Source organism: Salvelinus alpinus, chromosome 2 (genome assembly GCF_045679555.1).
Source record: "Salvelinus alpinus chromosome 2, SLU_Salpinus.1, whole genome shotgun sequence".
NCBI classification, from domain to species: Eukaryota; Metazoa; Chordata; class Actinopteri; order Salmoniformes; family Salmonidae; genus Salvelinus; species Salvelinus alpinus.
Genome location: NC_092087.1, coordinates 168,161 through 240,249, shown reverse-complemented (window position 1 = coordinate 240,249; position 72,089 = coordinate 168,161). Strand labels below are relative to the sequence as shown.

At 44.8% G+C, this 72,089-nt stretch overlaps 1 protein-coding gene across 2 annotated transcripts; it reads left to right on the top strand.

Moving 5' to 3' along the window:
- Positions 1–13,028: 13,028 nt before the first annotated feature.
- Positions 13,029–43,721, top strand: LOC139552573 (dual specificity protein phosphatase 7-like). Of its 2 annotated transcripts, XR_011670449.1 has the most exons (4): positions 13,029–13,871; positions 26,108–26,539; positions 36,132–36,781; positions 36,866–43,721. XR_011670449.1 is itself a non-coding variant. In XM_071364434.1 (3 exons), the coding sequence occupies exons 1-3, from the start codon at positions 13,298–13,300 to the stop codon at positions 36,440–36,442; spliced, it is 1,317 nt and encodes a 438-aa protein (XP_071220535.1). In that variant the 5' UTR covers positions 13,029–13,297; the 3' UTR covers positions 36,443–43,721. The 2 variants fall into 2 exon arrangements, 1 of the variants encoding a protein (XP_071220535.1); XM_071364434.1 differs by having other exon boundaries at positions 36,132–43,721.
- Positions 43,722–72,089: the final 28,368 nt, after the last annotated feature.

The window sequence follows — 72,089 nt, the reverse complement described above, 5'->3', positions numbered from 1 at the left end:
GAAATCCTGTCCAATAGTTCCCCAGAATTTTTTGTAAAACTCCACTGGAAGTCCATCGACCCCGGGTGCACGACCGGGGGACATCTGGGTTACGGCCTCTGCCAGTTCATGTGACAACAGAGGAATGTCCATTTCATCCCTCTGTGCCCGAGAGAGCTTAGGGAGTCCTGCGAACAAGACCTGAGCACACATAGGATCACACATTTCTGCCCTATACAATTCAGTATAAAATTCCACAGTCCGCTCCCGCATCTCCCCCACCACAGAGGTCACCCGCCCATCAGACAGCCGTAGACAATGCATACCCTTGGCTTCACTGCTCTGTCTTTCCAAACCAAAGAAGAAGGAGCTGGGAGCATCCATCTCCTTGAGCATGGAGAACCTAGCTCTTACAAGTGCTCCCTTTGCTTTAACCTGGAAAAAACTACCCAGGTCCCTACGTAATTCGGCTAAGTTAGCCTGGAGGCCTACATTGCCTTGCCCCACCATCTCTACCTCCATCTCACTAATACACCGCTCTAGTTCCCCCAATACTCTCCTAGCCTCTGAGGATGAGAGAGCTGTGTACTGTTGACAGAAAAGCCGAATTTGCACTTTCCCCACATCCCACCATTGACTCAGAGACTCATACTCCTCTCTTCGCTGCCCCCATCTTTCCCAAAAAGTCTGGAAACCTGAGCAAAAAGTGGCATCTTGTAAGAGCTTTACATTGAACTTCCAATAAGATGCCTGCCGGGGCCCTGGTGAAATAGACAGCCGAGCCATGGTTATGTGGTGATCCGAAAACCCCACTGGGAGAATGGTAGCGCCCAGCAGCCTATTGCTCTGATTCCTAGATATGTAAAAACGATCAAGTCGAGCTGCACTCACCCTAGCCCCAAAAACCTTCACCCATGTATACTGTCTTGTGTTTGGATGTTTAGTTCTCCAAACATCCACTAGGTCAAACTGATTAAAGATGTCCCTTAACACTCCCACTGACACTGAATGAGGCTCTTCCCCATTTCTGTCTTTTGTAAAATCCATTGTACAGTTCCAGTCACCTCCGATCACCAGCGTCTCCTCAGGCGCTACTTGTGAGAGTTCCTGTCTAAGACTCCCAAAAAGAACCCCTCTTTCTCTCCCTGTGTTAGGCGCATACACATTTATAAAGACAAAACCCATGTTGTTAATTTCTGCTTTAACAACAAGCAACCTGCCCCTACACACCTCCTTTGAGGAGCAAATTTTTACAGCCAGACCCGGTGCAAAAAGGACTGCCACCCCTGCACTAAGATTTGTCCCATGGCTCAACACACTTGCCCCTTTCCACCAGAGCCCCCAATCTACTTCATTCACCACATCACTATGCGTCTCCTGCAGAAACAACACCTGTACTTTCTTTTGTTTTACATATTCACCCAACACACTCCTCTTTCCCGCATCTCTGGCGCCATATATATTAAGCGAGCCTACCCGAAGAGTCTCCATAAGAAGTGGGAGAAAAGCCAGCAGAGAAATAGACCAATAGGAAAGCTCAAAAAGCCCCAGTGTCAGTAAGAAATTAAACATTTAAACAGTGTCTGAAGGTAAACCTTTACGCACTGTTGTGACCCACTTCCTCAACCTAAACCGTTTCTTGGGTGAGAGGACACCATGCCCCTCATTTCTCATAGCATGTTGTACTGATCTTACAAACTTTCTAGAATCAGGAAAAAAAGCCTCAAGATTAACTTTTTTCCCCTTAGTCTCATTCAGGAACCTTGTCAGTTCTCTCAACGTGTACTTAGACCCCTCTGGTTGACTGGCTGTCAGCTCCGGGCCAATTGAAGAGGAGTCTGAAAAAAATAACTCCTCATCCTCTTCCTCAGACTCACTTTCCTCCTCTTCTCTATCTCCCACCCTGACCACCTGCCCTTTCTCTCTGGTTAGGGCCTCACCCACAGCAACAGGCAACATTTCCATGGTGCCTTTGTCCACACCCTTTTTCCTTTTCCTCTTGACACCCTCCTCCTCCCCCCCTAATCTCTTACACTTCCCCACTATACTCTCCTCATCCACTAGAATAACCTGACTAGACCCAGTATCATCTACACCACCCTCCATAGCATGACTCGGCCCAGCATCATCTGCACCACCCTCCATAGCATGACTCGGCCCAGCATCATCTACACCACCCTCCATAGCATGACTTGGGCCAGCCTCAGCTACCCCACCATCCATAGCTTGACTAGACTCAGCCTCTGCTATACCACCATCCATAGCCTGCCTAGACCCAGCACCCTCTACACCACCCTCCATAGCATAACTAGGCCCGGCCTCAGCTACCCCACCATCTCTAGCCTGACTAGACCCAGCCTGTGCTTCCCCACCATCTCTAGCCTGACTAGACCCAGCCTCTGCTTCTCCACCATCTCTAGCCTGACTAGACCCAGCCTCCACTACCCTACCATCTCTAGCCTGACTAGGCCCAGCCTCATCTACACCACCATCTCTAGACTGACTAGGCCCAGCCTCTGCTGTCTGCATCTCCTTAACCCCTGCATTTTTACCTCGATTTCCCCCATTTGCGCTTGTATCCTCACCTTGTCTACGGCCTTTATGTGGGCACGCAAAGCTCTTGTGCCCCAAATCCCCACATTCAAAACACCGTAGACTATCTGTGCTGGCAAAACCTGCATAGAGCCCCTCCCCATGCCTCACTTTAAAATGCACATTTAGCTGTTGCTCGTTGTTGTTCAGAAACATAAACACTTGCCTCCGGAACGAAACAACGTGTTTAACGGCATCTGCCTGAAACCCTGCTGACAGTACACGGAAACCGCTAGCAAACTTACCAAAACGACTCAGCTCTTTCCTAATTTGATCATCCGTGATAAACGGAGGCAAATTTGCCACTACAACTCTTGTTGAAGGGGTAGAGAGAGGTGAAATTGACACCAACACGTCCCTTACAAATATTCCGCTAGCAATTAGCCTACCGACCAAATTAGCCCTTTTCATGAACACAACCACAGCTTTGTTCATTCTAGAAGCAGAATGTATAAACTCAGCTCCTACCTGTTCACCGACCGCGAGCAGAACCTCCTCCACCTTAACTCCGTTCTCAGGAACACACCTGAATCCATGCTGTATAGACAGCGTCTCCTCCGCGCTAGGCTGAGAAGCCATCGCGCACACCACAACTTCCAAACCCCAGGAAAGTTACTCTGTCCTCTTCCACCCTAACTTTGAAAAAAAACTTTGGATACCGCTAAAACAAATATTGCATTAACCCTCCACCATAGAAAATAACATGTAAAGAAAAGAATCAAGAAAGTTAGTTAGGATAGAGCTTTCCACACCAAACACTCAAACTCCAAAAACACCCAGCATGCACTGCGAGAGAGAGAGAGAGAGAGAGAGAGAGAGAGAGAGAGAGAGAGAGAGAGAGAGAGAGAGAGAGAGAGAGAGAGAGAGTGGAGAGAGTGGAGAGAGAGAGAGAGAGAGAGAGAGAGAGAGAGAGAGAGAGAGAGAGAGAGAGAGAGAGAGAGAGAGAGAGAGAGAGAGAGAGAGAGAGAGGAGAGAGAGAGAGAGAGAGAGAGAGAGAGAGAGAGAGAGAGAGAGAGACATTTAAAATGTCTTTATTCTTTTGGAACTTTTGTGTAATGTTTACTGTTAATGTTTTATTGTTTATTTCACTTTTGTTTATTATCTATTTCATGTAAACATATGTTTCCCATGCCAATAAAGACCCTTAAATAGAAATTGTATTGAATTGAGAGAGAGATGGGATATTTAGAGGAGCTTACTTAAATTCAAACAGGACACCAGATAAGAGAGGAGAATTTCACCAGATATAACAGACTGACCCCAGCCCCCCGGCACATAGACTATTGCAACATAGACACTGGAGGCTGAGACGGGGGGGGGGACACTGTGGCCCCGTCCGACCAGAACACCGGACAGGGCACACCAGGTAGGATATAATCCCACCCACTTTGCCAAAGCACAGCCTACACACCATTAGAGGGGTATTGAAAGACCACCAATTTACTACCTTGAGACAAGGCTGAGTATAGCCCACAAAGATCTCCCCCATCACACGAGCCCGAGGGGGCGCACGACCTGACAGGAAGATCACATCAGTGACTTAAAACTTCTTATGGGCAGGTGGGACGGTAGCGTCCCACCTCGACAACATCCGGTGAAATTGCAAAGCACGAAATTCCAAATACAGAAATACTCATAATAAACATTCATAAAACATACAAGTGTTATACATCGGCTTAAAGATGAACTTCTTGTTAATCAGGCTGCTGTGTCAGATTTCAAAAAGGCTTTACGGCGAAAGCATACCATGCGATTATCTGAGGACAGCGCCCCGCTTACAAAAGCATACAAACATTTTCCAGCCAAGTAGATTAGTCACGAAAGTCAGAAATAGCGATAAAATTAATTACCTTTGAAGATCTTCATATGGTTGCACTCACAAGACTCCATGTTACACAATAAATGTTAGTTTTGTTCAATAAAGTCCCTCTTTATATCCAAAAAACTCAGTTTTGTTGGTGCGTTTTGTTCAGTAATCCACTGGCTCAAAGGCGGTCACAACAGGCAGACAAATAGATCCAAATAGTACCGGTAAAGTTCGTCGAAACATGTCAAACGATGTTTTTTATTAATCATCAGGTTGTCTATTGTCTTTATAATTGATATAATATTTTTTTAAAATGCCACTTCCTGGATGGATTTTCCCCAGGTTTTCGCCTGCCAAATCAGTTCGGTTATACCCACAGACAATATTTTAAGAGTGTTGTCTATCCAATACTACCATGCATATGCATATCCTAGCTTCTGAGCCTGAGTAACAGGCAGTTTACTTTGGACACCTCATTCATCCAAACTTCAAAATACCGCCCCCTACCCAAGAGAGGTTAACCCGTTCATGAAGATCTCTTTGTTTCTTAGGACCTAGAAGTAGCCTCTCTGTTTTGTCTGAATTTAAAAGTAAAACATTAGCCACCATCCACTACCTTGTCTGAAACAGAGGTTTCCACAGTAGGTAATTCTTGGCCTTCATCGTGTTTCATCAAATGTACAGCTGTGTGTCGTCTGCTAAGCAGTGAAAGTTGACATTGTGTTTCCGAATGACATCACCAAGTGGTAGCATATACTGTATAATGAAAACAATAACGGTCCTACAACAGAACCTTGAGGAACACCGGAACTTACCGTTGATTTGTCAGAGGACAAACAATCCACAGAAACAAACTGATATCTTTTCTCACAGAAAATATGTAAACCAGGCAAAAACTTGTCCGTGTAGATTAGGGTTTCCAATCTCTCCAAAATAACGTGGTGATCGATGGTGTCGAAAGCGGCACTAAAAAGTGCTTTACCACCATCATGAGTGCAGTCTCAGATTGGGTCTAAAACTATACTGGAGCATTTCATTATTGATCTCCAGGAAGGTAGTGAGTTGTTGAGAAAGAGCTTTACAAAAATTATAATAGAGGAATGGGAGATTTAATATAGGCCGATATTCTTATACATTTTCCAGGTCAAGGTTTGGCATTTTCAGAAGTCTTTATTACTGCCACTTTTAGTGAGTTTGGTACACATCCAGAGGATAGGAATTATTTATTATGTTCAAAGGGCCAAGCACAGGAAGTAGCTCTTTCAGTAGTTTAGTTCAGTGGAAGGTTTGGAGGCCATTACTATTTTTGTGGATGTGTCGAGAGACACAGGATTCAATTATTAATGTGTCGATCATTGATCCTAGGTCCTGGCACTTCAGACTCAGGACAACTGTTTTAGAGAAATACACGTAATTTGTTTTCAAATGATTTTGATAATTTTGTCATAGAAGTTCATGAATTAATCACTGCTGAAGTGAAGGCCATCCTCACTTCGTGAATGCTGATTTCTTTAGTTAGCATTACGACAGTATAATTTTTGTTGTTGCGATTGTTAATATTCTCCTCAATCAAGTTGGAAAAGTAGGCTGATCGAGTTTTTCGACATTGCACGGTATTGTCTTTCCAAGCTAGTGACAAGACTTCCCATTTGGTGGAGGGTCCCGTTCCAATTTTCTGGAAGCTTCAGGGCTCTGGTATTTTCTGTGCACCAGGGAGCTAATTCTTGTGACACGTTTTGTTTTTAGAGGTGTGACTGCGTCTAGGGTATTACGTAAGGTTACGTTTAGATTCCCAGTGGTTAACTTATTGTTGTACTCCGACGTCCTTTGGTAGGTGGAGGGAAGGGCATCTAGTAATCTTTGGGTTGTCTGAGAATTAATAGCGCGACTTTTGATAATCTTGGGGTCTGCAAATACGTTTGCACACCTACTCATTCAAAGCTTTTCTTTATTTTTACTTTTTTAAACTATTTTATACATTGTAGAATAATAGTGAAGACATCAAAACTATGGAATCATGTAGTAACTAAAAAGTGTTGAAAGAATCTACTATATTTTAGATTTTAGATTTTTTCAAAGTAGCCACCTTTTGCCTTGATGACAGCTTTGCACACTCTTGGCATTCTCTCAACCAGCATCATGAGGAATGCTTTTCCAACAGTCTTGAAGGTGTTCCCACATATGCTGAGCACTTGTTGGCTGCTTTTCCTTCACTCTGCGGTCCAACTCATCCCAAACCATCTCAATTGGGTTGAGTTTGGGTGATTGTGGAGGCCAGGTCATCTGATGCAGCACTCCATCACTCTCCTTCTTGGTCAAATAGCCCTTACACAACCCGGAGGTGTGTATTGAGTCATTGTCCTGTTGAAAAACAAATGATAGTCCCACTAAGCGCAAACCAGATGGGATAGCATATGGCTGCAGAATGCTGTGGCAGCCATGCTGGTTAAGTGTTTCTTGAAAAAAACACATAGTATTTCAGAAAGACAACATTCACTAAATCAAGCAATCTCAAGTTGAATGAGTGGTCTGGGTCACGGAGAGAACGAAGTGCTACAAGGAAGTTCATGGTAACATTCATTAAAAGGAATAATTCAACACTCTCTGATCACCGACTCTACAGCGACTAAGTGCTGCTTCTTCTTTGGACAAAACATGGATAATAGATCATGATTAATAATGATACAACATGGATAATAGATAATGATTAATAATGATACAACATGGATAATAGATCATGATTAATAATGATACAACATGGATAATAGATCATGATTAATAATGATACAACATGGATAATAGATCATGATTAATAATGATACAACATGGATAATAGATAATGATTAATAATGATACAACATGGATAATAGATAATGATTAATAATGATACAACATGGATAATAGATAATGATTAATAATGATACAACATGGATAATAGATCATGATTAATAATGATACAACATGGATAATAGATCATGATTAATAATGATACAACATGGATAATAGATCATGATTAATAATGATACAACATGGATAATAGATCATGATTAATAATGATACAACATGGATAATAGATAATGATTAATAATGACCAGGTAATGACCAGAACAGAAGCTCTGAGAAATGAAATCCCTGCCTGGTATTACAGCTCTTTAAAATACACTTAGGGTATATGTATCGCATGCAGAACCCTATTCACTATATAGTGCACTACGTTTGACCAGGGCCCATATGACTGGTCAAAAGTAGTGCACTACATAGGGAATAGGGTGCAATTTTGGACGAACCCAAACTAGCCAGAAGCTCACAGCCACTGTTGAATAATTCACATATGAACCCTGAACACTGGAATATGCTGTGCTTGCTGCTTTTAATCTCGTTTGCTGCTTTTAATCTCTCTGTCTCTCTCTCTCTGTCTCTCTCTCTCTCTCTCTCTCTCTCTCTCTCTCTCTCTCTCTCTCTCTCTCTCTCTCTCTCTCTCTCTGTATGTCTCTGTCTATCTCTCTCTCTCTCTCTCTCTCTCTCTCTCTCTCTCTCTCTCTCTGTCTCTGTCTCTCTCTCTCTGTCTCTGTCTCTGTCTCTGTCTCTGTCTCTGTCTCTCTCTCTCTCTGTGTGTGTCTCTCTCTGTGTGTCTCTGTCTATCTGTCTCTCTCTCTCTCTCTCTGTCTCTCTCTGTCTCTCTCTGTCTCTCTCTCGCTTTCTATCTCTCTCGCCTCGCTCTCTCTTTTGCCTCGCTCTCTCTTTCGCCTCTCTCTCTCTCTCGCCTCTCTCACTCTCTGTCTCAAAATCTCGTCTCTCTCTACCCCTCTATCTGCCCCTTCCTCTCTCTCTCTCTTCCCCCCCTCCTCTCTCTCTCTCTCTGTACCACTGAGCAGCAGCATCAGTCTCCCTCCCCACCTCATTTGTATAAATAATGAGTGGTATTATGAGTGATGTGTGTCTGTTAAGGGTCACCTCAGGGTTCTGATAACCCCTACTGGGACAGTCCAGAGTCCAGTGTGTGTGAGTGGTAGTGAGTGATGGTAGGGATTGGACAGATGTGTGGTGGAGACAGATGAGTAGAAAAGAACACCAGCTCTGATTACTGTGATACTGAAGCAACAAAGTTCAAACATCTCAAATTAGATTCATGGATTTTTTTTTTCTTCCAGAATTGATTTTCTTCTCCTCATTATGATACATTTTTTACGGGACCCATACGCATAACCTGATTATGGGCGTCCACCCACAGAGCTCAGAATGACATAAATCACATTTAGATTATTGTATTTCATCTGAACAGAAAACGCAACGAGAGGATGCAAGGACGTGTTGTCCCTTCTTATCGAATTTTGAAGATGTCAGAATAACTGTCCACACTTTTCCTCAGCCAGCAAATCGAGTAACGAACAGCAACATCACCATGTCAATCTACTATCCCTTACAGTAGAAAAGTTGACCCGTTCTATTGGTCAGCTTATCGTTCTGTGCAAGAAAGAAATAGTTCCAAACTGACTCTGGGACAGTGGTGGCTACTTTGAAGCGAGGTAAGACATGCCTCATAATATATAGTAAAACGTTCAGATTTCAAACAATGAAGTATATGTTTTCAAAATTCTTACTATCTCCAGCTCTTTTGCAAAGTGGTGTGTGACGCGAAATAAAAATAGTAGCTCTTTTTAATCGTGGCCATCAAAACAGTTTGTAACACGCGATTGTATTTAGAATTGTTGCGCAATGACTGGGCTTCTAAAAGCTAATGTTTCACTCAACAAGCTGTTTGATGAGCTGTAGCAGCAGCTCTCGCGCTACATCGATTGGTATTTCAATCAATTAATAGGCGAAAATTAAATTTTTGCAATGGGATTTTTTTGGGGGGTGGTGGGAGGGGACAATTGGCTGGCTGCAATTTTATTTTTAGTCTTTTCATTTATAAATGTTTTTGCCAAAAGCCGACTATTACCTGCTAACGGAAACCCTGACGCTCACACTGAAGCACGCACGCACGCACGCACGCACGCACGCACGCACGCACGCACGCACGCACACACACACACACACACACACACACACACACACACACACACACACACACACACACACACACACAGGTCCGTTCTGACCTGTTCACTGACATTTGCCCCATATGAACCATCAACTCTCCTTCCGTTGCCTCCAACTGCTCTTAAACGCAAGTAAAACCAAATGCATGCTTTTCAACCGATCGCTGCCTGCACCTGCCCGCCCGTCCAGCATCACTACTCTGGACGGTTCTGACTTAGAATATGTGGACAACTACAAATACCTAGGTGTCTGGTTAGACTGTAAACTCTCCTTCCAGACTCACATTAAGCATCTCCAATCCAAAATCAAATCTAGAATCGGCTTCCTATTTCGCAACAAAGCCTCCTTCACTCACACCGCCAAACTTACCCTCGTAAAACTGACTATCTTACCGATCCTCGACTTCGGCGACGTAATTTACAAACTGGATGCAGTCTATCACAGTGCCATCCGTTTTGTTACCAAATCACCTTATACCACCCACCACTGCGACCTGTATGCTCTAGTCGGCTGGCCCTCGCTACATATTCGTCGCCAGACCCACTGGCTCCTGGTCATCTATAAGTCTTTGCTAGGTAAAGCTCCGCCTTATCTCAGCTCACTGGTCACCATAACAACACTCACCCGTAGCACGCGCTCCAGCAGGTATATCTCACTGGTCACCCCCAAAGCCAACACCCCCTTTGGCCACCTTTCCTTCCAGTTCTCTGCTGCCAGTGACTGGAACGAATTGCAAGAATCGCTGAAGCTGGAGACTTATATTTCCCTCACTAATTTTAAACATCAGCTATCTGAGCAGCTAACGGATCGCTGCAGCTGTACATAGTCCATCTGTAAATAGCCCATCCAATCTACCTACCTCATCCCCATATTGTTTTTATTTACCTTTCTGCTCTACTTACACATCATCATCTGCTCATCTATCACTCCAGTGTTAATCTGCTACATTGTAATTACTTCGATACTATTGGCCTATTTATTGCCTTACCTCCTCATGCATTTTGCACACACTGTATATAGACTTTATTTTTTTTCTATTGTGTTATTGACTGTATGTTTTGTTTACTCCATGAGTAACTCTGTGTTGTTGTTTTTGTCGAACTGCTTTGCTTTATCTTAGCCATGTCGCAATTGCAAATGAGAACTTGTTCTCAACTAGCCTACCTGGTTAAATAAAGGTGAAATAAAATAAATGTTAAAAAAATTCACACACCTGTCAGCAACGGGTGCGGCTGAAATAGCCCAATAAACTACTTTGAAGGCGTGTCCACATACTTTTGTATGTATAGTGTTTAATATTCATAAACTCTAGTGTGTCTAGACAAATAGACAGCAGAACTAATGGAGTCTGGTCAGGGAAAACTCTGGTTCCTTCTAGTGTATAACTAGGAGCTAGAGGTTTAAACTCTGGGCCCTTCTAGTGTATAACTAGGAGCTAGAGGTTTAAACTCTGGGTCCTTCTAGTGTATAACTAAGACCTGTAGGTTTAAACTCTGGTTCCTTCTAGAGTCTAACTAAGACCTGTTTTTTTTTTCTTGGTCCAATCACATGGTCAGGACAAACTCCTGGCCCTATGACAGGACAAACAGATTCAAATTATTCCCAAAAATTCTAAGGTAATTCAACAAGATTCTGTACAATTCTTCTTGGTCTGTACATTTAGCCAGGGCCTAGTGTTGCGAGGCTAACAGCCTCAGCTCATGGTGGTATCGTAGCTAGCCTAGTAGCACCAGCGCTCAGTGGGTAAGTCTGTAACTTACTGTTGAGAGGCTAACAGTAGCGAGTAGCGTCAGCGCTCAGTGGGTAAGTCTGTAACTTACTGTTGAGAGGCTAACAGTAGCTAGTAGCGTCAGCGCTCAGTGGGTAAGTCTGTAACTTACTGTTGAGAGGCTAACAGTAGCTAGTAGCGTCAGCGCTCAGTGGGTAAGTCTGTAACTTACTGTTGAGAGGCTAACAGTAGCTAGTAGCGCCAGTGCTCAGTGGGTAAGTCTGTAACTTACTGTTGAGAGGCTAACAGTAGCTAGTAGCGCCAGTGCTCAGTGGGTAAGTCTGTAACTTACTGTTGAGAGGCTAACAGTAGCTATTAGCGTCAGCGCTCAGTGGGTAAGTCTGTAACTTACTGTTGAGAGGCTAACAGTAGCTATTAGCGTCAGCGCTCAGTGGGTAAGTCTGTAACTTACTGTTGAGAGGCTAACAGTAGCTAGTAGCGTCAGCCCTCAGTGGGTAAGTCTGTAACTTACTGTTGAGAGGCTAACAGTAGCTAGTAGCGTCAGCGCTCAGTGGGTAAGTCTGTAACTTACTGTTGAGAGGCTAACAGTAGCTAGTAGCATCAGCGCTCAGTGGGTAAGTCTGTAACGTATTGTTCATGGGGGGGTTTTGGGAAGAGAGGGATGGAAACACTAGAGTTAGCTGTCAGAGTCTGAAGTAAATGTGAAGTCATTGGGGCAGAGGGATAAAGAGGCATTGTGGCTCTCTATGTCGTCTGTCCTGCAGCTGTGAGTGTTAAAACCTTCCGGACCTTTCTCTTCACCGCTGGATGTAAGCTACATCTGTACAACAGCTACTTGGATGTCACAAAATGAGAAGAACAGTCGTAACACTGTACTTATCAAATATATGTAACTTATTTGTAAATACATTGTTATAAGATAGAATTGAATAGAATGTAGTATAATATTGTGGCCAACAACAAGTTAATTTCAGTCAGATTTCACCCGAGGATTTTATCAACCATGAGATTTTTTTTATCTCAATCAGAGCGGTCCATTCATAATGACTAGTCTTCTCAGGTCGGGTGGGTGAGAGATAGAGGGGAGGGAGGGGGTGAGAGACAGAGGGGAGGGAGGGTGAGAGAGAGAGGGGAGGGAAGGGGTGAGAGAGAGAGGGGAAGGAAGGTGAGAGAGAGGGGAGGGACAGTGAGAGATAGAGGGGAGGGAGTGGGTGAGAGATAGAGGGGAGGGACAGTGAGAGATAGAGGGGAGGGAGTGGGTGAGAGATAGAGGGGAGGGACGTGAGAGATAGAGGGGAGGGACAGTGAGAGATAGAGGGGAGGGAAGGGGTGAGAGAGACGCGAGAGGGAAGGTGACAGATCTGTTAAAGAGGAACCGGCCGCGTCAATGCGTCGTCTGTGTCCACCGATGGCCATTACCCATTGTCCTTTGTTTCTAATCTCATTATTATAGGCTTATTGCAATCTGAAAGGCATGTATGTGATTGTTTAGAAGGGACCATTTTAGCTAATTGTATTGTTATGGTCCAATGTCTATCCTATCCAATCATGGATGGTACAATGGCATGGAATAATAGTCTCTGTGCCAGAGGTTGCCCAAAATGTTTCTCGACGCAATTATGCAATTTATGCATTTGGAGATCCCGAGAGACTTCACCAGTTGCCCCGGAATCTGAACAGGTTGAATTAATTATCAGTCACATATTTTAGACCATTTTGTGTGCTATTCAAGTGGCGAGAGACATAGAGGGAACACGATGTCCGAATCTCTTTCCACTCACATCTCTTTCCACCTCCGCTGTGCGCTCCGCTGTGAGCTGCGTCTTTAACGGTTCCCCAACTCCTCCTTCAGTGACACGCCCTCCAGTCTGCATACTCCTTTTAGTTCGGTCTGCCTCTCAGAACCGTGACTGGAAATGACACACGGGGAGGCGGTCGAAAGGCAAATGTCCAAAAAGAATGTGCTGTGGTTATGATTCACCTGGAAGCCACATTTTGATCAGATTTATAAAACCAGACAACATTTAGCCTATCGGGTTCTTTTCAGTAATGGGGACGCTAAAAGAACGCAGTATCAAATGGACTTCGTCGACGGTATTTGAATGAGTCCAGAATAATTTCTACTGGTCTGAAAGAAAAGATCGTTAATGTGTTCAAGCCTGGTGGTGAATCCGTCTACCAGCCCTGGTGAGTTGCTGCTGTATCGTGGGACGACAGTGATTAGAGCGGACGGACGTGGTTCTGTCCATATCCACACGAGTAGAAGTTTAGCGCCGTGTGTTAATGCAAAGAGCCGCATCTATATTTCCCTAATGAAAATTACTCTTTGGAACGGTTCCCGGGTCGTGACAGAGATTATGTCGAGTAAAAGTGTGGAATGGCTTCAACAGGAACTTGAGTCCGGGCTCGGGGTTAGCTCGCTACTGCTGCTGGACTGCCGATCGCACGAGCTCTACGAATCATCACACATAGAGTCGGCCATCAATCTGGCGATTCCCGGTTTGATGCTGCGGAGACTAAAGAAGGGGAATCTACCGATCCGGTCCATCATCCCCAACAACGAGGATAAGGAGAAATTCGTGAAGCGGTGCAAGACGGACATGATTCTTCTCTACGACGAGGCCACTACGGACTGGCAGGAGACCGGGCTGGTGAGCTCTGTCCTCGGCTTGCTGCTGCAGAAGCTCCGGGATGACGGTTGTAAGGCTTTTTACCTGGAAGGTGAGAAGTTAGCTTCTTTGGTCTTTAATTGTGATATTTCCGTATTCTATTCTACACTCTTGGGGGGAAAAGGATGCAGTCTAGAACAGAATGATTTTTCGGCTATCCCAAAGGATACCTCTTTAGAGGATCATTTTGGTTCCAGATAAATCCCCTTTGAGTTCCATGTTGAACCCTTTCCAAAGACGGTTCTACATGGAACGAAAAAGGGTTCTCCTATGGGGACAGCCAAATAACCCTTTTTTCCCCCTAACAGTGTATATTATATTCTGTTCTAGACTACCTGTTAGCCTACGAATCCACTATAGCCCAAACTATATTCTATTCCTCAGCCTGGTCTCATACACTAGACGTAACATACTAAATTCAGTGTCTGGATTTAGCTTTCCTATGATATATTATGTTTGGTATGGTTACATAAGACAGGAGGTTGCTAAAGGCAAAAATATGAATGGAGGGTGGTTGGTCGGGCGGATAACACAAAACGTCAAGCAACCCGAAGGTTGTGTGTTCGAATCTCATCACATGTCATTTTAGCTACTTTGCAACTTCTTAGCATGTCAGCTAACCTTTCTCCTAACTCTAACCTTAACCCTTCAACCCTAACCCTAACCTTTCTCCTAACTCTAACCTTAACCCTAACCCTTCAACCCTAACCTTTCTCCTAACTCTAACCTTAAACCTTAAACCTTTCTCCTAACTCTAACCTTAACCCTTTCTCCTAACTCTAACCTTAACCCTTTAAGTTAACCCTTACCGTAATCCTTTAACCTAATTCCTAACCTTTGTCTTAACCAGGGATGCAAACTAGTCACCTTTCAGTGACATTCGCCATTTTTTTATCCAAAATAGGTCACCTACGTGATTTGTGTAGATCCGATGATAAAACTTTTTGGGGGAGGGGCGGAGCAATACTGTCTGTGTTCAAGGCTTAGCCAATCGTTGACATAACAACAGAATGCAGTGCAGCACTGAAGAAAGAAGAGACAACCAACTTACTAGTTACAGCATCATCTAGCGCTCTGGAAAGGCAGCTTGTCTGTTACAGCATCATCTAGCGCTCTGGAAAGGCAGCTTGTCAGTTACAGCATCATCTAGCGCTCTGGAAAGGCAGCTTGTCAGTTACAGCATCATCTAGCGCTCTGGAAAGGCAGCTTGTTCAGTTACAGCATCATCTAGCGCTCTGGAAAGGCAGCTTGTCAGTTACAGCATCATCTAGCGCTCTGGAAAGGCAGCTTGTCAGTTACAGCATCATCTAGCGCTCTGGAAAGGCAGCTTGTCTGTTACAGCATCATCTAGCGCTCTGGAAAGGCAGCTTGTTCAGTTACAGCATCATCTAGCGCTCTGGAAAGGCAGCTTGTTCAGTTACAGCATCATCTAGCGCTCTGGAAAGGCAGCTTGTTCAGTTACAGCATCATCTAGCGCTCTGGAAAGGCAGCTTGTCAGTTACAGCATCATCTAGCGCTCTGGAAAGGCAGCTTGTTCAGTTACAGCATCATCTAGCGCTCTGGAAAGGCAGCTTGTCAGTTACAGCATCATCTAGCGCTCTGGAAAGGCAGCTTGTCAGTGTCCCCTGAAGGATAATGACGAGGTAACGTTAGGTGAGAAGCCTGACCACGGAGACGGGGGTGATGACGCGTACTTCATGAGCTGTAACCTGAAAAACAACTGGCATTTGGAAAGTTTGAGGCAAGAGAGAAAGTGGTGGAACACGTATTAGCATTGTTAAGTATCTCGCTAGCTGGATTGAATTCTCCGCTAGCTAGCCAGAGAAATGTTGAGCAACATTAGCCAACTCATCTGATCAAATAATTGAGTTTATAGTGTGAAAATTAGCTTGCAAATAAAGTCAGACAGCTAATGTTAGCTAGCTAACGTTACAACATCAGATGAGCTAACGTTAGTAACCTAACTCATTCGCTATAGTATCAACTGGTAAATGACTCCTTGCCGTTCCTCAGGTTATGACGCGTTAGCTGCTTACTAAACCCTGGTAATCTGTGTGAAATGTTAACTAGCTAACGAACTAACCACTATCTGTGAACTAATGTTTTCCCTCTACAGTATGTGGTTAATTTTCAGAATGAGGGAATTAGGTGAAAATGAGGCGTTGCTTGTTAAACAAGTGGATTCAGGGATTAAGTGTAGCTGGAGCTGGGCCTGGTTTAAGCTGGGCCTGGTTTAAACTGGATGCCTCTATAGAGGTGAAAGGAACACCACACAATTTCCCTCTTTCTCACTTCTTCAGTACAGTGGATAAAAGTAGTATGCCAGGTGTACTCTCTGCTTGACAGAGATCAATTATGCCAACAAAGGGTATCCTGCTCTGCTGCTGGCACATTGTAGAACAGATGTCCACAGGCAGAAAGTGTACAATGTAATAACCTGCAGTGTAGCCCAAAGAGATTGCTTTTGTTGTGTTGAACTTGACAGTAACACGTGTCTGTGAGTAAGGGGGGGATTATAATTTGTTTTTACTCAGTGAATATTATTTTTGCACACACATAGCCTTGTGCATCGACGTCTACTATAGTGGCCACTATAATAGAACAACAATAGAATGCCTGTTTGTTTCATTATGTTTCTACTTTAAGATGTTTTTTCCCCCCCAAGTGTAATATTTAGATGTGTGTGTGGTCACAAGCGTTCTGTTATAAAGGCTGTCATGGTAACAAGCGTTCTATTATAAAGACTGTCGTGGTAACGAGCGTTCTATTATAAAGGCTGTCGTGGTAACGAGCCTTCTATTATAAAGGCTGTCGTGGTAACGAGCGTTCCATTATAAAGGCTGTCGTGGTAACGAGCGTTCTGTTATAAAGGCTGTCGTGGTAACGAGCGTTCTATTATAAAGGCTGTCGTGGTAACGAGCGTTCTATTATAAAGGCTGTCGTGGTAACGAGCGTTCTGTTATAAAGGCTGTCGTGGTAACGAGCGTTCTGTTATAAAGGCTGTCGTGGTAACGAGCGTTCTATTATAAAGGCTGTCGTGGTAACGAGCGTTCTGTTATAAAGGGTGTCATGGTAACAAGCGTTCTATTATAAAGGCTGTCATGGTAACAAGCGTTCTATTATAAAGGCTGTCGTGGTAACAAGCGTTCTATTATAAAGGCTGTCGTGGTAACAAGCGTTCTATTATAAAGGCTGTCGTGTTAACAAGCGTTCTATTATAAAGGCTGTCGTGGTAACGAGCGTTCTATTATAAAGGCTGTCGTGGTAACGAGCGTTCTGTTGTAAAGGCTGTCGTGGTAACGAGCGTTCTGTTGTAAAGGCTGTCGTGGTAACGAGCGTTCTGTTGTAAAGGCTGTCGTGGTAACGAGCGTTCTGTTGTAAAGGCTGTCGTGGTAACGAGCGTTCTATTGTAAAGGCTGTCGTGGTAACGAGCGTTCTATTGTAAAGGCTGTCGTGGTAACAAGCGTTCTGTTATAAAGGCTGTCGTGGTAACAAGCGTTCTATTATAAAGGCTGTCGTGGTAACAAGCGTTCTATTATAAAGGCTGTCGTGGTAACGAGCGTTCTATTATAAAGGCTGTCGTGGTAACGAGCCTTCTATTATAAAGGCTGTCGTGGTAACAAGCCTTCTATTATAAAGGCTGTCGTGGTAACGAGCGTTCTGTTATAAAGGCTGTCGTGGTAACAAGCGTTCTGTTATAAAGGCTGTCGTGGTTACAAGCGTTCTGTTATAAAGGCTGTCGTGGTAACAAGCGTTCTATTATAAAGGCTGTCGTGGTAACGAGCGTTCTATTGTAAAGGCTGTCGTGGTAACGAGCGTTCTATTGTAAAGGCTGTCGTGGTAACGAGCGTTCTATTATAAAGGCTGTCGTGGTAACGAGCGTTCTATTGTAAAGGCTGTCGTGGTAACGAGCGTTCTATTATAAAGGCTGTCATGGTAACTGCAACATTAGTGTATTGTTTTTTTCTCAGGTCTTGAGTGTCATTTGCAGTGAAGTCTAGGCAACAAATAACATTGGATTGCTTTCTTCACATTTTTTTTAGCTGTGAGTTCGGTTCACATGAACCACTTTTTATTTTACACACAGAGACTGATCATGTAGGTTGTATTCTTTGTTGTTTAATTAGTTCAAACCTGCATTTCCCCCCCAGCAGGGATTTGTTATTACATGTTTTGGGCCCTCACCAGTTGGCATCACTGCCTAACACCTAGGCTAGCTAACGTTAGCAACAACAAATTGGAATTCGCAACATATCATACGTTTGGCCAATCCGTAACATATTGTACGAGTTGCAATTCGTAACATACTGTATCATATGAATTGTAATTGGTAACATATCATACGAATTGGATGATGGACATCCACAAAATTAATACATACCATATGAAACGTAACAAAGCATATTAAATGGAGTGTTATCGATTTTACATACAGAATAATACGAAATGTTGTGAGACTAGGTTGCAGGCATTCCTAAGAAGCGGTAGGTAGCCTAGTGGGTTAGAGCGTTCGAATCACCGAGCTGACGAGGTACAAAATCTGTCGTTCTGCCATTGAACAAGGCAGTTTACCCACTGTTGCTCGGTAGGCCGTCCATTGTAAATAAGAATTTGTTATTAACTGACTTGCCTAGTTAAATAAAGATACTATAGTTACCACTAGATTATAGCCCAAAGTTATATTGTAGTCAAGGTAACAGTATGATACTATGTATCTATTTGTTTCCCTTTCAACAAGTTACACTATTCTTTTCCATTCTAGTCTGTATCATATTAAAGTTGTAAAATAATTGTTTTCTGAATGTAAAAGTCAATGGAGGGCAGCCACGGTTCCTATGCCATAATATACCGTATTAGGATATAAAACATCACGTCAAAAAAATACTGCTCTTTATTTTCTCAAGCGCTTCAAGTTAAACCAATTATATTTTTTTCCGATTATTTTTTTTGTCCCTTCATTGGAATCAATCAGTCGTGGAAATGATCAATTATTTTTCTCTTGTCTAATAGTCGCTTATTTCTTACTCTGTCACAGTAGTAAGAATCACAATGGTTCAATGCTCTTTAACTTTCGACTGTTCGACTAATCTAATCGAGTAAACATGTTATATGAATTATTTAAGGGTTTTGAAAGAATGTGGGAACGAACCAAATATGTTTTCAATTCATGTTCTAAAATGGTCCAGGAAAGTACTTTCGTTTCATAAATGCACAGGGCCTTGTCTCCCAGTTGGGATGTAGGTCTAACTTAAAGGATTCGGATGAGCCACACGCATTGCTGACAGGACTAACAAATCTAGCTCACAGCCATGCAATCTCCATAGACAAACATTGGCAGTAGAATGGCCTTACTGAAGAGCTCAGTGACTTCCAACGTGGCACCGTCACAGGATGCCACCTTTCCAACACGTCAGCACGTAAAATTTCTGTCTTGCTAGAGCTTCCGCGGTCAACTGTAAGTGCTGTTATTGTGAAGTGGAAACTTCTAGGAGCAACAACGGCTCAACTACGAAGTGGTAGGCCACAGAAGCTCACCCCCGAGTGCTGAAGCGTGTAGTGCGTAAAAATTGTCTGTCCTCTGTTGCAGCACTCACTACTGAGTTCCAAACTGCCTCTGGAAGCAACGTCAGTAAACTAACTGTTTGTTGGGAGCTTAATGAAAGGGGTTTCCATGGCCGAGCAGCCTCACACAAGCCTAAGATCACCATGGGCAATGCCAAGCGTCGGCTGGAGTGGTGTAAAGCCCGGCACCATTGGACTCTGGAGCAGTAGAAACGCGTTCTTTGGAGTGATGAATCACGCTTCACCATCTGGCAGTCCGATGGACAAATCTGGGTTTGGTGGATGCCAGGAGAACACTACCTGCCCCAATGCATAGTGCCAACTGTAAAGTTTGGTGGAGGAGGAATAATTGTTTGGGGCTGTTTTTCATGGTTCGGGCTAACACTATTGCATACAATGACATTGTAGACGATTCTGTGCTTCCAACTTGGTAGCAACAGTTTGGAGAATGCCCTTACCTGTTTCAGCATGACAATGCCCCCGTGCACAAAAGCAAGTTCCATGCAGAAGTGGTTTGTCGAGATCGGTGTGGAAGAACTTGACTGGCCTGCGCAGAGTCCTGACTTTAACCCCATTGAACACATTTGGGTTGAATTGGAACGCCGACTGTGAGCCAGGCCTAATCGCCAAACATCAGTGCCCGACCTCACTAATTCTCTTGTGGCTGAATGGAAGCAAATCCCTGCAGCAATGTTCCAACATCTAGCGCAAAGCCTTCCCAGAAGACTGGACTGGAAGCTGGTATAGCAGTAAATGGGGACCAACTAAATAGTAATGCCCATGATTCGATCAGCAGGTGTCCACATACTTTTGGTTATGTAGACAGTAGTAGTTCCAAATCTTGGCACCTTTTCCAAGGGCGATGGAACTTAGGCTCATGGGTGTTTTTAACGATGCATCTTTCGTACGACGACCGAAGATGTAACATGCATTTTCTCAAAACACCGTGCAGAAAGAACATTCGCAAAACTGTATCGTTGAGGCACGTTGTTAATACTGATAGAACTGATAGAAAGACAGCTCTGATCTCGGATCAGTTTTCTCCATTTAAATCTTACCGTAACATTATAATTATTCCACAGTACTGAAGACGGATCAGTTCCTAGAGAGATATTACCACGTATGACTGCAAATATTCAGGCGGCTTATTCTAATGCTTACCCTATAATAGGCTAAATTTAGGCTAAACTTCATAAACGATATTGAGACAAATTACAGACAGTAGCCTACAAGTAGCAATGTAGAACTCAATGGATTTGACATGCAATGTAATTCAATATGATTTCAATATATAACTGTATTTACGTGTTAATTTTTTTTTTTTTTTTATTTTATTTAACCTTTATTTAACCAGGTAGGCAAATTGAGAACACGTTCTCATTTACAATTGCGACCTGGCCAAGATAAAGCAAAGCAGTTCGACACATACAACAACACATAGTTACACATGGAGTAAAACAAACATATAGTCAATGATACAGTGAAAAAAAAAAAATAAGTCTATATACAATGTGAGCAAGTGAGGTGAGATAAGGGAGGTGAAGGCAAACAAATATATGTATAAATAAATACAAATATAAAAAGGCCATGGTGGCGAAGTAAATACAACACAGCAAGTAAAATAAAACTTAAAACACTGGAATGGTTGGTTTGCAGTGGAAGAAAGCGCAAAGTAGAGACAGAAATAATGGGGTGCAAAGGAGCAAAATAAATAAATAAATACAGTAGGTAAAGAGGTAGTTGTTTGGGCTAAAATTATAGATGGGCTATGTACAGGTGCAGTAATCTATGAGCTGCTCTGACAGCTGGTGCTTAAAGCTAGTGAGGGAGATAAGTGTTTCCAGTTTCAGAGATTTTTGTAGTTCGTTCCAGTCATTGGCAGCAGAGAACTGGAAGGAGAGGCGGCCAAAGGAAGAATTGTTTTTGGGGGTGACCAGAGAGATAAACCTGCTGGAGCGCGTGCTACAGGTAGGTGTTGCTATGGTGACCAGCGAGCTGAGATAAGGGGGGACTTTACCTAGCAGGGTCTTGTAGATGACCTGGAACCAGTGGGTTTGGCGACGAGTATGAAGCGAGGGCCAGCCAACGAGAGTGTACAGGTCGCAGTGGTGGGTAGTATATGGGGCTTTGGTGACAAAACGGATGGCACTGTGATAGACTGCATCCAATTTATTGAGTAGGGTTTTGGAGGCTATTTTGTAAATGACATCACCGAAGTCGAGGATTGGTAGGATGGTCAGTTTTACAAGGGTATGTTTGGCAGCATGAGTGAAGGATGCTTTGTTGCGGAATAGGAAGCCAATTCTAGATTTAACTTTGGATTGGAGATGTTTGATGTGAGTCTGGAAGGAGAGTTTACAGTCTAACCAGACACCTAGGTATTTGTAGTTGTGCACATATTCTAGGTCAGAGAAGTCCAGAGTAGTGATGTTGGACAGGCGGGCAGGTGCAGGCAGCGATCGGTTGAAGAGCATGCATTTAGTTTTACTTGTATTTAAGAGCAATTGGAGGCCACGGAAGGAGAGTTGTATGGCATTGAAGCTCGCCTGGAGGGTTGTTAACACAGTGTCAAAAGAAGGGCCAGAAGTATACAGAATAGTGTCGTCTGCGTAGAGGTGGATCAGAGAATCACCAGCAGCAAGAGCGACATCATTGATGTATACAGAGAAGAGAGTCGGTCCAAGAATTGAACCCTGTGGCACCCCCATGGAGACTGCCAGAGGCCCGGACAACAGACCCTCCGATTTGACACACTGAACTCGATCAGAGAAGTAGTTGGTGAACCAGGCGAGGCAATCATTAGAGAAACCAAGGCTGTCGAGTCTGCCGATGAGGATGTGGTGATTGACAGAGTCAAAAGCCTTGGCCAGGTCAATGAATACGGCTGCACAGTATTGTTTCCTATCGATGGCGGTTAAGATATCGTTTATGACCTTGAGCGTGGCTGAGGTGCACCCATGACCAGCTCTGAAACCAGATTGCATAGCGGAGAAGGTATGGTGGGATTCGAAATGGTCGGTAATCTGTTTGTTGACTTGGCTTTCGAAGACCTTAGAAAGGCAGGGTAGGATAGATATAGGTCTGTAGCTGTTAGGGTCAAGAGTGTCCCCCCCTTTGAAGAGGGGGATAACCGCAGCTGCTTTCCAATCTTTGGGAATCTCAGACGACACGAAAGAGAGGTTGAAAAGGCTAGTAATAGGGGTGGCAACAATTTCAGCAGATAGTTTTAGAAAGAAAGGGTCCAGATTATCTAGCCCGGCTGATTTGTAAGGGTCCAGATTTTGCAGCTCTTTTAGAACATCAGCTGACTGTATTTGGGAGAAAGAGAAATGGGGAAGGCTTGGGCGAGTAGCAGAGGGGAGGGCAGTGCTGTTGTCCGGGGTAGGGGTAGCCAGGTGGAAAGCATGGCCAGCCGTAGAAAAATGCTTATTGAAATTCTCAATTATAGTGGATTTGTCGGTGGTGACAGTGTTTCCTATCTTCAGATTGAGGTGAGATTGAGGGCATCAAGCTTAGATTGTAGGGTGGCTGGGGTGTTAAGCATGTTAAAATTTAGGTCGCCTAGCAGCACGAGCTCTGAAGATAGATGGGGGGCAATCAGTTCACATATAGTGTCCAGAGCACAGCTGGGGGCAGAGGGTGGTCTATAGCAGGCGGCAACGGTGAGAGACTTGTTTTTAGAGAGGTGGATTTTTAAAAGTAGAAGTTCAAATTGTTTGGGAACAGACCTGGATAGTAAAACAGAACTCTGCATGCAATCTTTGTATTAGATTGCAACACCGCCCCCTTTGGCCGTTCTATCTTGTCTGAAAATCTTGTAGTTGGGGATGAAAATGTCAGAATTTTTGGTGGTCTTTCTAAGCCAGGATTCAGACACGGCTAAAACATCCGGGTTGGCAGAGTGTGCTAAAGCAGTGAACAAAACAAACTTAGGGAGGAGGCTTCTAATGTTAACATGCATGAAGCCAAGGCTATTACGGTTACAGAAGTCATCAAAAGAGAGCGCCTGGGGAATAGGAGTGGAGCTAGGTACTGCAGGGCCTGGATTCACCTCTACATCACCAGAGGAACAGAGGAGGAGTAGGATAAGGGTACGGCTAAAAGCTATGAGAATTGGTCGTCTAGAACTTCTAGAGCAGAGAGTAAAAGGAAGTTTCTGGGGGCGATAGAATAGCTTAAAGGAATAATGTACAGACAAAGGTATGGTAGGATGTGAATACAGTGGAGGTAAACCTAGGTATTGAGTGATGATGAGAGAGATATTGTCTCTAGAAACATCATTGAAACCAGGTGATGTCATCGCATATGTGGGTGGTGGAACTGTGAGGTTGGATATGGTATAGTGGTCAGGGCTAGAGGCTCTACAGTGAAATAAGCCAATAAACACTAACCAGAACAGCAATGGACAAGGCATATTTACATTAAGGAGAGGCATGCTTAATCGAGTGATCAATAAGGGTCCAGTGAGTAGAGGTTGGTTGGGGTCACGGCGATCCAGACAGCTGGCCGGGTAGATGGCTATCGGTAGCAAGATAGCATAGTATGGAAGTCTATTTGTAGATGTCTCGTGCGTTTCCGTCGGTAGGTTAGTGGGGTTCCGTGTGGTAGAGGGGATCAATCCAAATTGGCAAAATAGATATAGTGACCCAAGAAAAAAAATAAAAATAAATAAATAATAATAATAATTGTCCGATATACTTATTCAGATAGCAGCCGATAAGACAGCTAACGGTTAGCGGGCCCCAGATGAGCGTTCAGGTAACGTCGGGACGGAGGTGCCAGTTGGAGAACTCCCTCGGGCAGATAACGTCGGCAGTCAGTCGTGAAGGCCCGGTGGGGCTCCGTATCTGCAGCAACAACAAAAACAACAAAAAAACGGGTCCGGATAGGTGGCTGTAGCCCAGGAATGGCTGATGGAACTCCTCAGCTGGCTAGCTCCGGAATGATTTGAGTTTGCTCCGGGATCGACGTAAGCCAGTAGTCACACGGTTTGCAGCTAGCTAGCTGCAAATGTCCAGAGCCTGCGGCTGAAATCCGGGGAAACTGAGAGAAAAAAAGTCCCGGAATGCTCCGGTCCGAGTCGCGTTGCACAAAAGTGCCGGTAGATTATCGAGCTAAAGGAATAGCTGATGACCACAAAACGTGGGCAGCTGAAACACCAACGCTAGCCAGCAGACCGGCTAATTTCTGGGCAGCTACAGATTAGCTTCTGGCTAGCTATCGGATAGCTTCTGGTTAGCTTTCTGGCTAGCTTCTGAATTAGCCCCTGGCTAGCTTCCACGGTGGTTTTTCAGATTTGAGGTAAATAATACTTTTTTGTAATTGGTGAAGCGGGTTGCAGGAAAGCTTTTGCAGGGAAGCTTTTGTAGTTGAGTTCTTGGATAATAAAATATATAAAAGATATGCGAAGAAAGGTGTAAATATATATATATACAGGACACGACAATACGAAACAGAAATGACGTCTGAACTGCTAAGCCATCTTGGCTTTTTTTTAATGCTTTCATCTCAGTTCTGTTCATTTGAAGCCTCCTTTTTATACGTCGCTTGTTTGTATCAATTGCAAAGACATGGGCAACTTTGAATTGGTAGTCAACTTTGTTCTAAAGTTATGGCGGTCATAGCGGATAAACCGTGTGATTCTACGTTTAGCGGAGATGTTCTGTGTATTAAGTGACGCGGGGTGGGGGGGGGGGGGGGGAGCATCTTTACGATGCATTTAGCTGATCTACAAGTGGTCTGACGCGGGCGTTAGATTACGAGCGTTTTCAAGAGTAACGTTAATAACCAGGCTTTTTGGGAAACAGCTCGGAGATTTTAACGATGCTCCTAAGAGGTTCTAACGATGAACGTAACCATAATGTACTGAAAAGGGCAGGGGAGCAGGTCTCGAACCCTCGACCTTCTAGCCCGAGGTCCGGCGCGCTATCGACTGTGCCGCAAAAGCATGCTCGAGCGGCAGAGTCGATTTCCGCGTTTATAAACCCAGGGTCGTTACAATAAGATGCTTTTGGGGAAACCGGGCCCAGATTCATTACTAATTGTTGTCTGAATAGAAAGATAGGCCTATGAAATGTAATGTCCTTTATGTTGAAGGAGTGGAAACATGGGATGGGATATGCAGTACTCCCATTCCCAAAACATCAGTGTTTGAGATGGGTTTATTATTGTGTTATAGGGTTTAACGTGCTAACGTATCAGTATACATGCATTTTACCATCATGTAGGAAGTAGGCCCATCTCCGTTTCCTGTCTAGCACATATAAATAGTATCTGGTTGTTTTGGAATTTTATTTCACCATTTTGAAGTGATATATGCTGTTCACACCTTTTGTTCAGTATTCTGGTAGATCTCTATTCATGCTATCATTCATCACAGAGACGATATTCCAATTTACACATCGGACAATAAAGCTATAATCTATTCTAATTTCTCTGTATTGTACTTACAGAATAGCTGGAATGACGTGTCACAGTTGCATTCTCATATTGTGATTCTGACCCATCTGTGTTCCTGTTCTTTCCAGCAGTTCTCTTCTGTTCTATTTGATTCTATTTGATTCTATTCTATTTGATTCTATTGTAAAACATCTCTGTTGTTGTTTCCAGCAGTTCTCTTCTGTTTTCTTTGATTCTATTTGATTCTATTTGATTTTATTCTATTTGATTCTATTCTATTTGATTCTATTTTTTTTTTTTTTTAAACGTCTCCGTTGTCGTTTCCAGGTGGTTTCAACAAGTTCCAGACAGACTACCCAGAACACTGTGAGATCAACCTTGACTGTTCCTGCCCCAGTAGCTCCCCGCCTGCGTCTGTCCTGGGGCTGGGTGGGCTGAGGATCAGCTCGGACTGTTCTGATGGGGAGTCATCGGACAGGGAGCCGGGCAGCGCTACCGAGTCCGAGGGCAGCCCTCTCCCCAACAACCAGCCTGCCTTCCCGGTCCAGATCTTACCGTACCTCTACCTGGGCTGTGCCAAAGACTCCACCAACCTGGACATCCTGGGGAAGTATAATATTAAGTACATCCTGAACGTCACGCCCAACCTGCCCAACATGTTTGAACATCACGGAGACTTCAAGTACAAACAGATCCCCATCTCCGATCACTGGAGCCAAAACCTCTCGCAGTTTTTCCCAGAGGCCATTTCTTTCATTGGTGAGTTGTGGCACTAGCCTGCTCATTTGGATGTTGTTCAATCACAGATCAGTTGGAGTTCAAAGTCTTTTCATTCTTGTCTTGTGTTGTAATGTTCGTTTGCGTAATGTTTCATGAACCCGGGTCATAGTTGATTAATTTGAAAACTGTTTCCTCAGCTCATCCCACCAACATTCAGGTTATATAACTATAAAACTAAATTAGGCATCGATAGATTCATTAAGTTGTTGGCTGAGTCAAACACGCTGTCTTATTGCTTAAAACATAGATTTTATAAGTACGATAACAAATCTTATAACTCAAAACATATATAGTATAGATGTATGAGTCAGCAACTTAAGATAACAGCTTCATCCTTCAAGAAACAACTCTGATTGATCTCTTCTGAGCGGTTTGTGGTATTTCCTGCTACACGCCTCATTTCACACCATGAACGCTATGAGTCATGACTTGATCTGAGTCGCTCTAGCGTTGGAGGGATTACATCATCAAATCACAGAGTGGGCCTTTAATGAACTCATCAAAAGTTGGCCTACAGGTTTCTAGCACACTCATTATACAACAGAAGGGAATCTGTGAATGAAGGCCAGGTCATGTTAAGAACCACTGTGAATGAAGTAAGCCAGGTCATGTTGAGAACCACTGTGAATGAAGTAGGTCAGGTCATGTTGAGAACCACTGTGAATGAAGTAAGCCAGGTCATGTTGAGAACCACTGTGAATGAAGTAAGCCAGGTCATGTTGAGAACCACTGTGAATGAAGTAGGTCAGGTCATGTTGAGAACCACTGTGAATGAAGTAAGCCAGGTCATGTTGAGAACCACTGTGAATGAAGTAGGTCAGGTCATGTTGAGAACCACTGTGAATGAAGTAGGTCAGGTCATGTTGAGAACCACTGTGAATGAAGTAAGCCAGGTCATGTTGAGAACCACTGTGAATGAAGTAAGCCAGGTCATGTTGAGAACCACTGTGAATGAAGTAGGTCAGGTCATGTTGAGAACCACTGTGAATGAAGTAGGCCAGGTCATGTTGAGAACCACTGTGAATGAAGTAGGCCAGGTCATGTTGAGAACCACTGTGAATGAAGTAGGCCAGGTCATGTTGAGAACCACTGTGAATGAAGTAGGTCAGGTCATGTTGAGAACCACTGTGAATGAAGTAGGCCAGGTCATGTTGAGAACCACTGTGAATGAAGTAGGTCAGGTCATGTTGAGAACCACTGTGAATGAAGTAGGCCAGGTCATGTTGAGAACCACTGTGAATGAAGTAGGCCAGGTCATGCTGAGAACCATTGTGAATGAAGTAGGCCAGGTCATGTTGAGAACCACTGTGAATGAAGTAGGCCAGGTCATGCTGAGAACCATTGTGAATGAAGTAGGCCAGGTCATGTTGAGAACCACTGTGAATGAAGTAGGCCAGGTCATGTTGAGAACCACTGTGAATGAAGTAGGCCAGGTCATGTTGAGAACCACTGTGAATGAAGTAGGCCAGGTCATGTTGAGAACCACTGTAAACGAAGTAGGCCAGGTCATGTTGAGAACCACTGTGAATGAAGTAGGTCAGGTCATGTTGAGAACCACTGTGAATGAAGTAGGCCAGGTCATGTTGAGAACCACTGTGAATGAAGTAGGCCAGGTCATGTTGAGAACCACTGTGAATGAAGTAGGCCAGGTCATGTTGAGAACCACTGTGAATGAAGTAGGCCAGGTCATGTTGAGAACCACTGTGAATGAAGTAGGCCAGGTCATGCTGAGAACCATTGTAATGAATGATGGGTGTCTAGGGTGGTTTGGCTGATGTAATGAATGATGGGTGTCTAGGGTGGTTTGGCTGATTGGCACCCCGTTCGCTACTAAAGTAGTGCATTATAATAGGGAATAGGGCTCTGGTCTAAAGTAGTGCACTATATAGGGAATAGGGCTCTGGTCTAAAGTAGTGCACTATATAGGGAATAGGGCTCTGGTCTAAAGTAGTGTACTATATAGGGAATAGGGCTCTGGTCTAAAGTAGTGCACTATATAGGGAATAGGGCTCTGGTCTAAAGTAGTGCACTATATAGGGAATAGGGCTCTGGTCTAAAGTAGTGCACTATATAGGGAATAGGGCTCTGGTCTAAAGTAGTGCACTATATAGGGAATAGGGCTCTGGTCTATAGTAGTGTACTATATAGGGAATAGGGCTCTGGTCTAAAGTAGTGCACTATATAGGGAATAGGGCTCTGGTCTAAAGTAGTGCACTATATAGGGAATAGGGCTCTGGTCTAAAGTAGTGCACTATATAGGGAATAGGGCTCTGGTCTAAAGTAGTGCACTATATAGGGAATAGGGCTCTGGTCTAAAGTAGTGCACTATATAGGGAATAGGGCTCTGGTCTAAAGTAGTGTACTATATAGGGAATAGGGCTCTGGTCTAAAGTAGTGCACTATATAGGGAATAGGGCTCTGGTCTAAAGTAGTGTACTATATAGGGAATAGGGCTCTGGTCTAAAGTAGTGCACTATATAGGGAATAGGGCTCTGGTCTAAAGTAGTGCACTATATAGGGAATAGGGCTCTGGTCTAAAGTAGTGCACTATATAGGGAATAGGGCTCTGGTCTAAAGTAGTGCACTATATAGGGAATAGGGCTCTGGTCTAAAGTAGTGCACTATATAGGGAATAGGGCTCTGGTCTATAGTAGTGCACTATATAGGGAATAGGGCTCTGGTCTAAAGTAGTGCACTATATAGGGAATAGGGCTCTGGTCTAAAGTAGTGCACTATATAGGGAATAGGGCTCTGGTCTAAAGTAGTGCACTATATAGGGAATAGGGCTCTGGTCTAAAGTAGTGCACTATATAGGGAATAGGGCTCTGGTCTAAAGTAGTGCACTATATAGGGAATAGGGCTCTGGTCTAAAGTAGTGCACTATATAGGGAATAGGGCTCTGGTCTAAAGTAGTGCACTATATAGGGAATAGGGCTCTGGTCTAAAGTAGTGCACTATATAGGGAATAGGGCTCTGGTCTAAAGTAGTGCACTATATAGGGAATAGGGCTCTGGTCTAAAGTAGTGCACTATATAGGGAATAGGGCTCTGGTCTAAAGTAGTGTACTATATAGGGAATAGGGCTCTGGTCAAAAGTAGTGTACTATATAGGGAATAGGGCTCTGGTCTAAAGTAGTGCACTATATAGGGAATAGGGCTCTGGTCTAAAGACCCGTTTTCACCTTGGATCTGCAGTAGCAATAGAAAACCAAAAAAATCTGTCTTGACTGTTGCGAATCGCACAACACAGAGTAGGACTCTGTCACGCCAGTTGAGTGACGACTATACACAAAGAATTATAACAGAGAGGTTTGTTTTATTATATTGACTTATTACCATTTCAGTATTTTAGACCAGACTATTTGTTGATAGTTTCAGTATTTCAGACCAGACTATTTGACAATAGTTTCAGTATTTCAGTTCACTGTTTAACGATTGTTTCAGTATTTCAGACCAGACTATTTGACGATTGTTTCAGTATTTCAGTTCACTATTTAACGATTGTTTCAGTATTTCAGATCCAACTATTTTCCAATAGTTTCAATATTTTAGATCTGACCATTTGTGGTTAGTTTCAGTATGTAATTAATCAGCCTACTACTAGACAAATACCCAGGGTTTCCCCCTCATCAGCTTCATGGGAATGTGGAGTTTTGGTTTGGCTCTGGAATGTACCCTGGGCCTTGTTTGTTTTGAAAGTGCCACAGTTAAGAAACACACTATGACATGTGTAAGGGTCGAGTCAGAGTTTGAGGGTCTTGGTCAATCGCTGGAATGTGTGGTAGCAGGGATTGCTGCTCCACTTTTAGGGAAATATATAAAGCTACTGTAGGGCCTGTTAGTTAGTTAGTTAGTTAGTTAGTTAGGGCCAGTTAGTTAGTTAGTTAGTTAGTTAGTTAGTTAGTTAGGGCCAGTTAGTTAGTTAGTTAGTTAGTTAGTTAGTTAGGGCCTGTTAGTTAGTTAGTTAGTTAGGGCCTGTTAGTTAGTTAGTTAGTTAGGGCCTGTTAGTTAGTTAGTTAGTTAGGGCCTGTTAGTTAGTTAGTTAGTTAGGGCCTGTTAGTTAGTTAGTTAGTTACTTTGGGCCTGTTAGTTAGTTAGTTAGTTAGTTAGTTAGTTAGTTAGTTAGTTAGGGCCTGTTAATTAGTTAGTTAGTTAGGGCCTGTTAGTTAGTTAGTTAGTTAGTTAGTTAGTTAGTTAGGGCCTGTTAGTTAGTTAGTTAGTTAGTTAGTTTGGGCCTGTTAGTTAGTTAATGCATGTTAGTTAGTTTGGGCCTGTTAGTTAGTTAGTTAATGCCTGTTAATTAGTTTGGGCCTGTTAGTTAGTTTGGGCCTGTTAGTTAGTCAATGCCTGTTAGTTAGTTTGGGCCTGTTAGTTAGTTAATGCCTGTTAGTTAGTTTGGGCCTGTTAGTTAGTTAATGCCTGTTAGTTAGTTGATGCCTGTTAGTTAGTTTGGGCCTGTTAGTTAGTTAATGCCTGTTAGTTAGTTTGGGCCTGTTAGTTAGTTAATGCCTGTTAGTTAGTTAATGCCTGTTAGTTAGTTTGGGCCTGTTAGTTAGTTGATGCCTGTTAGTTAGTTTGGGCCTGTTAGTTAGTTAATGCCTGTTAGTTAGTTTGGGCCTGTTAGTTAGTTAATGCCTGTTAGTTAGTTTGGGTCTGTTAGTTAGTTTGGGCCTGTTAGTTAGTTTGGGCCTGTTAGTTAGTTAGTTAGTTAGTTACTTTGTGCCTGTTAGTTAGTTAATGCATGTTAGTTAGTTTGGGCCTGTTAGTTAGTTAGTTAGTTAGTTAATGCCTGTTAGTTAGTTTGGGCCTGTTAGTTAGTTAATGCCTGTTAGTTAGTTTGGGTCTGTTAGTTAGTCTGGGCCTGTTAGTTAGTTAGTTAATGCCTGTTAGTTAGTTTGGGCCTGTTAGTTAGTCAATGCCTGTTAGTTAGTTTGGGCCTGTTAGTTAGTTAATGCCTGTTAGTTAGTTTGGGCCTGTTAGTTAGTTAATGCCTGTTAATTAGTTTGGGCCTGTTAGTTAGTTAATGCCTGTTAGTTAGTTAATGCCTGTTAGTTAGTTTGGGCCTGTTAGTTAGTTAGTTAATGCCTGTTAGTTAGTTTGGGCCTGTTAGTTAATTAATGCCTGTTAGTTAGTTTGGGCCTGTTAGTTAGTTTGGGCCTGTTAGTTAGTTAATGCCTGTTAGTTAGTTTGGGCCTGTTAGTTAGTTAATGGGAGGGAGGGAGGGATGCAGAGAGGGAGGGAGGGAGGGAGGGAGGGGTAGGGGTAGGGGTTGGGAGAGAAGGAAGGAGTAGGGGTTGGGAGAGAGTGGGACTGACTTACTTTGCGGTATCCTTTGAAGCACTAATGGCTTGATAGTGCAGAGTGTTGCACCAGATAAAACCTAGGAACATCATCTAGGTTGTGAATAATAGATCATCTCTATCAATGACTATGTGCCAAATGACACCTTGTACCCTGTATAGTGCACTACTTTTTAAAATGGGCCCTGGTCAAAATTTGTATATACATTTTTAATATGGGCCTGGTGTCTTGAGATGTTGCTTCAATATATCCACATAATTTTCTTCCATCATGAAGCCATCTATTTTGTGAAGTGCACCAGTCCCTCCTGCAGCAAAGCATCCCCACAACATGATGCTGCCACCCCCGGGCTTCACGGTTGGGATGGTGTTCTTCGGCTTGCAAGCCCCCCTTTTTCATCCAAACATAACGATGGTCATTATGGCCAAACAGTTCTATTTTTGTCTCATCAGACCAGAGGACATTTCTCCAGAAAGTACGATCTTTGTCCCCATGTGCAGTTGCAAACCGCAGTCTGGCTTTTTTATGGTGGTTTTGGAGCAGTGGCTTATTCCTTGCTGAGCGGCCTTTCAGGTTATGTCGATATAGTACTCGTTTTACTGTGGATATAGATACTTTTGTACCTGTTTCCTCCAGCATCTTCACAAGGTCCTTTGCTGTTGTTCTGGGATTGATTTGCACTTTTTGCACCAAAGTACGTTCATCTCTAGAAGACAGAACGCGTCTCCTTCCTGAGCGGTATGAAAGCTGCGTGGTCCCATGGTGTTTATACTTGCGTACTATTGTTTGTACAGAGGAACGTGGTACCTTCAGGTGTTTGGAAATTGTTCCCAAGGATGAACCAGACTTGTGGATATCTACAAGTTTTTTTCTGAGGTCTTGGCTGATTTCTTTTGATTTTCCCATGATGTCAAGCAAAGAGGCACTGAGTTTGAAGGTAGGCCTTGAAATACATCCACAGGTACACCTCCAATTGACTCAAATTATGTCAATTAGAAGCTTCTAAAGCCATGACATCATATTCTGGAATGTTGCAAGCTGGTCATTTAGTTCTGAACGTGGGTCATTTAGTTCTGAACGTGGGTCATTTATTTCCTTCAGAAAATATTCACACCCTTTGACTTTTTCCACATGTTGTTGTGTTACAGCCTGAATTTAAAATAGATCAAATAGAGATTTTGTGTCACTGGCCTACACATAATGACAAAGTGTAATAATTGTTTTTCGAAATCTTTACAAATAAATAAAACATGAAAAGCTGAAATGTCTTGAGTCAATAAGTATTCAACCCCTTTGTGGCTAGTAAAACCTCCAGTGTTTAACATGAGTTTTTAATGACTACCTCATCTCTCTACCCCACACATACAATTATCTGTAAGGTCCTTCAGTTGAGAAGTGAATTTCAAACACCTATTCAACCACAAAGGCCAGGGAGGTTTTCCAATTCCTTGCCAAGAAGGGCACCTACAGTGGTTTGCGAAAGTATTCACCCCCTTGGCATTTTTCCTATTTTGTTGCCTTACAACCTGGAATTAAAATAGATTTTTGGGGGATTTGTATCAGTTGATTTATGCAACATGCCTACCACTTTGAAGATACAAAATACTTTTTATTGTGAAACAAACAAGAACTAAGACAAAAAAAACTATTATTCACTAACTAACTATTCAACCCCCCAAAGTCAATACTTTGTAGAGCCACCTTTCGCAGCAATTACAGCTGCAAGTCTCTTGGGGTATGTCTCTATAAGCTTGGCACATCTAGCCACTGGGATTTTTGCCCATTTTTCAAGGCAAAACTGCTCCAGCTATCTTTAAGTCATACCACAGATTCTCAATTGGATTGAGGTCTGGACTTTGACTAGGCCATTCCAAGACATTTAAATGTTTCCCCTTAAACCACTCAAGTGTTGCTTTAGCAGTATGCTTAGGGTCATTGTCCTGCTGGAAGGTGAACCTCCGTCCCAGTCTCTAATCTCTGGAAAACTGAAACAGGTTTCCTTCAAGAATTTCCCTGTATTTAGCACTATCCATCATTCCTTCATTTCTGACCATTTCCCAGTCCCTGACGATGAGAGATGTTGGGTTTGCGCCAGACATAGCATTTTTCTTGATGGCCAAAAAGCTACATTTTAGTCTCATCTGACCAGAGTACCTTCTTCTATCTGTTTGGGGAGTCTCCCACATGCATTTTGGCGGACACCAAATGTGTTTGCCTATTTTTTTCTTTAAGCAATGGCTTTTTTCTGGCCACTCTTCCGTAAACCCAGCTCTGTGGAGTGTACGGCTTAAAGTGGTCCTATGGACAGATACTCAAGTGGTCCTATGGACAGATACTCCAATCGCCGCTGTGGAGCTTTGCAGCTCCTTCAGGGTTATCTTTGGTCTCCTTGTTGCCTCTCTGATTAATGCCCTCCTTGCCTGGTCTGTGAGTTCTGGTGGGCGGCCCTCTCTTGGCAGATTTGTTGTGGTGCCATATTCTTTACCTTTTTTTATTAATGTATTTAATGGTGCTCCGTGGGATGTTAAACGTTTCTGATATTTTTTTATAACCCAACCCTGATCTGTACTTCTCCACAACTTTGTCCCTGACCTGTTTGGCGAGCTCCTTGGTCTTGATAATGCTGCTTGCTTGGTGGTGCCCCTTGCTTACGGGGGTGCAGAATCTGGGGCCTTTCAGAACAGGTGTAAATATACTGAGATCATGTGACAGATCATGTGACACTTAGATTGCACACAGGTGGACTTTATTTAACTAATTATGTGACTTCTGAAGGTAATTGGTTGCACCAGATCTTATTTAGGGGCTTCATAGCAAAGGGGGTGAATACATATGCACGCACCACTTTTCTGTTTTAAAAAAATCTTTGAAACAAGTTATTTCTTTCATTTCACTTCACCAATTTTGACTATTGTGTGTATGTCTATTACATGAAATCCAAATAAAAATCCATATAAATTACAGGGTGTAATGCAACCAAGGGGGATGAATACTTTTGCAAGGCACTGTATTGGCGGATAGGTAAACAGAACAGACATTGAATATCCCTTTGAGCATGGTGCAATAATTAATTACACTTTGGATGGTGTATCAATACAACCAGTCACTACAAAGATACAGGAGTCCTTCCAAACTCAGTTGCAGGAGAGGAAGGAAACCGCTCAGGGATTTCACCATGAGACCAAGGGTGACTTTAAAACAGTTCCAGAGTTTAATGGCTGTGACAGGAGAAAACTGAGGATGGATCAACAACATTGTAGTTACTCCACAATATTAGCCTAAATGACAGAGTGAAAAGAAGGAAGCCTGTACAGAATACAAATATTCCAAAACATGCATCCTGTTTGCAACAAGGCACAAAAGTAATACTGCAAAAAAATGTGGCAAAGCAATTAACCTTTTGTCCTGAGGACAAAGTGTTATGTTTGAGGCAAATCCAATACAACAAATTACTGAGTAACACTCTCATATTTTAAAGCATAGTGGTGGCTGCATCATGTTATGGGTATGCTTGTAATCGTTAAGGACTGGAGAGTTTTTCAGGATAAAAAAGAAACGGAATGGAGCAAGGCACAGGCAAAATCCTAGAGGAAAACCTGGTTCAGTCTGCTTTCAACCTGACACTGGGAGATGAATTCACTTATCAGCAGGACAATAACCTAAAACGTTGGTGTAGCTGTTCTCTCATTATAAACTCCAGAGAGGTGGAGTTGGTGTAGCTGTTCCCTCATTATAAACTCCAGAGAGGTGGAGTTGGTGGAGCTGTTCCCTCATTATAAACTCCAGAGAGGTGGAGTTGGTGGAGCTGTTCCCTCATTATAAACTCCAGAGAGGTGGAGTTGGTGGAGCTGTTCCCTCATTATAAACTCCAGAGAGGTGGAGTTGGTGTAGCTGTTCCCTCATTATAAACTCCAGAGAGGTGGAGTTGGTGTAGCTGTTCCCTCATTATAAACTCCAGAGAGGTGGAGTTGGTGTAGCTGTTCCCTCATTATAAACTCCAGAGAGGTGGAGTCGGTGTAGCTGTTCCCTCATTATAAACTCCAGAGAGGTGGAGTTGGTGGAGCTGTTCCCTCATTATAAACTCCAGAGAGGTGGAGTTGGTGGAGCTGTTCCCTCATTATAAACTCCAGAGAGGTGGAGTTGGTGGAGCTGTTCCCTTTAAATATTTCTGAACACTCAACGGCTTCACACAAGTTCAATAAAGTAAGTAAAACTCATTTGTGTGGCATTAAAAAAACACCTCAAACTGATCTCTACCTTCTCTCTTCCAGATGAAGCTCGTTCCAAAAAGTGTGGTGTCCTGGTGCACTGCCTGGCAGGGATCAGTCGCTCGGTAACGGTAACCGTGGCCTACCTGATGCAGAAGCTCAACCTGTCGCTCAACGACGCCTACGACTTCGTCAAACGCAAGAAGTCCAACATCTCGCCCAACTTCAACTTCATGGGTCAGCTTCTGGACTTTGAGAGAACGTTGGGGCTCAGTAGCCCATGTGACAACCACACCTCCACCAATGACCAGCTGTTCTTCACCACGCCAACCAATCATAACGTGTTCCAGCTCGACACGCTGGAATCTACATGAAAGCGGGGGAGGGGCGAGACTTGAGCGGCCAACTTGGATGTGAATGTTTATCTTCTGATCGTCAGAGGCTGGCTGGCTTTGACAGCGGATAGTCTGGGATGGTGGATGGACATGGGAAGAGGACAGGGGCAGAACAGACGCCAAATGGAAGTGTTTTTGGCTTGTTGAATCATTCTCAGAGAGGAAGAGGAGGAAGTCTGTCTGGCTTGTTTAATCATTTGTCTCTCAGAGAGGAAGAGGAGGAAGTCTGTTTGGCTTGTTGAATCATTGGTCTCTCAGAGAGGAAGAGGAGGAAGTCTGTCTGGCTTGTTTAATCATTGGTCTCTCAGAGAGGAAGAAGTCTGTCTGGCTTGTTGAATCATTCTCAGAGAGGAAGAGGAGGAAGTCTGTCTGGCTTGTTGAATCATTCTCAGAGAGGAAGAGGAGGAAGTCTGTCTGGCTTGTTGAATCATTCTCAGAGAGGAAGAGGAGGAAGTCTGTTCTGCTGGTTCATCTCCACAGCGGTCTGGGAAGCGCCTTATCTTGTCATCTTTTTGACCAGCCTGTTATTTTATGTCTAAGGAAGGAAGTCCTAGATGTAGACTGATTCATACAGAACAGAACCGTACAGAGAATCATACAAAGATGGGTAACACAGATAGATGGATCTGCCTGCAGTCATTGATTGATTCATTGTCGTCCTCTTGGACAAGCGCATCATCAACAACGTTTTGATGATGATGATGATGATGATGATGGTGGTGCCAATGTGTTGGAGGGTCCTGGATTCACCCGTATGGAGCTGGTCTCCCTGTATTGAATGTTGGTCAATTTTTTTGAACAAACTTAAGTTATTATTAAAACAAAACACAAGTCTGTTCAAGTGATGCTAATAGCAAGGTAATTACAAGAACGTATTATCAGTATGAATGTATGTATGTATGTATGCATTTGTATATTTGAATATATTTACACACAAATGCATGTATGTCTACCACTATACTCTTACCTGTACAAAAACACACTGACAGCTGAAGGAGATAGTATAACTAAAGAGAAAACAGATCAACAGAAAATAACTTTTTGATAATATTCTGGTTGTTTTTGTAATTTCTTTTCTATGTTTGTAAAGATGACCTAATGCAGTTTGCACAGTGGTGAAGCCTATCGTTTCTTGGCACTTGAGAGAGCGAGAGAGACATTGAGAGAGAGAGAGAGAGAGAGAGACATTGAGAGAGAGAGAGACATTGAGAGAGAGAGAGAGACATTGAGAGAGAGAGAGACATTGAGAGAGAGAGAGAGACATTGAGAGAGAGAGACATTGAGAGAGAGAGAGAGATACACAGAGAGAGAGAGAGAGAGAGAGAGAGAGAGAGAGAGACATAGAGAGAGAGAGAGAGAGAGAGAGAGAGAGAGATTCAGAGAGGGACATTCAGAGATTGAGAGAAGAAGAGAGGGACATTCAGAGAATGAGAGAAGAAGAGAGGGACATTCAGAGATTGAGCTGGGTGAAGCACTTAATTTAAAGCTTATTGATCCTTAATTGTATATGAAAGATAGAATACATCCCAAATGTCCCCCCTACTTCCTACATCAGGGACATTCAACTCTGACCCTACGAGGTCCGGAGCCTGCTAGTTTTTTATCTGATAACGAATTGCACACCTGGTGTCCCAGGACTAAATCATTCCCTGATTAGAGGGGAAACAATGAAGAAATGCAGTGGAACTGTCTGTCAGAGTTGAGTTGGAGAGCCCTACGTAGTGCACTACGGAGGGAGTAGGGTTCCATAGGGCTCTGGTCTAAAGTAGTGCACTACGGAGGGAATAGGGTTCCATAGGGCTCTGGTCTAAAGTAGTGCACTACGGAGGGAATAGGGTTCCATAGGGCTCTGGTCTAAAGTAGTGCACTACGGAGGGAATAGGGTTCCATAGGGCTCTGGTCTAAAGTAGTGCACTACGGAGGGAATAGGGTGCCATAGGGCTCTGGTCTAAAGTAGTGCACTACAGAGGGAATAGGGTTCCATAGGGCTCTGGTCTAAAGTAGTGCACTACGGAGGGAGTAGGGTTCCATGGGGCTCTGGTCTAAAGTAGTGCACTACGGAGGGAATAGGGTCCCATAGGGCTCTGGTCTAAAGTAGTGCACTACGGAGGGACTAGGGTGCCATAGGGCTCTGGTCTAAAGTAGTGCACTACGGTGGGAATAGGGGGCCATAGGGCTCTGGTCTAAAGTAGTGCACTACGGAGGGAATAGGGTTCCATAGGGCTCTGGTCTAAAGTAGTGCACTACGGAGCGAGTAGGGTTCCATAGGGCTCTGGTCTAAAGTAGTGCACTACGGAGGGAATAGGGTGCCATAGGGCTCTGGTCTAAAGTAGTGCACTACGGAGGGAATAGGGTTCCATAGGGCTCTGGTCTAAAGTAGTGCACTACGGAGGGAGTAGGGTCCATAGGGCTCTGGTCTAAAGTAGTGCACTACGGAGGGAATAGGGTGCCATAGGGCTCTGGTCTAAAGTAGTGCACTACGGAGGGAATAGGGTGCCATAGGGTTCTGGCCTAAAGTAGTGCACTATATAGGGAATAGGGTGCCATAGGGTCCTGGTCTAAAGTAGTGCACTATATAGGGAATAGGGTGCCATTTGGGATGTAGATTCATTATTTTGGTTTAAGATCCCAACATCCTCTGAAAGAGTTTTAATCGTGGGAACAATCCCCCTGCAAGCCATGGTTATATTATACATATTATATTCCTCTAAATGATTTTATTAGGAATAAAAGATTAGCTCAGTTCTCTACATGAGCATGCTACTGTGTGCTCTCTACCGGTGGGGTGGTGGGTGACTACGCAGGGAAAGGGTTGGTTGTGAATAGCTTTGAAAATGTTTCTACATTTCCAGGTTTTCCAAAAATCCCGGTTTGGAGATTTCCTTATTGAGAGAACAAGCAGAACATCCAGGAATCCTTCTTCCAGGTTTCCTGGAAAACCTGGGAATTGTAGAAAATGACTGATTTTGCGACCCTAGTCGGGAGGTTGTTGGTTTATTTACCAGTTGGAAGACGGACGTCTAGCAATACTGCTGTCTGTCTGTCTGTCTGTCTGTCTGTCTGTCTGTCTGTCCTGCCTGCCTGTCTGTCTGTCTGTCTGTCTGTCTGTCTGTCTGCCTGCCTGTCTGTCTGTCTGTCTGTCTGTCTGTCTGTCTGTCTGTCTGTCTGTCTGTCTGTCTGTCTGCCTGCCTGCCTGCCTGCCTGTCTGTCTGTCTGTCTGCCTGCCTGTCTGTCTGTCTGTCTGTCTGTCTGTCTGTCTGTCTGTCTGTCTGTCTGTCTGCCTGCCTGCCTGCCTGTCTGCCTGTATGTCTGTCTATCTGTCAGGTATAGACCCCGTTCACACCGAGGACTCTATTACGTCTGTAATCTGTACAGCTGAAGGTTGTGTGACCTAAATGAAAGGTCACCTCCCATTGGGCCGACATACGCAGCGGTGACCGTGAATGGAGTCTCTGCTAACACGGGAACATTTCCTTTTAGATTTCAACCACGCCGGACTTCAGCCATACAGATTGAACCCGGACCTTTAGGTCGCACAACTGATGTCCAACGCATTTGACACAACGATTGTGATACAATTTATATATATTTTTTCCTAATACTTCAATCTTCTGTTGTATCACAACCGTTGTACCAAATGTGTTGTACACCAGTTGTACGACTCGAGTGAGGGGTCATATAGAGGAGAGGAAGGTTGTTAGCATTAGCTATTATAAGTGGTTATAAGCTATAGCTGTTGGAAGAGGTTATAAGCTCTATCTGTTGGAAGAGATTATAAGCTCTATCTGTTGGAAAAGGTTATAAGCTCTATCTGTTGGAAGAGGTTATAAGCTCTAGCTGTTGGAAGAGGTTATAAGTTCTAGCTGTTGGAAGAGGTTATAAGCTCTAGTTGTTGGAAGAGGTTATAAGCTCTAGCTGTTGGAAGATGTTATAAGCTCTAGCTGTTGGAAGAGGTTATAAGCTCTAGCTGTTGGAAGAGGTTATAAGCTATAGCTTTTGTAAAAGGTTATAAGCTCTAGCTGTTGAAAGAGGTTATAAGCTCTAGTTGTTGGAAGAGGTTTTAAGCTCGAGCTGTTGGAAGAGGTTATAAGTTCTAGCTGTTGGAAGAGGTTATAAGCTCTAGTTGTTGGAAGAGGTTATAAGCTCTAGTTGTTGGAAGAGGTTATAAGCTCTAGCTGTTGGAAGAGGTTATAAGCTCTAGTTGTTGGAAGAGGTTATAAGCTCTAGTTGTTGGAAGAGGTTATAAGCTCTAGCTGTTGGAAGAGGTTATAAGCTCTAGTTGTTGGAAGAGGTTATAAGCTCTAGCTGTTGGAAGATGTTATAAGCTCTAGCTGTTGGAAGAGGTTATAAGCTCTATCTGTTGGAAGAGGTTATAAGCTATAGCTTTTGTAAAAGGTTATAAGCTCTAGCTGTTGGAAGAGGTTATAAGCTATAGCTGTTGGAAGAGGTTATAAGCTCTAGTTGTTGGAAGAGGTTTTAAGCTCGAGCTGTTGGAAGAGATTATAAGCTCTAGCTGTTGGAAGAGGTTATAAGCTCTAGCTGTTGGAAGAGGTTATAAGCTCTAGCTCATCACATACAGCAGTATACAGTATATGACCAGGAGGGTTTCTAAAGCCTAATTCATACCGTACACAAAAACACAACGCAATTAGTTACTCAAAATCGCGATCCCACATAGTTGCGTCGAGTTACAAACTCCGGAGCTGCGCACATTTGCGTATTTTTGCTATGCAAGTACACAGAACAGCCATTTTGCAAATATGATGGCATTATTGTGTACGGTCCACATCAGGCTCAACATAGAGACTTGTGACTGGCCCAAAGGAAGAAGAACAGGTAGCATGCTAGCAGATACCCATAGACTTCCAGTCATTGTGCTAACACGTGTTAGCATTGGCTCACGAAACTACCTCTTAACTTCCTTCACACTGGACACAGAGACATTAAAATGCTATCCATGAGTTCATCTGACTCTGGGGAAGTAGATGAAGGGCCTCATTGCCAAAATCCCCAAGTATCCCTTTAATAACAATATAAATCAAAACAGACATGGTAATGACAAGCAACTAATTGGCTGAAATAGCACCCTGTTCCCTATAAAGTGCACTACCGCTACTTTAGTGCTCTATTGTGGTCCAAAATAGTGGGTTATATAGTGGAACGGGGTGCCCTTCGGGGACGAATGAATTGTTTCTTAACTGGTCTTCAGACGAGGTGGTTTTTCTTACTTTGCAATATATCAACAAATAACTTTTGCAGTGTTTTCAACATCTATCATGTCCTATTGCTCATCTGTTCAAGACCTCTCCTTTATGGCTCTATGTTTTCAGAGATCAATTCTGGACATCAATACAGAATACAGCTATAGAATTACAGTCATCAATACAGAATACAGCTATAGAATTACAGTCATCAAAACAGAATACAGCTATAGAATTCTGGACATCAAAACAGAATACAGCTATAGAATTCTGGACATCAAAACAGAATACAGCTATAGAATTCTGGACATCAAAACAGAATACAGCTATAGAATTCTAAACATCAAAACAGAATACAGCTATAGAATTCTAAACATCAATACAGAATACAGCTATAGAATTACAGTCATCAATACAGAATACAGCTATAGAATTCTAGAAATCAATACAGAATACAGCTATATAATTCTAAACATCAATACAGAATACAGCTATAGAATTACAGTCATCAATACAGAATACAGCTATAGAATTATAGTCATAAATACAGAATACAGCTATATAATTATAGTCATCAATACAGAATACAGCTGTAGAATGCTGGATATTAATACAGAATAAAGCTATAGAATTCTGGACATTAATACAGAATACAGCTATAGCTCTGAGTGCGCTGCTTATTTGTTGGGTTAGGTTGCCCCTAAATACTGATATTGGGCAGTTTTGCTAGCCTGGATCCCACATCTCTGTGTTATCTTGCCGATGTAACAGAGTGAGCTTCCTATCCTAACTCCCAGCAGTGTGAGGAAGGAAGCTATACTGTTAAACAAGCCCCGTGAAACCTTTTACACCTACTCTCCAATTGCTAACTCTCATTGTCAAGCCATTTGTGTGGGATGGCAATTCCATAACGAGTTGGCAAGAGAGCACAAACACACTGGCACCCAGGCTAATACTTAGTATATCACCTAGCCTGGGCACCAGTCTGATTGTGCTAACATTCCACCCCTTGTAGTGTGTTGTCATATGTTTGGCTGTGGCGAGGAGTGGTAATGATGGCACAAACTGATCTGGGACCAGGCTTACCAAAACACTTTAGAAGTGGGGGACAACCTGCACCTATATTTTTAACATGTTCCTGTTCTGGATCAGTCACAGATCACTGCTCCTTTACATTGAAATGTCTTTCTTCAAGGTTTTTGGTTTTGTATAGTGTGCTCTGTGCTATCGGTCTAGTCACGTTGGCTTTTCTCAATATATTAAGCTGATATGCAAAGTTGTTTCTCCTTTTTTAGATGATGGTGGGGTATTTTATATCCTTGAAAGGACTTTAATAGTAAGGAGTTTGAACCCAGTCACAACGATAAGGAAATATGAGGCTCCAGTCAGAAGGAGTGTAATATATAGGGAATAGGGGAAGATTTGGGACGCACAATTACGTTACACACTTAGGGTTGAAATGTATTTAAATACAGAGCTTTTTTTACTTGTATTTTATGAAGAGAAAATCTTTGATTTCAAGCTGCTTCATGTGTTTGTGTCTTTGTAACGATGAAAGATAAACCTTGAGTTTTTCTCCGTTTGTATATTTCACGGAACACAGGAACAATGTAACTGAGTTTGCGTCCAAAATAGCAACCTATTCCCTATGTAGTGCCCTACATATGACAGGCTCTGGTCTAAAGTAGGGCACTAATATAGGGAATAGGGTGCCGTTTGGGACACAGGGGAGAAAGTGACCGATCATCATCTTTACCTCACTGAGGGAATTTTCAGGGATTGTTTTGACAATGCATCTTCATACCCGTTCAATACCTGTTTCATACCCGTTCAATACCCGTTCAATACCTGTTTCATACCCGTTCAATACTCGTTCAATACCTGTTTAACGTGTGGATACATTTAGAACACGATGCCATCTATAAACGATGTGTAGAAAACTGTCAACAGGGCAGTTGATACTTCCTGATGTTAAAGGACGTTGACCATATGTATTGTATAGTGAAATGGAAACATGTTTATACGACAAATAAATATTGAATAATAATTTTCTTTAACATGTGTAATCTGCTCTTATGTGGGTTAATGTATGGTGATAACGTGGTTATGTGCTGTAACAGGGTAACTGGAGGTGAGCTATATCCTATGCCTCTTTCCATGTACCCCATCTAGTTATAGACATGCTGATATACCCCATCTAGTTATAGACATGCTGATATACCCCATCTAGTTCTAGACATGCTGATATACCCCATCTAGTTCTAGACATGCTGATATACCCCATCTAGTTCTAGACATGCTGATACACCCCATCTAGTTATAGACATGCTGATATACCCCATCTAGTTATAGACATGCTGATATACCCCATCTAGTTCTAGACATGCTGATATACCCCATCTAGTTATAGACATGCTGATACACCCCATCTAGTTATAGACATGCTGATACACCCCATCTAGTTATAGACATGCTGATATACCCCATCTAGTTATAGACATGCTGATATACCCCATCTAGTTATAGACATGCTGATATACCCCATCTAGTTCTAGACATGCTGATACACCCCATCTAGTTCATGTTATAGACATGCTGATATACCCCATCTAGTTCTAGACATGCTGATATACCCCATCTAGTTCTAGACATGCTGATATACCCCATCTAGTTCTAGACATGCTGATACACCCCATCTAGTTCTAGACATGCTGATATACCCCATCTAGTTCATGTTATAGACATGCTGATATACCCCATCTAGTTCATGTTATAGACATGCTGATATACCCCATCTAGTTCATGTTATAGACATGCTGATATACCCCATCTAGTTCATGTTATAGACATGCTGATATACCCCATCTAGTTATAGACATGCTGATATACCCCATCTAGTTATAGACATGCTGATATACCCCATCTAGTTCATGTTATAGACATGCTGATATACCCCATCTAGTTATAGACATGCTGATATACCCCATCTAGTTCATGTTATAGACATGCTGATATACCCCATCTAGTTATAGACATGCTGATATACCCCATCTAGTTATAGACATGCTGATATACCCCATCTAGTTATAGACATGCTGATATACCCCATCTAGTTATAGACATGCTGATATACCCCATCTAGTTATAGACATGCTGATATACCCCATCTAGTACTAGACATGCTGATATACAACCAGTGGCTGTCAGTCACACAGCCACTTCAGGAGAGCTGTCTCTTTCTTTATTGTCATTTTCATATTAAAATGTGAATCAGTAGTTTAACTCAACAACTCAACAAAATCTTGAATTCTACATCTACATTCAATAGAAGTGACTAGCGTGTGTGTGATTCTGTTGATGATGAACGAGCTGCCTGCCTGGTTAGAATAACATTAGTCTGGTGAAGATGACCTGGCTGCCTGCCTGGTTAGAATAACACTAGTCTGGTGATGATGACCTGGCTGCCTGTCTGGTTAGAATAACACTAGTCTGGTGATGATGACCTGGTTGCCTGCCTGGTTAAAATAACACTAGTCTGGTTTATCTGGGACCTAGCTGCAGAATAACACCAGTCTGGTTTATCTGGGACCTAGCTGCAGAATAACACCAGTCTGGTTTATCTGGGACCTAGCTGCAGGATAACACCAGTCTGGTTTATCTGGGACCTAGCTGCAGGATAACACCAGTCTGGTTTATCTGGGACCTAGCTGCAGAATAACACTAGTCTGGTTTATCTGGGACCTTAGCTGCAGAATAACACCAGTCTGGTTTATCTGGGACCTAGCTGCAGGATAACACCAGTCTGGTTTATCTGGGACCTAGCTGCAGAATAACACCAGTCTGGTTTATCTGGGACCTAGCTGCAGAATAACACCAGTCTGGTTTATCTGGGACCTAGCTGCAGAATAACACCAGTCTGGTTTATCTGGGACCTAGCTGCAGAATAACACCAGTCTGGTTTATCTGGGACCTAGCTGCAGAATAACACCAGTCTGGTTTATCTGGGACCTAGCTGCAGGATAACACCAGTCTGGTTTATCTGGGACCTAGCTGCAGAATAACACCAGTCTGGTTAATCTGGGACCTAGCTGCAGGATAACACCAGTCTGGTTTATCTGGGACCTAGCTGCAGAATAACACCAGTCTGGTTTATCTGGGACCTAGCTGCAGAATAACACCAGTCTGGTTTATCTGGGACCTAGCTGCAGAATAACACCAGTCTGGTTTATCTGGGACCTAGCTGCAGGATAACACCAGTCTGGTTAATCTGGGACCTAGCTGCAGGATAACACCAGTCTGGTTTATCTGGGACCTAGCTGCAGAATAACACCAGTCTGGTTTATCTGGGACCTAGCTGCAGAATAACACCAGTCTGGTTTATCTGGGACCTAGCTGCAGGATAACACCAGTCTGGTTTATCTGGGACCTAGCTGCAGGATAACACCAGTCTGGTTTATCTGGGACCTAGCTGCAGGATAACACCAGTCTGGTTAATCTGGGACCTAGCTGCAGGATAACACCAGTCTGGTTTATCTGGGACCTAGCTGCAGGATAACACCAGTCTGGTTTATCTGGGACCTAGCTGCAGGATAACACCAGTCTGGTTTATCTGGGCCCATGACTCTACTAACACTTCCTCTCAGGGCAAAGAGCAACAGGTAAATTCGTTTGTCAATGTTTGTTGACTATGAGCCAACTCAGACTCAAAGTCCACAACACAACAGACAGACACATACACACATTACAGTACATTAGAGAGTACACGTCTGCTGTGTGTGTGTGTTGTGTGTGCGGTGCAGGCCAGGGCAAAACCTTAATGTTCCAGCCTTCTATTTTCCTCCCACCTGAGAGGTATTAGCTAACTCATAACTCTCCTCAGCTCTTTGTCTGTTACATAACCCTCCCCCCCCCACACACACACACACACACACACACACACACACACTCTAACAGCAATGTTTAGGCTTGTCCACATACACTCTAACAGCAGTGTTTAGGCTAGCCCACTGTAGCACATTTTAAGTGCAGACAAACTGGCCTCCAACAAATCTGGCCTCCAACAGTCATGTATCCATTCACACCTTTCCACATGACCAGTGAGAGGGATTCTCTCCTTTCTCGACAATCTCCTTCAGTGGACAAGACATTTAGATAACTTGGCGTAATCTGTGGCAAGGAGGCTGTCAAAGTCAAATCATTAAATAGAACACAATAATATTTCTGTATCTCTATGGTCCAAAGAATTGTGTTAGCCTGTATCCTACCCAGATCCCTGACCCAGATCAAGTCCTCATCTAACAGACTAGAGGTGCTAAATGTCAGACATGTCACTCCTCTGGGTTCAGGAGAGGATTGGCCACCATCTTGGGTTTCAGCGGCTGGCAGCCGCCAGAGCCTGGGAGGAAGTGCTACTTGACATGAGGTCATCACTGATCGTCTCCTTTGGGATGCGCTCACTTCCTGTAGAACGGTATTGCTAACACACTTGCTTCCTGTTGTTTCTCCGCCTGGCCTACAGACCAGTAGAGATCGCAGCATGAGACTAGTCAGTCAGAGCCAGTCAGTCAGTCAGTCAGTCAGCCCTGTCTGTCAGTGTGTCATTCTGTCTTTCAGTCCAGCTGTCTGTCACTCCTCCAGGTATGAAGCCACGCCAATACAGAATGGGACACACCCAAAAAAGCCACTGCAGGCCACTTCACACACACACACACACACACACACACACACACACACACACACACACACACACACACACACACACACACACACACACACACACACACACACACACACACACACACACACACACACACACACACACACACACACACACACACACACATACACACACACACACACACACACACACAGAGAGAGGTTCACCATAGAGGGACAGAGTCCCAGAGAGACACACAGAGGCTCACCATAGAGGGACAGAGTCCCAGAGAGACACACAGAGGCTCACCATAGAGGGACAGAGTCCCAGAGAGACACACAGAGGCTCACCATAGAGGGACAGAGTCCCAGAGAGACACACAGAGGCTCACCATAGAGGGACAGAGTCCCAGAGAGACACACAGAGGCTCACCATAGAGAGACAGAGTCCCAGAGAGATACACAGAGGCTCACCATAGAGGGACAGAGTCCCAGAGAGACACACAGAGGCTCACCATAGAGGGACAGAGACCCACAGAGGCTCACCATAGAGGGACAGAGTCCCACAGAGACCCACAGAGGCTCACCCTAGAGGGACAGAGACCCACAGAGGCTCACCATAGAGAGACACAGTCTCAGAGAGACAAACACACAATGTATATCCACTGTATATTTGTATATCGACTACTCATCCTCTTAGGGATTATGCCTTTCCTACGCACCTCTCAGTCACTGGTATTCAGATCATAAGCAGGTGCATAACGGGACAAATCAATGTAATTCAACTGCTGAAAACCCTCCCACTTGCCGGCCAACAGATTTTCTACTGGAGTTTTCATTCAATAGGGTTGAAATTCAACGGTTCAGACACAAGACATATGTGGCAGGGTCTACAGACAATCACGATTGTTCTGCAATAAACTACAAAGGGAAAACCAGCCACGTCGTGAACACCGACGTCTTGCTTCCGGACAAGCTAAACACCTTCTTCAACCGCTTTGATGATAACACAGTGCCACCAATGCGGCCCGCTACCAAGGACTGTGGGCTCACCTTCTCCGTGGACGACATGAGAGAGACATTTACGCGTGTTAACCCTCGCAAGGCCAACAGCCCAGACGGCTTCCCTAGCCGCGTCCTCAGAGCATGCGCAGACCAGCTGGCTGGAATGTTTACGGACATATTTCATCTCTCTCTATCCCAGTCTACTGTCCCAATGTGCTTCAAGATGTCCACCATTGTTCCTGTACCCAAGAAAGCAACGGTAACTGAACTAAATGACTATCGCCCTGTAGCACTCACTTGTGTCATCATGAAGTGCTTTGAGAGACTAGTCAAGGATCATATCACCTCTACCTGGCACTCTAGACCCACTTCAATTTGCTTACCGCCCCAATAGATCAATCGCCATCACACTGCACACTGCCCTATCCCCATATCCCCCTATCCCCCTATCCCCCTATCCCCATGTCCCCCTATCCCCCTGTCCCCCTGTCCCCCTATCCCCCTGTCCCCCTATCCCCCTATCCCCATATCCCCCATATCCCCATATCCCCCTATCCCCTTATCCCCCTATCCCCCTATCCCCATATCCCCCTATCCCCCTAGCCCCCTATCCCCCTATCCCCCTATCCCCCTATCCCCCTATCCCCCTATCCCCCTATCCCCATATACCCATATCCCATCACACTGCCCTATCTCCCTATCCCCATATCCCCCTATCCCCCTGTCCCCATGTCCCCATGTCCCCCTGTCCCCCTGTCCCCATATCCCCCTATACCCCTATACCCCTGTCCCCATGTCCCCCTCTCCCCCTCTCCCCTCTCCCCCTCTCCCCATATCCCCCTATCCCCCTCTCCCCCTATCCCCCTATCCCCCTCTCCCCCTCTCCCCATATCCCCCTGTCCCCCTGTCCCCCTGTCCCCATGTCCCCCTGTCCCCATGTCCCCCTGTCCCCATGTCCCCCTGTCCCCCTATCCCCCTGTCCCCCTGTCCCCCTATCCCCATATCCCCCTATCCCCCTGTCCCCATTATCCCCATATCCCCCTGTCCCCCTGTCCCCCTATCCCCCTGTCCCCATGTCCCCCTGTCCCCCTATCCCCCTGTCCCCCTGTCCCCCTGTCCCCCTGTCCCCCTGTCCCCCTGTCCCCCTGTCCCCATGTCCCCCTATCCCCCTATCCCCCTATCCCCCTGTCCCCCTATCCCCCTATCCCCCTGTCCCCATGTCCCCCTGTCCCCCTGTCCCCCTATCCCCCTATCCCCCTGTCCCCCTATCCCCCTATCCCCCTGTCCCCATGTCCCCCTATCCCCCTGTCCCCATATCCCCATATCCCCCTATCCCCCTGTCCAAAGGTCCCCATGTCCCCCTGTCCCCCTTTCCCCCTATCCCCCTATCCCCCTGTCCCCCTATCCCCCTATCCCCCTGTCCCCATGTCCCCCTGTCCCCCTGTCCCCCTATCCCCCTATCCCCCTGTCCCCCTATCCCCCTATCCCCCTGTCCCCATGTCCCCCTATCCCCCTGTCCCCCTGTCCCCATATCCCCATATCCCCCTATCCCCCTATCCCCCTGTCCAAAGGTCCCCATGTCCCCCTGTCCCCCTTTCCCCATATCCCCCTATCCCCCTATCCCCCTGTCCCCCTGTCCCCCTATCCCCCTGTCCCCCTATCCCCCTATCCCCATGTCCCCATGTCCCCCTGTCCCCCTATCCCCCTATCCCCATGTCCCCCTATCCCCCTGTCCCCCTGTCCCCATGTCCCCCTATCCCCCTGTCCCCATGTCCCCCTGTCCCCATATCCCCCTATCCCCCTGTCCCCCTGTCCCCCTGTCCCCATGTCCCCCTATCCCCCTGTCCCCCTGTCCCCCTATCCCCCTGTCCCCCTGTCCCCATATCCCCATATCCCCATATCCCCCTATCCCCCTGTCCCCATGTCCCCATGTCCCCCTATCCCCCTGTCCCCCTGTCCCCCTGTCCCCATATCCCCCTATCCCCCTATCCCCCTGTCCAAAGGTCCCCATGTCCCCCTGTCCCCCTGTCCCCATATCCCCCTGTCCCCCTGTCCCCATGTCCCCCTGTCCCCCTGTCCCCCTATCCCCCTGTCCCCCTGTCCCCCTGTCCCCCTGTCCCCCTATCCCCCTATCCCCCTGTCCCCATGTCCCCCTGTCCCCCTATCCCCCTGTCCCCCTGTCCCCCTGTCCCCCTGTCCCCCTATCCCCCTGTCCCCCTGTCCCCCTATCCCCCTATCCCCCTATCCCCATATCCCCCTATCCCCCTATCCCCCTGTCCCCATATCCCCATATCCCCATATCCCCCTGTCCCCCTATCCCCCTATCCCCATATCCCCCTATCCCCATATCCCCCTATCCCCATATCCCCCTATCCCCCTATCCCCATATCCCCCTATCCCCCTATCCCCCTATCCCCATATCCCCATATCCCCATATCCCATCACACTGCCCTATCCCCATATCCCCATATCCCTCTATCCCCATATCCCCATATCCCCCTATCCCCCTATCCCCCTATCCCCATATCCCCCTATCCCCATATCCCCTTATCCCATCACACTGCCATATCCCCCTATCCCCATATCCCCATATCCCCATATCCCCCTATCCCCCTATCCCCCTATCCCCATATCCCCATATCCCCTTATCCCATCACACTGCCATATCCCCCTATCCCCATATCCCCCTATCCCCCTATCCCCCTATCCCCATATCCCCCTATCCCCATATCCCCCTATCCCCCTATCCCCATATCCCCCTATCCCCATATCCCCATATCCCCCTATCCCCATATCCCCCTATCCCCATATCCCCTTATCCCATCACACTGCCATATCCCCCTATCCCCATATCCCCCTATCCCCCTATCCCCATATCCCCCTATCCCCCTATCCCCATATCCCCATATCCCCCTATCCCCCTATCCCCATATCCCCCTATCCCCATATCCCCATATCCCCCTATCCCCATATCCCCTTATCCCATCACACTGCCCTATCCCCATATCCCCATATCCCCCTATCCCCCTATCCCCATATCCCCCTATCCCCATATCCCCTTATCCCATCACACTGCCATATCCCCCTATCCCCATATCCCCCTATCCCCATATCCCCATATCCCCCTATCCCCATATCCCCATATCCCATCACACTGCCCTATCCCCCTATCCCCCTATCCCCATATCCCCCTGTCCCCCTGTCCCCCTATCCTCCTGTCCCCCTATCCCCCTATCCCCCTGTCCCCCTGTCCCCCTATCCCCCTATCCCCCTATCCCCATGTCCCCCTGTCCCCCTATCCCCATATCCCCCTATCCCCCTATCCCCCTATCCCCCTGTCCCCATGTCCCCATGTCCCCATGTCCCCATATCCCCATATCCCCCTATCCCCATATCCCCCTGTCCCCCTATCCCCCTATCCCCATATCCCCCTATCCCCCTATCCCCATATCCCCCTGTCCCCCTGTCCCCATATCCCCATATCCCCATATCCCCCTGTCCCCATATCCCCATATCCCATCACACTGCCCTATCCCCCTATCCCCCTGTCCCCCTGTCCCCCTGTCCCCCTGTCCCCATATCCCCCTATCCCCCTATCCCCCTATCCCCCTGTCCCCCTATCCCCCTATCCCCATGTCCCCCTGTCCCCATGTCCCCCTATCCCCCTATCCCCCTGTCCCCCTGTCCCCCTGTCCCCCTATCCCCCTATCCCCCTATCCCCCTGTCCCCCTATCCCCCTATCCCCCTCTCCCCATGTCCCCCTGTCCCCCTATCCCCCTATCCCCCTGTCCCCCTATCCCCCTGTCCCCATGTCCCCCTGTCCCCCTATCCCCCTATCCCCCTATCCCCCTGTCCCCCTATCCCCCTGTCCCCCTGTCCCCCTATCCCCCTATCCCCCTGTCCCCCTGTCCCCATGTCCCCCTATCCCCCTGTCCCCCTGTCCCCATATCCCCCATATCCCCCTATCCCCCTGTCCCCATGTCCCCATGTCCCCATATCCCCTTATCCCATCACACTGCCCTATCCCCCTATCCCCATATCCCCATATCCCCCTATCCCCATATCCCCCTATCCCCCTATCCCCATATCCCCCTATCCCCCTATCCCCCTATCCCCCTGTCCCCCTATCCCCCTGTCCCCCTGTCCCCATGTCCCCCTGTCCCCCTATCCCCCTATCCCCCTGTCCCCATGTCCCCCTATCCCCCTGTCCCCCTGTCCCCATATCCCCCATATCCCCCTATCCCCCTGTCCCCATATCCCCCTGTCCCCCTATCCCCATATCCCCATATCCCATCACACTGCCCTATCCCCCTATCCCCCTATCCCCCTGTCCCCTTGTCCCCCTGTCCCCATGTCCCCCTGTCCCCCTGTCCCCCTGTCCCCATGTCCCCCTGTCCCCCTGTCCCCCTATCCCCCTATCCCCCTATCCCCCTATCCCCCTATCCCCATATCCCATCACACTGCCATATCCCCACATCCCCACATCCCCCTATCCCCCTATCCCCCTATCCCCCTATCCCCCTATCCCCCTATCCCCCTGTCCCCCTATCCCCCTGTCCCCCTGTCCCCCTGTCCCCCTGTCCCCATGTCCCCCTCTCCCCATGTCCCCCTGTCCCCCTGTCCCCCTGTCCCCCTCTCCCCATATCCCCCTGTCCCCCTGTCCCCATGTCCCCCTGTCCCCCTCTCCCCCTCTCCCCCTGTCCCCCTGTCCCCCTGTCCCCCTCTCCCCTCTCCCCCTCTCCCCATGTCCCCCTGTCCCCCTATCCCCCTATCCCCCTATCCTCATATCCCCCTATCCCCCTATCCCCCTATCCCCCTATCCCCCTATCCCCATATCCCCATATCCCCCTATCCCCCTATCCCCCTATCCCCATATCCCCCTATCCCCATATCCCCATATCCCCCTATCCCCCTATCCCCCTATCCCCATATCCCCCTATCCCCCTATCCCCCTATCCCCCTATCCCCATATCCCCCTATCCCCCTATCCCCCTATCCCCCTATCCCCCTATCCCCCTATCCCCATATCCCCATATCCCCCTATCCCCATATCCCCCTATCCCCATATCCCCATGTCCCCAAATCCAAATCGACGGGACCGAAGTGGAAAGCTTCAAGTTCCTCGGCCACACATCACTGACAAACTGAAAATGGTCCAATCACACAGACGATAGGGTGAAGAAGGCGCAACAGCCATCAGACTGTTAAATACTGTTAAATAGTCATCACTAGCACATCAGAGGCTGCTGCCCTATATACAGTACATAGACTTTGAATCACTGGCCACTTTATTAACTAGTCACTTTAATAATGTTTACATATGTTGCATTACTCATCTCATATGTATATACTGTATATACTGTGTATGTAGCCTCGCTACTGTTATTTTTCACTGTCTTTTTACTGTTGATTTTATTTCTTTACTTACCTATTGTTCACCTAATACCTTTTTTGCACTGTTGGTTAGAGCCTATAAGTAAGCATTTCACTGTAAGGTCTACAACTGTTGTATTCGGCGCACGTGACAAGTAAACTTTGATTTGTATTCTATACTATTCTACTGTATCTTAGTCTATACCGCTCTGACATTGCTCATCCAAATATTTATATATTATTAATTCCATTCCTTTACTTTAGATTTGTGTGTATTGTTGTGAATTCTTAAATGTTACTTCACTGTTAGAGCTAGGAACACAAACATTTCACTACACCCGCAATAACATCTGCTAAACACGTGTATGTGACAAATAACATTTGAATTGAAAAATATATATATATATATTATTTGGGGCATTACTGACAGTGGCTAATATTTAACGCAAACTGTTAAAAAAATAAAAATAATTAAAAAGTAAAGTAAAGTTCGGGCATAAAAGATTTTGGAGCACATAAATCATCTCTATCTCATTGGCGAATGGCTACAGAAGCCTGTTAGTGTCACGTTCCTGACCTTGTTTTCCTTTTGTATTGTTGTGTTTAGTGGGTCAGGACGTGAGATGGGTGGGCAGTCTGTGTTTGTTCTATGTTAAGTGTCAGGTTTAATTGACCTTGTATGGCTCTCAATCAGAGGCAGGTGTTTTCGTTTTCCTCTGATTGAGAGACATACATAGGGAGGTTGTTTCACATTGTTTGTCGTCGGTGGTTGTCGCTGTGTCTGTGTTTATTGCACCACACGGTACTGTCTCGTCTCTCGTTCGTTCTTTCCTGTTCATGAGTGCATTGTTTTTTTATGTTCACCAGTTCAGGTCTGTTTAACGTCGTTTGTTGTTTTGTAGTTTATGCAAGTATAAGTTTTTGTGTTCGTCTTCGTCAGCAAATAAATCTATATGTATTCACAACCCGCTGCACCTTGGTTTAATCCCTGCTCCTCCTCTTCGGATGAAGAGGAGGAGGAGAGTCGTTACAGAACCACCCACCAAATTACCAGAACCAAGCAGCGGGGAAAAGGACAGCAACCGCAGAAATCCCAGGACTTGTGGACTTGGGAGGACGAGTTGAACGGAGAAGGACCCTGGGCACAGGCTGGGGAGTATCGCCGCCCCAAAGCTGAGCTGGAGGAAGCGAAAGCTGAGCGGCGGCGATATGAGGAGGCAGCACGGCAGCGGGACAGGTACGAGAGGCAACCCCAGAATTTTTTTTGGGGGGGGCTAGAGAGGAGTGTGGCTAAGCCAGGTAGCAGACCTGAGCGCACTCCTCGTGCTTATTATAAGCATCGCGTCACTGGTCAGGCACCGTGTTATGCGGTTAAGCGCACGGTGTCGCCAGTGCGTGCCCATAGCCCGGTGCTCTATAGAGCAGCCCCCCGAAAGTGTCATGTGAGTGTGGGCATCCAGCCGGGGCGTATTGTGCCTGCTCAGCGCGTCTGGTCTCCGGTACGCAGTTTCGGTCCAGGGTATCCTGCGCCGGCTCTGCGTGCTGTGTCTCCGGAGCGCTGGGAGGGTGCAGTGTGTCCTATGCCTACGCTCCGCTCGTACTGGGCAAATGTGGTAGTGGAGCCTAAGAGAGAAGTGCGCGTAGTAGGCACTAGATCTCCAGTGCTCATCCACAGCCCGGTTCAACCTGTGCCTGCACTCTGGAGGGTACGGGCTGGTGTAGTATTCCAGCCTGGGGGAGTGGTGCCAAGGCTGCGCACCAGAGCTCCAGTACTCCCCCACAGCCCGGTCCTTCAGGTGCCTCGTAACATCAAGCCTCCTGTAGGTCTCTCCAGCCTGGTGGGTCCTGTGGCAGCCCCACGCACCAGGCTGTCTCTCCGTCTCCTCCCTACAGGTGTGCCCGTCTGCCCAGCGGCGCCTGAACTGCCCGTCTGCCCAGCGGCGCCTGAACTGCCCGTCTGCCCAGCGGCGCCTGAACTGCCCGTCTGCCCAGCGGCGCCTGAACTGTCCGTCTGCCCAACGGCGCCTGAACTGCCCGTCTGTCATGAGCCTGCAAAGCTGCCCGTCTGTCATGAGCCTGCAAAGCCGCCCGTCTGCCATGAGCCTGCAAAGCCGCCCGTCTGCCATGAGCCTGCAAAGCCGCCCGTCTGCCAAGAGCCTACAGAGCCGTCCGCCAGACAGGAGCCGCTAGAGCCGTCCGCCAGACCGGATCAGCCAGAGCCTTCCGCCAGACCGGATCAGCCAGAGCCTTCCGCCAGACCGGATCAGCCAGAGCCTTCCGCCAGACCGGATCAGCCAGAGCCTTCCGCCAGACCGGATCAGCCAGAGCCTTCCGCCAGACCGGATCAGCCAGAGCCTTCCGCCAGACCGGATCAGCCAGAGCCTTCCGCCAGACCGGATCAGCCAGAGCCTTCCGCCAGCCAGGACCAGCCAGAGCTTTCCGCCAGCCAGGACCAGCCAGAGCCGTCCAGCCAGGACCAGCCAGAGCCGTCCAGCCAGGACCAGCCAGAGCCGTCCAGCCAGGACCAGCCAGAGCCGTCCAGCCAGGACCAGCCAGAGCCAGCTAGCCAGGATCCGCCAGAGCCAGCCAGCCAGGATCCGCCAGCCAGTCCGGTGTTGTCCCTCAGTCCGGAGCTGCCGTCCCTCAGTCCGGGGCTGCCCCTAAATCCAGCGGGACCCATGTCTAGGGTTCCCAGTCCAAGGTCGGTGGCGAGGGTCGCCACCTTGAGGAGGCCACAGAAGCGGGGATTTATTATGGTGGGATGGGATCCACGTCCTGCGCCAGAGCCGCCGCCGCGGACAGATGCCCACCCAGACCCTCCCCTAGACTTTTTTTTATGGTGCGTCCGGAGTTCGCACCTTAAGGGGGGGGTTCTGTCACGTTCCTGACCTTGTTTTCCTTTTGTATTGTTGTGTTTAGTGGGTCAGGACGTGAGATGGGTGGGCAGTCTGTGTTTGTTCTATGTTAAGTGTCAGGTTTAATTGACCTTGTATGGCTCTCAATCAGAGGCAGGTGTTTTCGTTTTCCTCTGATTGAGAGACATACATAGGGAGGTTGTTTCACATTGTTTGTCGTGGGTGGTTGTCGCTGTGTCTGTGTTTATTGCACCACACGGTACTGTCTCGTCTCTCGTTCGTTCTTTCCTGTTCATGAGTGCATTGTTTTTTTATGTTCACCAGTTCAGGTCTGTTTAACGTCGTTTGTTGTTTTGTAGTTTATGCAAGTATAAGTTTTTGTGTTCGTCTTCGTCAGCAAATAAATCTATATGTATTCACAACCCGCTGCACCTTGGTTTAATCCCTGCTCCTCCTCTTCGGATGAAGAGGAGGAGGAGAGTCGTTACAGTTAGCTTGGGTCTCCAAATGTCATCCCTTTAAGTTAATAAGGCCGTACAATTTAAATTCTGCATAATGGCACAGCACTTCATAAACTTCAATCATATGACCATAAACCTTACTGTGGGAAAGATCATATGTTGATATGTTGACATGCTTCAGTTTGAGGATTGTCTTGGGTTTCAGCGGCTGGCAGTTTGCTGGTTTCACATTTGTCTCCAGCGTCTATAAGGTCAAATATATCTAAAAGAAATGTAATTTACAGTTGAAGTCGGAAGTTTACATACACTTAGGTTGGAGTCATTAAAACTTGTTTTTCAGCGACTCCACAAATTTCTTGTAAACAAACTATAGTTTTGGCAAGTCGGTTAGGACATCTACTTTGTGCATCATGACACAAGTCATTTTTCCACCAATTGTTACAGACAGATTATTTCCCTTATAATTCAATGTATCACAATTCCAGTGGGTCAGAAGTTTACATACACTAAGTTGACTGTGCCTTAAAACAGCTTGGAAAATTCCAGAAAATTATGTCATGGCTTTAGAAGCTTTTGATAGGCTAATTGACATAATTTGAGTCAATTGGAGGTGTACCTATGGATGTATTTCAAGGCCTACCTTCAAACTCAGTGCCTCTTTGCTTGACATCATGGGAAAATCTAAAGAAATCAGCCAAGACCTCAGAAAAAAATTGTAGACCTCCACAAGTCTGGTCCATCCTTGGGAACAATTTCCAAATGCCTGAAGGTACCACGTTCATCTGTACAAACAATAGTACGCAAGTATGAACACCATGGGACCACGCAGCCGTCATACCGCTCAGGAAGGAGATGAACGTACTTTGGTGCGAAAGTGCAAATCAATCCCAGAACAACAGCAAAGGACCTTGTGAAGATGCTGGAGGAAACAGATACAAAAATATCTAGATCCACAGTAAAATGAGTCCTATATCGACATAACCTGAAAGGCCGCTCAGCAAGGAAGAAGCCACTGCTCCAAAAACCTCCAGAGAAAAGCCAGACTACGGTTTACAACTGCACATGAGGCCAAATATCGTACTTTTTGGAGAAATGTCCTCTGGTCTGATGAAACAAAAATAGAACTGTTTGGCAATAATGACCATCGTTATGTTTGGAGGAAAAAGGGGGAGGCATGCAAGCCGAAAAACACCATCCCAACCGTGAAGCACAGGGGTGGCAGCATCATGTTGTGTGGATACTTTGCTGCAGGAGGGACTGGTGCACTTCACAAAATAGATGGCATCATAAGGAGGAAAATTATGTGGATATATTGAAGCAACATCTCAAGACATCAGTCAGGAAGTTAAAGCTTGGTCGCAAATGGGTCTTACAAGTGGACAGGGACCCCAAGCATACTTCCAAAGTTGTGGCAAAATGGCTTAAGGACAACAAAGTCAAGGTATTGGAGTGGCCATCACAAAGCCCTGACCTCAATCCCATAGAAAATTTGTGGGCATAACTGAAAAAACGTGTGCGAGCAAGGAGGCCTACAAACCTGACTCAGTAACACCAGCTCTCTCAGGAGGAATGGGACAAAATTCACCCAACTTATTGTGGGAAGCTTGTGGAAGGCTACCCGGACCGTTTGACCCAAGTTAAACAATTTAAAGGCAATGCTACCAACTACTAATTGAGTGTATGTAAACTTTGACCCACTGGGAATGTGATGAAAGAAATAAAAGCTGAAATAATTCTGCTATTATTCTGACATTTCACATTCTTAAAATAAAGTGGTGATCCTAACTGACCTAAGACAGGGAATTTTTACTAGGATTAAATGTCAGGAATTGTGAAAAACTAAGTTTAAATGTATTTGGCTAAGGTGTATGTAAATTTCCGACTTCAACTGTATATTTACAATCCCTTTCTCCAAACGGATTACTAATTTCCCTATCTCTTATCAATATCTCTTATCAATATCTCTTATCAAGTTGTAAACTACAGTGCATGGAGAATGGTGTTATTTCTATCAGAAGAATTTAAGTAGATGCTTTTCCCACTTGTAACCGGTAGAAGGCCTCCCGGGTGGCGCAGTGGTCTAGGGCACTGCATCGCAGTGCTAGCTGCGCCACCAGAGTCTCTGGGTTCGCGCCCAGGCTGGGCTGAGTTCGCGCCCAGGCTCTGTCGCAGCCGGCCGCAACCGGGAGATCCGTGGGGCGACGCACAATTGGCATAGCGTCGTCCGGGTTAGGGAGGGTTTGGCCGGTAGGGAGGGTTTGGCCGGTAGGGATATCCTTGTCTCAGTATGTAAAAATGTAATGTAAAAATGTAATAAAAATGTATGCACTCTACTGTAAGTCGCTCTGGATAAGAGCGTCTGCTAAATGACTAAAATGTAAAATGTAAATGTAGAATTTCACTAGACCTTATTCATGGTTTCCTCGTGCGTAAAGTTGTGGAATTATGAGGGAATTAAGTCAAGGTCAGAACACAGTGTATCTGTAGACACACCTCCTACCACACAGTGTATCTGTAGACACATCTCCGGCCACACCTCCTACCACACAGTGTATCTGTAGACACACCTCCTACCACACAGTGTATCTGTAGACACACCTCCTACCACACAGTGTATCTGTAGACACACCTCCGGCAACACCTCCTACCACACAGTGTATCTGTAGACACACCTCCGGCCACACCTCCTACCACACAGTGTATCTGTAGACACACCTCCGGCAACACCTCCTACCACACAGTGTATCTGTAGACACACCTCCGGCCACACAGTGTATCTGTAGACACACCTCCGGCAACACCTCCTACCATATCACTAAGGAGCACTATATCACCAGGTAACATTCTGAGTATGTTGTCTATCACTAGTAGCACCATATCACCAGGTAACATTCTGAGTATGTTGTCTATCACTAACAGCACCATATCACCAGGTAACATTCTGAGTATGTTGTCTATCACTAGCAGCACCATATCACCAGGTAACATTCTGAGTATGTTGTCTATCACTAACAGCACCATATCACCAGGTAACATTCTGAGTATGTTGTCTATCACTAGCAGCACCATATCACCAGATAACATTCTGAGTATGTTGTCTATCACTAACAGCACCATATCACCAGGTAACATTCTGAGTATGTTGTCTATCACTAACAGCACCATATCACCAGGTAACATTCTGAGTATGTTGTCTAACAGCACCATATCACCAGGTAACATTCTGAGGATGTTGTCTAACAGCACCATATCACCAGGTAACATTCTGAGTATGTTGTCTAGCAGCACCATATCACCAGGTAACATTCTGAGTATTTTGTCTAACAGCACCATATCACCAGGTAACATTCTGAGTATGTTGTCTAACAGCACCATATCACCAGGTAACATTCTGAGTATGTTGTCTAGCAGCACCATATCACCAGGTAACATTCTGAGTATGTTGTCTAGCAGCACCATATCAGCAGGTAACAATCTGAGTATGTTGTCTAGCAGCACCATATCACCAGGTAACATTCTGAGTGTGTTGTCTATCACTATCAACACCATATCACCAGGTAACATTCTGAGTATATTGTCTAACAGCACCATATCACCAGGTAACATTCTGAGTATGTTATCTAGCAGCACCATATCACCAGGTAACAATCTGAGTATGTTGTCTAGCAGCACCATATCACCAGGTAACATTCTGAGTGTGTTGTCTATCACTAGCAGCACCATATCACCAGGTAACATTCTGAGTATGTTGTCTATCACTAACAGCACCATATCACCAGGTAACATTCTGAGGATGTTGTCTAACAGCACCATATCACCAGGTAACATTCTGAGTATGTTGTCTAACAGCACCATATCACCAGGTAACATTCTGAGTATGTTGTCTAACAGCACCATATCACCAGGTAACATTCTGAGTATGCTGTCTAACAGCACCATATCACCAGGTAACATTCTGAGTATGTTGTCTGACAACACCATATCACCAGGTAACATTCTGAGTATGTTATCTAACAGCACCATATCACCAGGTAACATTCTGAGTATGTTGTCTATCACTAACAGCACCATATCACCAGGTAACATTCTGAGTATGTTGTCTAACAGCACCATATCACCAGGTAAGATTCTGAGTATGTTGTCTAGCAGCACCATATCACCAGGTAACATTCTGAGTATGTTGTCTATCACCAACAGCACCATATCACCAGGTAACATTCTGAGTATGTTGTCTAACAGCACCATATCACCAGGTAAGATTCTGAGAATGTTGTCTAGCAGCACCATATCACCAGATAACATTCTGCGTGTGTTGTCTATCACTAGCAGCACCATATCACCAGGTAACATTCTGAGTGTGTTGTCTAACAGCACCATATCACCAGGTAACATTCTGAGTATGTTGTCTAACAGCACCATATCACCAGGTAACATTCTGAGTATGTTGTCTAACAGCACCATATCACCAGATAACATTCTGCGTGTGTTGTCTATCACTAGCAGCACCATATCACCAGGTAACATTCTGAGTATGTTGTCTAGCAGCACCATATCACCAGATAACATTCTGAGTATGTTGTCTAACAGCACCATATCACCAGATAACATTCTGCGTGTGTTGTCTATCACTAGCAGCACCATATCACCAGGTAACATTCTGAGTATGTTGTCTATCACTAGCAGCACCATATCACCAGGTAACATTCTGAGTATGTTGTCTATCACTAGCAGCACCATATCACCAGGTAACATTCTGAGTATGTTGTCTAACAGCACCATATCACCAGGTAACATTCTGAGTATGTTGTCTAGCAGCACCATATCACCAGGTAACATTCTGAGTATGTTGTCTAACAGCACCATATCACCAGGTAACATTCTGAGTATGTTGTCTAGCAGCACCATATCACCAGGTAACATTCTGAGTATGTTGTCTAACAGCACCATATCACCAGGTAACATTCTGAGGATGTTGTCTAACAGCACCATATCACCAGTTAACATTCTGAGTATGTTGTCTAGCAGCACCATATCACCAGGTAACATTCTGAGTATGTTGTCTAGCAGCACCATATCACCAGGTAACATTCTGAGTATGTTGTCTATCACCAACAGCACCATATCACCAGGTAACATTCTGAGTATGTCGTCTAACAGCACCATATCACCAGGTAAGATTCTGAGTATGTTGTCTAGCAGCACCATAGCATCAGGTAACATTCTGAGGATGTTGTCTAGCAGCACCATATCACCAGGTAACATTCTGAGTGTGTTGTCTAACAGCACCATATCACCAGGTAACATTCTGAGTATGTTGTCTAGCAGCACCATATCACCAGGTAACATTCTGAGTATGTTGTCTAGCAGCACCATATCACCAGGTAACATTCTGAGTATGTTGTCTATCACCAACAGCACCATATCACCAGGTAACATTCTGAGTATGTTGTCTAACAGCACCATATCACCAGGTAACATTCTGAGTATGTTGTCTAGCATCATCATATCACCAGGTAACATTCTGAGTATGTTGTCTATCACCAACAGCACCATATCACCAGGTAACATTCTGAGTATGTTGTCTAGCAGCACCATATCACCAGGTAACATTCTGAGTATGTTGTCTAACAGCACCATATCACCAGGTAACATTCTGAGTATGTTGTCTAGCAGCACCATATCACCAGGTAACATTCTGAGTATGTTGTCTAACAGCACCATATCACCAGGTAACATTCTGAGTATGTTGTCTAGCAGCACCATATCACCAGGTAACATTCTGAGTATGTTGTCTAGCAGCACCATATCACCAGGTAACAATCTGAGTATGTTGTCTAGCAGCACCATATCACCAGGTAACATTCTGAGTGTGTTGTCTATCACTAGCAGCACCATATCACCAGGTAACATTCTGAGTATGTTGTCTATCACTAACAGCACCATATCACCAGGTAACATTCTGAGGATGTTGTCTAACAGCACCATATCACCAGGTAACATTCTGAGTATGTTGTCTAACAGCACCATATCACCAGGTAACATTCTGAGTATGTTGTCTGACAACACCATATCACCAGGTAACATTCTGAGTATGTTATCTAACAGCACCATATCACCAGGTAACATTCTGAGTATGTTGTCTATCACTAACAGCACCATATCACCAGGTAACATTCTGAGTATGTTGTCTAACAGCACCATATCACCAGGTAAGATTCTGAGTTTGTTGTCTAGCAGCACCATATCACCAGGTAACATTCTGAGTATGTTGTCTATCACCAACAGCACCATATCACCAGGTAACATTCTGAGTATGTTGTCTAACAGCACCATATCACCAGGTAAGATTCTGAGAATGTTGTCTAGCAGCACCATATCACCAGATAACATTCTGCGTGTGTTGTCTATCACTAGCAGCACCATATCACCAGGTAACATTCTGAGTGTGTTGTCTAACAGCACCATATCACCAGGTAACATTCTGAGTATGTTGTCTAACAGCACCATATCACCAGGTAACATTCTGAGTATGTTGTCTAACAGCACCATATCACCAGATAACATTCTGCGTGTGTTGTCTATCACTAGCAGCACCATATCACCAGGTAACATTCTGAGTATGTTGTCTAGCAGCACCATATCACCAGATAACATTCTGAGTATGTTGTCTAACAGCACCATATCACCAGATAACATTCTGCGTGTGTTGTCTATCACTAGCAGCACCATATCACCAGGTAACATTCTGAGTATGTTGTCTATCACTAGCAGCACCATATCACCAGGTAACATTCTGAGTATGTTGTCTATCACTAGCAGCACCATATCACCAGGTAACATTCTGAGTATGTTGTCTAACAGCACCATATCACCAGGTAACATTCTGGGTATGTTGTCTAGCAGCACCATATCACCAGGTAACATTCTGAGTATGTTGTCTAACAGCACCATATCACCAGGTAACATTCTGAGTATGTTGTCTAGCAGCACCATATCACCAGGTAACATTCTGAGTATGTTGTCTAACAGCACCATATCACCAGGTAACATTCTGAGGATGTTGTCTAACAGCACCATATCACCAGTTAACTTTCTGAGTATGTTGTCTAGCAGCACCATATCACCAGGTAACATTCTGAGTATGTTGTCTAGCAGCACCATATCACCAGGTAACATTCTGAGTATGTTGTCTATCACCAACAGCACCATATCACCAGGTAACATTCTGAGTATGTTGTCTAACAGCACCATATCACCAGGTAAGATTCTGAGTATGTTGTCTAGCAGCACCATAGCACCAGGTAACATTCTGAGGATGTTGTCTAGCAGCACCATATCACCAGGTAACATTCTGAGTGTGTTGTCTAACAGCACCATATCACCAGGTAACATTCTGAGTATGTTGTCTAGCAGCACCATATCACCAGGTAACATTCTGAGTGTGTTGTCTATCACTAGCAGCACCATATCACCAGGTAACATTCTGAGTATGTTGTCTATCACTAACAGCACCATATCACCAGGTAACATTCTGAGGATGTTGTCTAACAGCACCATATCACCAGGTAACATTCTGAGTATGTTGTCTAACAGCACCATATCACCAGGTAACATTCTGAGTATGTTGTCTAACAGCACCATATCACCAGGTAACATTCTGAGTATGCTGTCTAACAGCACCATATCACCAGGTAACATTCTGAGTATGTTGTCTGACAACACCATATCACCAGGTAACATTCTGAGTATGTTATCTAACAGCACCATATCACCAGGTAACATTCTGAGTATGTTGTCTATCACCAACAGCACCATATCACCAGGTAACATTCTGAGTATGTTGTCTAACAGCACCATATCACCAGGTAAGATTCTGAGAATGTTGTCTAGCAGCACCATATCACCAGATAACATTCTGCGTGTGTTGTCTATCACTAGCAGCACCATATCACCAGGTAACATTCTGAGTGTGTTGTCTAACAGCACCATATCACCAGGTAACATTCTGAGTATGTTGTCTAACAGCACCATATCACCAGGTAACATTCTGAGTATGTTGTCTAACAGCACCATATCACCAGATAACATTCTGCGTGTGTTGTCTATCACTAGCAGCACCATATCACCAGGTAACATTCTGAGTATGTTGTCTAGCAGCACCATATCACCAGATAACATTCTGAGTATGTTGTCTAACAGCACCATATCACCAGATAACATTCTGCGTGTGTTGTCTATCACTAGCAGCACCATATCACCAGGTAACATTCTGAGTATGTTGTCTATCACTAGCAGCACCATATCACCAGGTAACATTCTGAGGATGTTGTCTAACAGCACCATATCACCAGTTAACATTCTGAGTATGTTGTCTAGCAGCACCATATCACCAGGTAACATTCTGAGTATGTTGTCTAACAGCACCATATCACCAGATAACATTCTGCGTGTGTTGTCTATCACTAGCAGCACCATATCACCAGGTAACATTCTGAGTATGTTGTCTAGCAGCACCATATCACCAGATAACATTCTGAGTATGTTGTCTAACAGCACCATATCACCAGATAACATTCTGCGTGTGTTGTCTATCACTAGCAGCACCATATCACCAGGTAACATTCTGAGTATGTTGTCTATCACTAGCAGCACCATATCACCAGGTAACATTCTGAGTATGTTGTCTATCACTAGCAGCACCATATCACCAGGTAACATTCTGAGTATGTTGTCTAACAGCACCATATCACCAGGTAACATTCTGGGTATGTTGTCTAGCAGCACCATATCACCAGGTAACATTCTGAGTATGTTGTCTAACAGCACCATATCACCAGGTAACATTCTGAGTATGTTGTCTAGCAGCACCATATCACCAGGTAACATTCTGAGTATGTTGTCTAACAGCACCATATCACCAGGTAACATTCTGAGGATGTTGTCTAACAGCACCATATCACCAGTTAACTTTCTGAGTATGTTGTCTAGCAGCACCATATCACCAGGTAACATTCTGAGTATGTTGTCTAGCAGCACCATATCACCAGGTAACATTCTGAGTATGTTGTCTATCACCAACAGCACCATATCACCAGGTAACAGTCTGAGTATGTTGTCTAACAGCACCATATCACCAGGTAAGATTCTGAGTATGTTGTCTAGCAGCACCATAGCACCAGGTAACATTCTGAGGATGTTGTCTAGCAGCACCATATCACCAGGTAACATTCTGAGTGTGTTGTCTAACAGCACCATATCACCAGGTAACATTCTGAGTATGTTGTCTAGCAGCACCATATCACCAGGTAACATTCTGAGTGTGTTGTCTATCACTAGCAGCACCATATCACCAGGTAACATTCTGAGTATGTTGTCTATCACTAACAGCACCATATCACCAGGTAACATTCTGAGGATGTTGTCTAACAGCACCATATCACCAGGTAACATTCTGAGTATGTTGTCTAACAGCACCATATCACCAGGTAACATTCTGAGTATGTTGTCTAACAGCACCATATCACCAGGTAACATTCTGAGTATGCTGTCTAACAGCACCATATCACCAGGTAACATTCTGAGTATGTTGTCTGACAACACCATATCACCAGGTAACATTCTGAGTATGTTATCTAACAGCACCATATCACCAGGTAACATTCTGAGTATGTTGTCTATCACCAACAGCACCATATCACCAGGTAACATTCTGAGTATGTTGTCTAACAGCACCATATCACCAGGTAAGATTCTGAGAATGTTGTCTAGCAGCACCATATCACCAGATAACATTCTGCGTGTGTTGTCTATCACTAGCAGCACCATATCACCAGGTAACATTCTGAGTGTGTTGTCTAACAGCACCATATCACCAGGTAACATTCTGAGTATGTTGTCTAACAGCACCATATCACCAGGTAACATTCTGAGTATGTTGTCTAACAGCACCATATCACCAGATAACATTCTGCGTGTGTTGTCTATCACTAGCAGCACCATATCACCAGGTAACATTCTGAGTATGTTGTCTAGCAGCACCATATCACCAGATAACATTCTGAGTATGTTGTCTAACAGCACCATATCACCAGATAACATTCTGCGTGTGTTGTCTATCACTAGCAGCACCATATCACCAGGTAACATTCTGAGTATGTTGTCTATCACTAGCAGCACCATATCACCAGGTAACATTCTGAGGATGTTGTCTAACAGCACCATATCACCAGTTAACATTCTGAGTATGTTGTCTAGCAGCACCATATCACCAGGTAACATTCTGAGTATGTTGTCTAGCAGCACCATATCACCAGGTAACATTCTGAGTATGTTGTCTATCACCAACAGCACCATATCACCAGGTAACATTCTGAGTATGTTGTCTAACAGCACCATATCACCAGGTAAGATTCTGAGTATGTTGTCTAGCAGCACCATAGCACCAGGTAACATTCTGAGGATGTTGTCTAGCAGCACCATATCACCAGGTAACATTCTGAGTGTGTTGTCTAACAGCACCATATCACCAGGTAACATTCTGAGTATGTTGTCTAGCAGCACCATATCACCAGGTAACATTCTGAGTGTGTTGTCTATCACTAGCAGCACCATATCACCAGGTAACATTCTGAGTATGTTGTCTATCACTAACAGCACCATATCACCAGGTAACATTCTGAGGATGTTGTCTAACAGCACCATATCACCAGGTAACATTCTGAGTATGTTGTCTAACAGCACCATATCACCAGGTAACATTCTGAGTATGTTGTCTAACAGCACCATATCACCAGGTAACATTCTGAGTATGCTGTCTAACAGCACCATATCACCAGGTAACATTCTGAGTATGTTGTCTGACAACACCATATCACCAGGTAACATTCTGAGTATGTTATCTAACAGCACCATATCACCAGGTAACATTCTGAGTATGTTGTCTATCACTAACAGCACCATATCACCAGGTAACATTCTGAGTATGTTGTCTAACAGCACCATATCACCAGGTAAGATTCTGAGTATGTTGTCTAGCAGCACCATATCACCAGGTAACATTCTGAGTATGTTGTCTATCACCAACAGCACCATATCACCAGGTAACATTCTGAGTATGTTGTCTAACAGCACCATATCACCAGATAACATTCTGCGTGTGTTGTCTATCACTAGCAGCACCATATCACCAGGTAACATTCTGAGTATGTTGTCTATCACTAGCAGCACCATATCACCAGGTAACATTCTGAGGATGTTGTCTAACAGCACCATATCACCAGTTAACATTCTGAGTATGTTGTCTAGCAGCACCATATCACCAGGTAACATTCTGAGTATGTTGTCTAGCAGCACCATATCACCAGGTAACATTCTGAGTATGTTGTCTATCACCAACAGCACCATATCACCAGGTAACATTCTGAGTATGTTGTCTAACAGCACCATATCACCAGGTAAGATTCTGAGTATGTTGTCTAGCAGCACCATAGCACCAGGTAACATTCTGAGGATGTTGTCTAGCAGCACCATATCACCAGGTAACATTCTGAGTGTGTTGTCTAACAGCACCATATCACCAGGTAACATTCTGAGTATGTTGTCTAGCAGCACCATATCACCAGGTAACATTCTGAGTGTGTTGTCTATCACTAGCAGCACCATATCACCAGGTAACATTCTGAGTATGTTGTCTATCACTAACAGCACCATATCACCAGGTAACATTCTGAGGATGTTGTCTAACAGCACCATATCACCAGGTAACATTCTGAGTATGTTGTCTAACAGCACCATATCACCAGGTAACATTCTGAGTATGTTGTCTAACAGCACCATATCACCAGGTAACATTCTGAGTATGCTGTCTAACAGCACCATATCACCAGGTAACATTCTGAGTATGTTGTCTGACAACACCATATCACCAGGTAACATTCTGAGTATGTTATCTAACAGCACCATATCACCAGGTAACATTCTGAGTATGTTGTCTATCACTAACAGCACCATATCACCAGGTAACATTCTGAGTATGTTGTCTAACAGCACCATATCACCAGGTAAGATTCTGAGTATGTTGTCTAGCAGCACCATATCACCAGGTAACATTCTGAGTATGTTGTCTATCACCAACAGCACCATATCACCAGGTAACATTCTGAGTATGTTGTCTAACAGCACCATATCACCAGGTAAGATTCTGAGAATGTTGTCTAGCAGCACCATATCACCAGATAACATTCTGCGTGTGTTGTCTATCACTAGCAGCACCATATCACCAGGTAACATTCTGAGTGTGTTGTCTAACAGCACCATATCACCAGGTAACATTCTGAGTATGTTGTCTAACAGCACCATATCACCAGGTAACATTCTGAGTATGTTGTCTAACAGCACCATATCACCAGATAACATTCTGCGTGTGTTGTCTATCACTAGCAGCACCATATCACCAGGTAACATTCTGAGTATGTTGTCTAGCAGCACCATATCACCAGATAACATTCTGAGTATGTTGTCTAACAGCACCATATCACCAGATAACATTCTGCGTGTGTTGTCTATCACTAGCAGCACCATATCACCAGGTAACATTCTGAGTATGTTGTCTATCACTAGCAGCACCATATCACCAGGTAACATTCTGAGTATGTTGTCTAACAGCACCATATCACCAGGTAACATTCTGAGGATGTTGTCTAACAGCACCATATCACCAGTTAACATTCTGAGTATGTTGTCTAGCAGCACCATATCACCAGGTAACATTCTGAGTATGTTGTCTAGCAGCACCATATCACCAGGTAACATTCTGAGTATGTTGTCTATCACCAACAGCACCATATCACCAGGTAACATTCTGAGTATGTTGTCTAACAGCACCATATCACCAGGTAAGATTCTGAGTATGTTGTCTAGCAGCACCATAGCACCAGGTAACATTCTGAGGATGTTGTCTAGCAGCACCATATCACCAGGTAACATTCTGAGTGTGTTGTCTAACAGCACCATATCACCAGGTAACATTCTGAGTATGTTGTCTAGCAGCACCATATCACCAGGTAACATTCTGAGTGTGTTGTCTATCACTAGCAGCACCATATCACCAGGTAACATTCTGAGTATGTTGTCTATCACTAACAGCACCATATCACCAGGTAACATTCTGAGTATGTTGTCTAACAGCACCATATCACCAGGTAACATTCTGAGGATGTTGTCTAACAGCACCATATCACCAGTTAACATTCTGAGTATGTTGTCTAGCAGCACCATATCACCAGGTAACATTCTGAGTATGTTGTCTAGCAGCACCATATCACCAGGTAACATTCTGAGTATGTTGTCTATCACCAACAGCACCATATCACCAGGTAACATTCTGAGTATGTTGTCTAACAGCACCATATCACCAGGTAAGATTCTGAGTATGTTGTCTAGCAGCACCATAGCACCAGGTAACATTCTGAGGATGTTGTCTAGCAGCACCATATCACCAGGTAACATTCTGAGTGTGTTGTCTAACAGCACCATATCACCAGGTAACATTCTGAGTATGTTGTCTAGCAGCACCATATCACCAGGTAACATTCTGAGTGTGTTGTCTATCACTAGCAGCACCATATCACCAGGTAACATTCTGAGTATGTTGTCTATCACTAACAGCACCATATCACCAGGTAACATTCTGAGGATGTTGTCTAACAGCACCATATCACCAGGTAACATTCTGAGTATGTTGTCTAACAGCACCATATCACCAGGTAACATTCTGAGTATGTTGTCTAACAGCACCATATCACCAGGTAACATTCTGCGTGTGTTGTCTATCACTAGCAGCACCATATCACCAGGTAACATTCTGAGTGTGTTGTCTAACAGCACCATATCACCAGGTAACATTCTGAGTATGTTGTCTATCACTAACAGCACCATATCACCAGGTAACATTCTGAGTATGTTGTCTAACAGCACCATATCACCAGGTAAGATTCTGAGTATGTTGTCTAGCAGCACCATATCACCAGGTAACATTCTGAGTGTGTTGTCTAACAGCACCATATCACCAGGTAACATTCTGAGTATGTTGTCTAGCAGCACCATATCACCAGGTAACATTCTGAGTGTGTTGTCTATCACTAGCAGCACCATATCACCAGGTAACATTCTGAGTATGTTGTCTATCACTAACAGCACCATATCACCAGGTAACATTCTGAGGATGTTGTCTAACAGCACCATATCACCAGGTAACATTCTGAGTATGTTGTCTAACAGCACCATATCACCAGGTAACATTCTGAGTATGTTGTCTAACAGCACCATATCACCAGGTAACATTCTGAGTATGCTGTCTAACAGCACCATATCACCAGGTAACATTCTGAGTATGTTGTCTGACAACACCATATCACCAGGTAACATTCTGAGTATGTTATCTAACAGCACCATATCACCAGGTAACATTCTGAGTATGTTGTCTATCACTAACAGCACCATATCACCAGGTAACATTCTGAGTATGTTGTCTAACAGCACCATATCACCAGGTAAGATTCTGAGTATGTTGTCTAGCAGCACCATATCACCAGGTAACATTCTGAGTATGTTGTCTATCACCAACAGCACCATATCACCAGGTAACATTCTGAGTATGTTGTCTAACAGCACCATATCACCAGGTAAGATTCTGAGAATGTTGTCTAGCAGCACCATATCACCAGATAACATTCTGCGTGTGTTGTCTATCACTAGCAGCACCATATCACCAGGTAACATTCTGAGTGTGTTGTCTAACAGCACCATATCACCAGGTAACATTCTGAGTATGTTGTCTAACAGCACCATATCACCAGGTAACATTCTGAGTATGTTGTCTAACAGCACCATATCACCAGATAACATTCTGCGTGTGTTGTCTATCACTAGCAGCACCATATCACCAGGTAACATTCTGAGTATGTTGTCTAGCAGCACCATATCACCAGATAACATTCTGAGTATGTTGTCTAACAGCACCATATCACCAGATAACATTCTGCGTGTGTTGTCTATCACTAGCAGCACCATATCACCA

Coding starts and splice junctions, on each gene's coding strand:
- LOC139552573 (XM_071364434.1), top strand. CDS start 13,298: ATGTGTTCAAGCCTGGTGGTGAATCCGTCTACCAGCCCTGGTGAGTTG. Junction 13,872..26,107: donor TAAGGCTTTTTACCTGGAAG/GTGAGAAGTTAG, acceptor TGTCGTTTCCAG/GTGGTTTCAACAAGTTCCAG. Junction 26,540..36,131: donor AGAGGCCATTTCTTTCATTG/GTGAGTTGTGGC, acceptor TCTCTCTTCCAG/ATGAAGCTCGTTCCAAAAAG.